The sequence below is a fragment of the Schistocerca piceifrons genome, chromosome 6 (assembly GCF_021461385.2).
Source record: "Schistocerca piceifrons isolate TAMUIC-IGC-003096 chromosome 6, iqSchPice1.1, whole genome shotgun sequence".
Taxonomy (NCBI): domain Eukaryota; kingdom Metazoa; phylum Arthropoda; class Insecta; order Orthoptera; family Acrididae; genus Schistocerca; species Schistocerca piceifrons.
This window is the reverse complement of record NC_060143.1, coordinates 190,097,218-190,169,306: the sequence shown is the minus strand read 5'-3', so window position 1 is coordinate 190,169,306 and position 72,089 is coordinate 190,097,218.

The window sequence follows — 72,089 nt, the reverse complement described above, 5'->3', positions numbered from 1 at the left end:
TGATGTCCTTAGGTTAGTTAGGTTTAAGTAGTTCTAAGTTCTAGACGACTGATGACCTCAGAAGTTAAGTCGCATAGTGCTCAGAGCCATTTTGCTGCCACTCACGGGCAGGCAATGCAGCAACTTAGTGACGCCAGTAAATCGAATAAGAAACTGTACGGCAGTATCACAAAGAGAAGATGTCAAGTAATAAACGGCACGAACACGAGCCGCTCACGGCTCGTTGGGGTACTGTAAGGTGTGTTCCTGCTAGGGTATTCGTTGCCTAATAGTAGATCACAAAGAGCAACGAAGGACCATCTGTGCGGAATTGCTTGCGCGTTACTAGGCACGATCGTGACAATTTTTTGTCGAACCGTCACAGGCGATGAAACATCGATTGATCACTTCGAACCAGAAACTAAATGGCAATTCATGGAGTGGCGTCACACCACCTGTCCCGATAAGGTTATGGTAACGGTCCCCTGAGACTCTGAAGGAGTTACTCCATTTACTGTCCTCCTTCATGATACAACGATCAACTTGGAAGTGTACAAAGCTACCCTCACGAAATTTAAGAAACGACTTCAGCATATTCGTCAGCAGAAAAATGCAAACGAACTTCTCCAGCTCCATGAGAATGCAAGGCCTCACACAAGTTTGTGCATCCGAGAGGAGATCACAAAGCTTTATTGCGCTGCTCTTCTCATCCATCCCATTGCCTGGACCTCGCACCTTTCCAATTCCATAGGCCTGGATGTGTGTGATGTCTTTTGGTTAGTTAAGTTTAAGTAGTTCTAGGTTCTAGGGGACTGATGACCTCAGCAGTTAAGTCCCATAGTGCTCAGAGCCATTTTTTATCTGTTTCCCTATGGCTGTGTAGTTTAGTTGACGCGGTTAATGAAACAGAGTAGCAGAACAATGCTAATAATGAGTTGAGATAACTGCTTCATAGCGGTGGCGTACAAACACTTAAAATGAACTGAAACTACGAAACAGTGCAGAGTAATGAAGGACGTAGTTTTGTGGTAGTGTTATCGTTATATACATTACTATTCATTCTGAACTCCAATAGGTCATTTGCAAAGCGAAAGGCATGTAGTATTTGAAATAGCTTACCGTAAGGGAGCGCAGTTTGCGTCACAGATGTCTCGGTTTCTTATGTGGTTTTCTCATTGCCTTTGCTGGAACGCTTCACATATTTGTTTGAAGATGTACTTACCACTAAATCCAAGCGACGTGGACTGTACTGTATAACAGCAACACAGCAGCTAAAAATCCTTCAGACATAATTCTGTGTGGTTTAATCGGTGTTGTTTTATTTTTGTGAAACCGTTGTATTTCGCACAATAATAGTGTGAGTCGCCTTATTTCATTGAGTGTGTTTGAGACAGTTTCTTTGAGACATTCGAGACAACTGAAACTTCAGTAATAACGAAAGATTCTTCATTCTTTACTTAAAGCTGCATTATTATCAAATAGGCGCTTCAGTCTGGAACCGCGCGACAGCTACGGTCGCAGGTTCGAATCCTGCTTCGCGCCTGGATGTGTGTGATGTCCTTAGGTTAGTTACGTTTAAGTAGTTCTGAGTGTAGGGGACTGATGACCTCCGATGTTATGTCCCATAGTCCTCAGAGCCACTTGAACCATTTTTTTTTTGAGTCGTACGGGGGTGCTACGGGATTCAAATCCCCGTTTTTCTATCCTAACTGAAATTTCTCTGATTTCGAGGGACTACTGTGATGTATCCTTAGATCGATTTCCTCTCCATGTTTGTCCAATTGAATATCTATGCCTCTATCAAATTTCACACCTCTTTTAGTCCATCTAAAGCTATTCGCACGACGTTGTCTGTGGCGAGTACGATGGAGGCCATTTGCTACAATAGAATCGATGGATTTTATTCAGCTGGACATGATCGAAACTGCTACAACGTGTCTGAGCTTCCCGTTCCTACATTAGATCACGACGATATGACAGTGCCTGTGTTATTCCGGAATGTGAAGCAATGCTCCCTCGGACTTGCATGCATGTCAAAAGGAACAGTGCATCCTAATTCGCAAAAACACACTCACCGCAATATCGTATTTATCCACCTACACCGGGCGAGCGACTTTCACGTAAAATGTCTCCTCTGTACGGGAATATACATAATGGTTGTCCGAGTGCAGGTTGCAGGCACATGGTGACGACGTATGGAAGTTCGGGTATGGACGTGAGCCGCGCTTCGTTAGCCAGATCGTAACCTCTCGACAACCTGGAAATCCAGGTTCAAGTCCCAGCCGTGCACAAATTTTCGTTGTCGTCATTCCATTATACAGCTGATAATCATCCATATTCGCAACTGCGAATACATTTCATGTATTATATCACGACAATGGCCGTGCACGTCATCTCTCTTCGCAACGAGGAAGTACACTCCTGGAAATTGAAATAAGAACACCGTGAATTCATTGTCCCAGGAAGGGGAAACTTTATTGACACATTCCTGGGGTCAGATACATCACATGATCACACTGACAGAACCACAGGCACATAGACACAGGCAACAGAGCATGCACAATGTCGGCACTAGTACAGTGTATATACACCTTTCGCAGCAATGCAGGCTGCTATTCTCCCATGGAGACGATCGTAGAGATGCTGGATGTAGTCCTGTGGAACGTCTTGCCATGCCATTTCCACCTGGCGCCTCAGTTGGACCAGCGTTCGTGCTGGACGTGCAGACCGCTTGAGACGACGCTTCATCCAGTCCCAAACATGCTCAATGGGGGACAGATCCGGAGATCTTGCTGGCCAGAGTAGTTGACTTACACCTTCTAGAGCACGTTGGGTGGCACGGGATACATGCGGACGTGCATTGTCCTGTTGGAACAGCAAGTTCCCTTGCCGGTCTAGGAATGGTAGAACGATGGGTTCGATGACGGTTTGGATGTACCGTGCACTATTCAGTGTCCCCTCGACGATCACCAGTGGTGTACAGCCAGTGTAGGAGATCGCTCCCCACACCATGATGCTGGGTGTTGGCCCTGTGTGCCTCGGTCATATGCAGTCCTGATTGTGGCGCTCACCTGCACGGCGCCAAACACGCATACGACCATCATTGGCACCAAGGCAGAAGCGACTCTCATCGCTGAAGACGACACGTCTCCATTCGTCCCTCCATTCACGCCTGTCGCGACACCACTGGAGGCGGGCTGCACGATGTTGGGGCGTGAGCGGAAGACGGCCTAACGGTGTGCGGGACCGTAGCCCGGCTTCATGGAGACGGTTGCGAATGGTCCTCGCCGATACCCCAGGAGCAACAGTGTCCCTAATTTGCTGGGAAGTGGCGGTGCGGTCCCCTACGGCACTGCGTAGGATCCTACGGTCTTGGCGTGCATCCGTGCGTCGCTGCGGTCCGGTCCCAGGTCGACGGGCACGTGCACCTTCCGCCGACCACTGGCGACAACATCGATGTACTGTGGAGACCTCACGCCCCACGTGTTGAGCAATTCGGCGGTACGTCCACCCGGCCTCCCGCATGCCCACTATACGCCCTCGCTCAAAGTCCGTCAACTGCACGTACGGTTCACGTCCACGCTGTCGCGGCATGCTACCAGTGTTAAAGACTGCGATGGAGCTCCGTATGCCACGGCAAACTGGCTGACACTGACGGCGGCGGTGCACAAATGCGGCGCAGCTAGCGCCATTCGACGGCCAACACCGCGGTTCCTGGTGTGTCCGCTGTGCCGTGCGTGTGATCATTGCTTGTACAGCCCTCTCGCAGTGTCCGGAGCAAGTATGGTGGGTCTGACACACCGGTGTCAATGTGTTCTTTTTTCCATTTCCAGGAGTGTATATATTCCCACTCGGTCTGTCATTTTCTAGTCGCCCAATTTGCATTCGACAGATGCGAAACCGCACAAAAAACGTTTTTCCTAAGTGCTATAGACTATTTGATACCTCATCACGCCACGCCGAGAGAGTCAGTAGGTCGCGGTGTCGTGATTACGTCACGGTACATTCTAGGGTGAAGTTCGCCAACACAGTCGAACGCTTTATGGCAAGGTCACAACTGTGCATCAAGCGAGGAGAAAAACAGCGTGTCTCTTGGTGATAACCCAGTGATTACCCTATGCCAAAAGACCAAGCTGTTCTCATTTCCTGTATCACTTCCTTCTGTAGAGCCAGTGGCTAAGTCAGAGTTGCTACGAAGAGATTTGGAGAACCTGGACAGTAGCTGCGGTGCTACCGCCACGTGAGTAGTGTCTGGTGTCTGGGCAGGGTCGTTAACCTTCGCGGTTCTGGCGGCCGTGCTCGCTTATCGGCGTACTGAAAGGCCGCGACGCGTCTAATCGCTCTCCGTGAAACTATCCCACGTCGCGACAAGAAAATGTGCAGCCGAAACCTTCACAACGGTAAAGGTCAAGTCTTTCAGTCAGTCTCATCACAAAAAAGAAGTCGTTGGAGACAGATCACAAGTTCGGTTTGAAATGTAGGGGTACGAATTCGGCCGTGTCCCTTGTAATCGAAGCATCCTGGCATTTGCTGCTCTAAATTTAGGAAAACCTTGGAAAACCTTAATATGGATGACAGGACGAAAAATTAGACCTTGGTAGGAATGCAAACTTTCGAGTAAAAGAAACGCGTACCATGCAGCAAATTGGAGTTCGAGCCAAGAAAAAGTATGATTAAATGGTTTGTGTGGGGTGTCTTATGTACGTCTGTGAAAGCATGACATTTGGAAAGAGAGAAAGAGACAAAATTTAAACATTCGAGATTTAAGTTTGGAGCAGAGCACAGAACATAAAATTGGTAGATGGAGTGACGGACAATGAAGTACTGGAAAGGATAAAGGAACAAAGAACTCTGCTAAAACTTGGTCACGAAAAGGAAAGCAGGCAAGGTAGGACATCTACTGAGACGGAAAGGATTTCTCACAACAGCTATCGAAGGTACAGTGGAAGGACAGAAGAAAGTAGAAAAGAGAAGAAGAAAAAATGCTGGATGAAATGGAAAGAAGAAGATGCAAGACTACGAAGCAGCTGGCCTGGAACAGGATCAGTGGAAACAGGAACCTGCTAACAGAAAGTATAGAATATGATGAGTCGAGAATATGAACCCAGTACTTTAGCCACAGCACTTGGTTCTTTGGGCTAGTAATTATCATCCACTACCCCCATCTACGTGCATCATAGTACGAGGGTGAGTCAAATGAAAACCTTAAATTGTAATAAGAAATCGAAATTTCGCGCCGTTATCCTGTAAGCTGGTAAGAATGCTGCAAACAGAAAAATGGCCTGTAGGTGGCAGCATACTGCAGATGCACACATTCCGTCGCAGTAGCAGTATAAAGATGGCCGCCCCACTTTCGACTTGCACCAGGGAAGAACAGGGCTCTGTTATTTGGTTTTTGCGTAGTGAAGGTGTAAAACCTATTGAAATTCATCGACGAATGAAGGTTCAGTACGGCGATGCACGTTTGTCACAGCAGCAAGTCTACGAATGGAGTATAAGTTCGCAAATGGTGTGACTTCAGTGGAAGATGCTCCTCGTCCAGGTCAGGCACAAGAGTTGTGACTCCACAGAACATTGCAGCAGTTGAAGCCATAGTGAAGGAAAACCGCCGAGTGACACTGAATGACATTGCAGCATGTTTACAGATTATTCATGGGTCAGCACACCACGTTGTGCATGATATGCTCCAGTTTCACAAAGTGTCTGCAACATGGGTGCCACGGCAGCTGACTCCTGAAATGAGAGGACGACGTGTTGATGCTTGTGAAGAACTTCTTCGGCGCTTTGAACGAGAAGGTGATAGCTTCCCTGCAAGAATCGTTACTGGGGACTAAACCTGGGTTCACTTCCACCAACCGGAAACGACGAGAGCGAGCAAGGAATGGCGCCATTCCTCATCACCAGAACCAAAGAAGTTTCGAACAGGACAATCAGCAGGGAAGGTTATGCTGACTCTCTTTTGGGACGAAAAAGGCGTCATTTTGGGGCATTACATGCCTAGAGGGACCACTGTCACCAGTGCATCATACACAGGTCTCCTAAAAAATCATCTGCGGCCTGCAATCAAATCAAAGCGACGTGGATTGCTGTCAGCAGGTGTCCTTTTGCAACATGACAATGCTAGGCCCCACACTGTCCGTCCAACAGTTGCAACAATCACAGACCTGCGTTTTGAGTGTCTTCCTCATCCACCATACTCACCAAACCTTGCCCTAAGTGATTTCCATATGTTTGGACCACCCTAAGACGCAATGGGAGGAAAGCAGTTCCGTTCTGATGAAGAGGTACGCCACGCGGTGAATGAGTGGTTGCGCGGACTACCAAAAGAATTTTTTTCTAAAGGAATTTATGCACTTTGTAAGCGCTGGAGGACTTGCATTGAGCATGGGGGAGATTATGCTGAGCTTTGTACCACTTCTGCACAATAAATTATATTTAAAAAAATATTTAAGGTTTTCATTTGACTCACCCTCGTACATAATGTTTTTGAGGATCAAAGCTGAAAAATGTTTCCCAGAAACGAAATTCTTTAAGAACACAAACAATAAATGCATAACGCTTTTTACACTCCGTGCAGATTACATATTTCGCAAATAATAATAACGTATGCGTCGTATAAAGAGAAAATTATTGTTGCACTGCCGATCTGTTTCCTGCGCCACGTTTTTTTTATAATATTCGAAAATACTCCATCCTAACTTTCACTAGATGAAATTGAAACGTCCCCTTAGAAAAATTAATGAATTACTGTGCTGGTAAACCCCTTACGTTATTTGATTTTCAAACAGCTAAGCAGCATTGAATGTACTCAGACATTTCGCTCTTTACCTATTCTGATCAACAATAAACTGACACACAATATTTTTAGTGCAACGCAATCTGACTTTCAAAAATCCCTACTTAAGAAGGGCCCTAACTGACAATAATCCATACCTTTCATCAATCACTTACCTCACAAAAATCTTCGTTACTCGAACTACTGCAATACAGCGAGCGCCACTACTGCCAGCTAAATAAAAGATTCAAACTACTGAAGGCACTAACTACTGATAGGCGTAGTTAGCAAATGAAAGATTTTGATAAAGAACAATGTATTTACCGTAATAGTGTTCAAAAGTCATAATATATATATATATATCAGTTCATGACATCCAGTCTTACAAATTTACTGTCTCTGATGGACACACGTCCAGATCATCCGCTCTCAAAACTCCGCCATCACTCTCCCCACATCCACCACTGCTGGCGGCTCACCTCCAACTGCGCAACGCTACGCGCTGTTAACAGCCAACTGCCCAACACTACAATAGCAAATTCCAACAGTGCAAACCGGCCGCAGACAGCACACAGCACAGTCAGTGATTTTCATATAGAGCGCTTCGTGGCGGTGGTGTTACCCATATAATAACCTAAACAGCCTAATTACAAAATGGTTACCAGACTTATTTATACCGCTGATAACTTAGCCCATTTCATGTGACCGCTTTCAGAAAAGATTTTTTTACACGTCCTGAACGGTTTAACAAGTTTCCGTGTTATCCGCGTTGTAAAGGATAACTTACACGGAATTTTAACATCAAATATACTGACGGAAAATATCGCATCACCAAGGAGGAGTTTTGCGGCATGAACAGCATTCCAGGAGCTATTCTCCAACAGGATAACATCCGCCCACTAACCGTTTTAGTGACCCAACATGCTTTACAGATTATCGACATGTTGCCTTGGCCTGCTCGATCACCACATTTGTCTCCAATCAAGCACATATGGGATATCATCAGACGACAGCTCTAGCATCATCCACAACCACCATTGGGTGTACTGACCAACCAAGTGCAACACGCATGGAACTCCATCCCACAAACTGACCTCCGGCGCTTGTACAACACAATACATTCACGTTTGAATGCTAGCATTCAACATTATGGGCGTTTGCAGAATGAGATTTTCACTCTGCAGCGGAGTGTGCGCTGATATGAAACTTCCTGGCAGATTAAAACTGTGTGCCCGACCGAGACTCGAACTCGGGACCTTTGCCTTTCGCGGGAAAGTGCTCTACCATCTGAGCTACCGAAGCACGAGTCGTAGCTCAGATGGTAGAGCACTTTCCCGCGAAAGGCAAAGGTCCCGAGTTCGAGTCTCGGTCGGGCACACAGTTTTAATCTGCCAGGAAGTTTCATTATGGGCGTTACTCCGGATATTAATGTACCAGCATTCCACATACGCAATGGCTTATCTCGCACATTAACCTATGATCTGGCAATGGTAATCACTTAAATAAGTTACTTGGACAAATTTTTTGGCGAAATTTCATTATTCTACGTTAATTACTTTTTAGTGTTACTTTTTTTTTCTTTTTCGTCAGAGAAGCTCCGGAACCGTTGAAGATACTTTACCTTTGAACCTTGAAAACTAGCAAAAGTAGTTCAAGACGTTAATGGTTTGCAGAGAAATGTTTGTCAAAAAGAGCTGCTAGATGCCTTACACAGCTAGGTACAGACTACTGAAGCCGCACAGTTCCGCGTCAAACCTAATAATGAGGTGATACCTGAGTAGCATGGAGAGCTGCATCAAACCAGTTGTAAGTAGGCTGTTTAGGTTTTTATGTTGGTAACGCCACGTAGTGCTCTGTATGAATATCACTGACTGTGCTGTGTGCAGTCTGTGGCTGGTTTGCATTGTTGGAATATTTGCTATTGTAGTGTTGGGCAGTTGGAAGTGAGCCGCCAGCAGTGGTGGATGTGGGGAGAGAGATGGCAGAATTTTGAGAGCGGACGATCTGGACGTGTCTCCATCATAAAGAGTAAATTTGTAATACTGTATATCATGAAGTGATATATATATATATATATATATATATATATATATATATATATATATATATATATATATATATATATATGATGACTTTTGAATATTATTAAGGTAAATACATTGTTTCCCTATCAAAATCTTTCATTTCCCAACTATGCCTATCAGTAGTTAGTGCCTTCAGTAGTTAGAATCTTTTATTTAGCTGGCAGTATTGGCGTTCGTTGTATTGCAGTAGTTCGAGTAACGAAGATTTTTATGAGGTAAGTGATTTATGAAAGGTATAGGCTATTGTTATCCAGGGCCATTTTTTTGTAGGGATTATTGAAAGTCAGATTGCGTTGCGCTAAAAATATTGTGTGTCGGTTTAGTGTTGATCAGAATAAGTAAAGAGAGAAATGCCTGAGTACGTTCAGTTCTCCTCAGATGTTTGAAAATCAAATAACGTAAGAGGTTTATTAGCACAGTAATCATTAATTTTTCTAAGGGGATGTTTCACAGTCTCTGGACTGAAGACCACAACACCAACAACCTGCACCGTGTCTGCAGATGCCCACTTGATGTTTAACACATTCCTCGATCGTTTCTCCGAGAAATTTCGGCCTGAACCACAACAAGCGACACACCAGTGCCCTATAAGAAAACACAATGGCTGCGTATTTCCTAAAGTTATTCTGGTTCTAGGACCAGGTCATAGTAAACAACAGAAATCTATAATTTGGACATTTGTGGTAAGTTCGTATTGGACCAAATTGCTGAGGTTATCGGTCATTAGGCTTACACACTACCTAATCTAACTTTAACTTACGCTAAGGCCAATACACACATATACGCCCGAACCTCCGACTGGGGGAGCTGCGCGAACCGTGACAAGGCGCCCTAGACTATGCGCGGCTACCCCTAGCGGTAACAGAAATCTGTGTTCCGTTTATTATTGCAAACATACTTAATAAAAATGACCATGTAATAGCAACTACCTGGTGTCCTAACGCTGCGGACAACGATGACAAGCCTGTTTGGATATTCCGTGTGATGATTTGTCATCAGAGTTGGGAGTGACTTCTAGTACCTTATATGTATAGGTTGATTCAGCTGCCACTATCGATGTCGATTTATGCAACCCACAGTGTTAAATCCAGCCTTCGAAACCGCGTACCACCGCACAAAAATTTGCGACTGCACGAATTATTTCCCACTTGCGACCTTTTTTTCCTCTTCATGGACTGGCCTTATTACGCCAACAGCTTAGTCGACCACTTACAAATCATGAAACTGATGTTTCCGTAAATTTTACCAACAACTTTATAAATTTTAGCAGCATAAAAGAAACAGTTGACTAGCTCTATTCGTCAGGCCTTCTGACTACGGAAGCACTATGCTTGTAAGGACTAAGTTTGGATCGAACTGCCAACGTAATTAGTTTTAGCTTAACGTTTACAAAAGTCATTATTCTCTCATTACTCTCACGAGCGCGTTCAAAATTATACTGTTAACGAACTATCCGACTGTGCTAACGGCATAATAGCCCAATCAATAGAGACCCAAAAAGTTCGTGTAGTCGGAAATTTTTTTATAATGGTAGGAGGGAGTACAACGGGCAACATAATAGGGACTGATGAGGGATGAATGTCAGTGTGGAGGTGCGTCTGAAGTTCCCTTCCGTACGTTTCTCTTGAATTACTCGAAAGCTATAGCCTCCAGGGAAAACGTATCCCAGTGCAAAATTTTACTACATTGAATTTCCTACAAAAAGGTCCCGTTCATTTTTTCTGTTGGATTCAGTTTGCACATAGCGAGCGAGACAATAGGAAGATATCGCTTATACTTTTTTAAGACCAGATATAACATTGTGGGTTGCACAAAACCGACATCGGTAGAGGCGGCTGAATGATCCTAACATATACCTTAAGACCTTATTTAAGACTTCGTAACCTAGTACAGTAATGCATATACCCGCCAGCTCTCCCGATGTAAGCGGGCAACTCCCGACTTGCGATTATTTCTCCCCATTTTAGTTAAATATAGTCAAACCTAAGACTTTACTTTTGAAAACCAATTTTTTAGCCAATGTCTGCAGCTCGTGGTCGTGCGGTAGCGTTCTCGCTTCCCGCGCCCGGGTTCCCAGGCTCGATTCCCGGCGGGGCCAGGGATTTTCTCTGCCTCGTGATGACTGGGTGTTGTGTGATGTCCTTAGGTTAGTTAGGTTTAAGTAGTTCTAAGTTCTAGGGGACTGATGACCCTAGATGTTAAGTCCCATAGTGCTCAGAGCCATTTGAACCTTTTTTTTTTTTTTTAGCCAATGATCGGAAGTCCTTCGCTCATTAGAATTTCAGAATATGCCCGAGAGCCAGTCGGCGAGCTTATGTTTACAATTTTCGTGTGTATGTCACAAAACAATATGGCAGAGATTGTTTTACGCAAATCATAATTTTTAATTTAAAACTGAAACACATCCCAGCATATTACCCGGGCTACGCCACAGGTAAGGATTATGGAATCAACGTTTTGGTTAGTTCTGATGTTTTCATTTGTGCTTTTATGTCCGTTATATAGCTTTGTTGTGTCATAGGGAAAGAGTTACATCAGTTGTTTTCGATAATACTGAAAATTAGCGGCGTTTTTGAACATTCGTTCCACCTGATTTTTAAAAATGAATCGCATGGTATTTGATTGGCATGTATGTACTGTTTGTGGATTTAACGTTAATCAAAGAGTGGAAATGTCAAATATTCTAAGTGGCATTGCGTCACAAACGTGTTTTCAGCGCTATTGTATTCTGAGTACTCTGTTGCATGGCCATAGACGTATTTCAGACAATCGTTACTGGTTGGAGCGTGGTCTGTGTGCCAGAGAGTGCATCCCTCTGAAGCGTCAAGGTCTACTCCATTTACTTGATACAGTTTTGTAGTACGCAAGATGCCTGTAAGCTTTTGTTTGTATCAATAAAACATCTTTGTAAAGGAAAGCATTAACTTTTGTTTCAAAAATATTAAAAAGTATGATCAAAGTGTCCCAATATCGTCTGTCACAAATATCTATTAAAAATTCTTATTCTTAAACAGAAGAAAGGAAAAATTTCAATTTACTGAAAAGAGCAAAGACTATGGGTGGTGGATGTGATGCTGTATTCCATCTGAACGACCAGCCATATTCATCAGTTGCAAAACAGAAAGTACTGTTGGCGATGTTGCCATGTCTTCCTCAACAGCACAACTTTGAATTTTTGGTCCCGAGAATGGAGTTATGTAAGAAACAAAAGTCCGGACTAAAAGATTTTTTAAATGAATTTTATTAACTTGTAAAAATTTAAAAGGTTGAGAAAAGAATTTTTATTTCAGTTCTTCTAGAAGAAGCACCACTGCTGTATTCCTTTACCTGTATCACCACAAATAAAACGTAGTCCGTTAGCATTAATTGCACTGGAAAAAATAAATGTCTGACTGGCACTTAGAATCAGCCAGTTTCCTGATATGGTAAATGGAAAAGGCACTGCGGTGACTACAGCCGTTACAAAATACATGAAATGTATTCGCAGTTGCAAATCTGGACAACTATCAGCTGTATAATGGAATGACGACAATGAAATCCGGGTTCGAGTCCCAGTACGGCACAAATTTTCACTGTTGTCACTTTATTACACAGCTGACGATTGTCCAAATTTGTTTATTATTTATTTTATATTTCATCTCATTATTTTTTGCATTAATGATATAAGCAGCATAATTCTGTGGAATCGGACAACCTTCTCAAGTTTTTATATGCAAATAAATTATCTACAAAAGAAGATGCATTTTTGTTTGTTTGTTTTTTGTTTCTTCTGACAAACGGGAGATATGGTACTTACAACATTTAACATTTCCACTCTTAATCTCCCCTCATTCAGTTTATTATAATCAATGCAACAGAGCCACGAGATGAAATATAAGCAACAGGAGCTACCGTGTCTGTTCCCGGATCAGTGTCTGCTTCCTAATTATACTCGATACATATCGGCGCAAGTAGGTAGTCTTCGTAACTATGACGTCATGTTTTCAACTACCGCCAACCACAACGGTCAGACAGTTGTATTGTACCTGTTCGGTGAACGTGTGTCCCGTATTAACTAATAAAGCATTTAGCGGTGATTGACAGGGAAGGAATTCCTGGCCCGTCGGGGCCGGAATTAGGAAAAACAAAACACGATATAACGTCAAACACTAAGTTAGATGTTCAGGAAATGCATTAGAGGTCATTTGTCTTCTGTTTATTGAGTAAATGCGAAGAACCACCTGCGATCTGAAACTACACAAAATTTAATATTGCACCTGATCTTGTTTGAAGGTGAATAACAATCTCAGATACCGTTGCCTAAATTTTTCAATAACTAAGTTGGCAAAATAACATTTTCCAGTCACCTTTCTTCTGTGAACATTTAGCATGCACAAATCACATAAACTGTTTTCATTCGTTATAGAGTACGACACAGTTTCACTCTTCCTAGCGTACTGAAGAATCGTTAAAATGTGCATTAGCAGCAGGAAAACGAGGAGCAGTGAAACCGTATTCTTAATAGCTGGAAAAAAACTCTGTAAGTGTATCAGTAATATAGGTGATTGATAGATTTATAGGTATTTGTGCTCTCGTAGAACAAAAATCATACTGCATTGTTGCTTCAGATAAGAAGTTATCAATATTACACTTCTGAGACACTTCGTCTCAGGAAACACTTAGCTTTGCCGAGCCGTAAATTATCGCGTACATATGTCACAGCGTACGACATTTCTTGTGAGTAGTTTCGATAGGAGATATGCTAGTACCAATTTAGGGCGCACCCAAATGTCAGAAACGTGTAGAAATTTGCAGAATGTACCTAATCAGTATTATGATTTCAGAAATCCTGTTCAACACATTGGTAGGTACCTATGTAGCCTTCGTCCCCTGACCTCAGAAGATTTGTCGAAAGCGAACGTTTTTACAAAGAGGGAAGATTGCTGCAGAACGCGCCACAATGTTAAACGCTGATGGCTCTGCAGTCTTCCCGTGCTAGAGGTAAACATGCTTCTCTAAGTCCGAGTTATTTAGAAATGGCTTCAGCTGACGACTAATGAAAAGTTACGGAGCTCCAGAATGCTGAAGTATCTGTGTGTGAGCCACTTCAGCTAATCCGTACAACGAAAACCCAGTCCAAAGGTGCTAATTTTACCTTTTTTTATTCACTCGATGACTAGTTTCGTGTCGAGACCCATCTCCAAATCGTCGCAATGTAGGGGAACCTTTCCCAAGAGAGCGCAGTTAAGGAATTACCGTAAATATCTGGGTTATTGTCAATAGGTTGTAACACCATAGCTCTAATACTCTCCTGACTTATTTTGCCTTTTTGTTTGATTTAATGTTACATCGTTGAGCTTCTGTAAATATGTTTGATTGAAACGATACACAAAATTGTATACTGCTTTCTTTGTAAAAACTTTGGATGTCATGGTTTGATTCTATGCAATGTAGTATATCTGTCATTTAAATTCTTTGTCCCATTTGGAGGGAACAAAACTTACTATATATAATTGTAATTTAAATGTGAATAATTTTTTGTAGAAATGTAAATATGTGCAAATGTTTTGTTTAATATGTTTAGTTGCTGTTATGTAAACTGCTGATCCTCACTTAGGGTTCTTAGTTGTGTTGTATGTAAAAGGTGTGGTAGTTCCCCTCGGGAACGGAACTGTGTAGCGCGCGCAAATTGTGATTGGCCTAGGTAGAAAAGGTGGAATTGAGTAGTCAGTCGGGGACGAGCAACCAAACTGTGCACTGCCATGTAAAAGTTGTATATTGTGCTGGCTCCGAGAGAGGCTTTTTCTGTCACCTTCCAATGCCTCGGATGGATGGATAAATAGCTGGAACGATTCTGGAATTGGTATTCATCATTGCCACCAAGAAGGGCCAGAGTCCAGCAATTCTGCCTGCAAATCCACCTACCAACATGCAGTTGCCACCACATTGTGCACTCACTGTAAAGGAGTACTATAATAATGTACAGTGAAGGATCAACTTATTGAGTGTTTTAGTGTGCACAAACATAAGGTCACTTATAACTGAATTTATGTACCTACCTTGATTTTTTCCCTATCACAATACCTTTCAGGTTCCTCTCAATTTGAACTATGATTAACGAGTGTCCTATTTTGTGGAAAAAATGAAAGCCTCAAAGTTAGACAGTTAATTACATAATGTTGTTTGATCTTTGATGAGAAGGGAATATTCAGGTTTATTGTGGATTTAGTGAAATTGTGGGAAGCGGTAAATGTAGTTTTGTGAAGTTTCAAAGCCACCTATTTAATCGTTTACTTGAAAGTAGAAGACTGTGGTAATAAAGATAATTTGCAATTTCTTTTAAAAATTAAAATTCTTAAAACTGAGGCTTATAAAGTTTTGCTTAGTTAATGATCATAGTGCTGCCTCTAGTAAATTTTAAAAAGGTTAGTCAGTTTCTTGCAAATTTGTCAACATTGTGTCACACGGTAGTAAAAGTCGTGAGTTGCATTTATGGAAAGTTATATACTCGTTTGCTCAGTATTTGTCTCTCTTTGTGTATTGGAAGTGCATATAAAGCGTATAACAGGATCCACAGTTTGTCTATTGTGTTAATGCTAGGTAACACGTAACGGAAAGACCACTATTTATGAAAACAATAATTTCTTTATTCAAAAGACAGTGAGAAGTAACCTGTTAGTGAATTCCAATTAACTTTCAGTTTAAATAGCAAAGTATTTAACTGAGAGGGACTTAAACTGTGACCAGCTCATTATTTTGCAGTGAACAACATTTATAGTTCTATGTCAATTAGGAAAGTGTTTGAAAAATAATACGTAACCTGTGTCCAATTTATGATTCTGCAATGAATATTAATGGTAATGTTATAAGGACCATTTAGTTTGAATAAGCCTTGAAAGTAATTGTGTGTGTTCCGTTATCTGTTATATTTATGCAAATAGTCTGTCCTGCTCTGTCAGCTTCCAATCTTAACCGTGAATATATGCAGGTGTCAGAGTTCATTGCACTCGGGTGTGGTAAAGTATAGGATGTGTTTATCCGTTAAAGTTACTAATAACTATTGTCTTGAACAAGAATGTTAATCATTCTCTTGCCTAATTAGGCTGGCTACCGTTCTCCTTATTCTTTAAACAGTGTAGCTATGTAAAACATAATTTGCTACTGTTTGAATATTTACGTAATTCTGATTTTCACTTCCGATAAGCCACCTCCGTTAGGTACAATACGGTCAACTTAACCAAATTCCTCTCAGATGGTAACGCTGCTCTGTTGCTTTATACCACAATTGTTTTAACTTGATAGTTTTATTTCACGACCTGCTCCTACTTTAAGGTTATGGTATAGCAGTAGTGTTATAAGGTAAACAAAATCATTTTAGGTTTATATTTAACACAAAATCTACAAGAGGTAATAATACTTTTAGTGAAGTTTTCAAAAATGCTAAAAACGGGAAACGCACACTCTTTCTTTCACTTGCGCAAAACATGCCCAAAGAGTACACATTTAGCAAGTGTCACAAACGAACGCAATATCACCCTCAAATGAGGAGCACTGTTCGTGCCACCACCTCCCACACTTAACGCAATGGATCCAGTCCTCTAGAAACGCCAAAACCTTTGTTCTCTACTCACAGCTTTCAGTCTTTTCCTTGAAGTACACTCGTTCGTACCAAGAGCAGCGGCAACCTTTAATTTGCTTTCTCCATTTTCATTTCGTTGTGTGACCTCATTCAGTAGCTCTTCAGTTTAGATGAGCTTCCTGTCTGATTTTCGTACTTAATTTGACGTCATTCAGAAACAAAACCTATTCTTCGGACTCCACAACGTACTCAATAGGTACAAATTTGCAGTTGTGACCTATAGAGAGACCGCGTAAGGTGGCGCAGTGTTTAGCACACTGGACTGGCATTCGAAAGGACGACGGTTCAAACCCGCGTCTTCCATCCTGATCTGGGTTCTCCACGATTTCCCTAAATCGCTTCAGACAAATGCCGTATTGGTTGCTTTGAAAGGGCAGGGCCGACTTCCTTTCCTCTCCTTCCCTAATCCGATGGGACCGATGACCTCGCTGTTTGGTCCCTACTTCAACCAACCCCTAAAGAGAACGCACGTACTCTATGTGGACATTACATGCGCACTCATTCGTACAGGAACAATGGTTCCAAGTGAAGTCAACAGATGGCAAAACAAGTAGCATTTGCAAAACATGTAGATGCAGTGTGGTACACTGCAAAACAGCCTTTAAAAAAATGGTTCAAATGGCTCTGACCACTGTGGGATTTACCTTCTGAGGTCATCAGTCCCCTAGAACTTAGAAAAAATTAAACCAAACTAACCTAAGGACATCACACACATCCATGCCCAAGGCAGGATTCGAACCTGCGACCATAGCGGTCGCGCGGTTCCAGACTGTAGCGCCTAGAACCGCTCGGCCACACTGGCCGGCACAGCCTTTCAAAATGCAATAATGAATTAAAGGCTATTGCTCATGTGTTCTGCGTATAACTTATGCATCGGAGTATCAAAATTTTATCAGGAAAGCTCAATAGTGATTCTTACCTGTTTGACTTCGGAAACGCGGGACCTCTTCACACAACTATCACGAGGTGTTTCTGATGCCACTCTGAACACAACTACGTTAGTGGCGAGCAATTCAGTGTAGTCAACTGTCAGGAACATAAGCTGCGCTCTCTTTGGGACTGTGCGCTCTTTGGTGCATTTACCCTAGTCGAACATTGTATTTCAGAACGTGTGAATATTATGGTAAAAATGTGCAACGGCCAGTGACTGCGCATCTTCAGAAATACCATTTTTGGCTATTTTACAGTGATCTGAAAATGGTTATCGGCCCGAAACTAGTCCTCGAGTGAGCAAAAAAGTAAAACTTGCAATCTTTGGAATGGTGTTTCATTGTTTTGTGGCGAACAGTTTACTATTTAAAACACCAATCGATGACTATCGACAGACCAGGCCAGGACTGAAAAATGTGAATTATCATTGTTTCCCGCTTTAGCCTACTGAAGTTCACGGGTTTGGCCTCATTTCGAGTTTTAATGTTAAGACATGGCAGTAGCGTTCTCTTGTTTCTAAATAAACATTATACACTGAACAAACTCACCAAGTTTCCGTAAGCAGGATAAACTTCCTTCCAGCATTATGCAACAGACGAATTGTGAATAATCCAAATATGTAGCAACGGCGATTTATCTTTCTTTAATGTGTTACCAGATGATTTTTATAGCACACTACCTCCGTATATTTTGTGTTCCATTTTCTTGTTTACGCGTGTAATATACTGTGGATGAATAATATATTCTATGTCGGAAACTGTCATTTAAGACCATCTAAATTCGTTCCAGAATACGACTTAATCTAGTTTACAATCTTAATTGTCAAAACAAACTGTAGTATAATATTTCTAGTGTTGAGATTGCTGTATGGGCACGTTCCGAAATCCAAAAAATGAAAAACAATGGCGAAACATACTCTTGGATAATCTCTCGGATGAAGACAACCAAGGTGCTGTGAAAGCGGGCGCTAACCCCCGCAATGCTAAGGGGAGGGAGAGGGGATACTTTATGCCATCCTTTTCAAAATATAGTAATCTAATAAATTACTTCACATTTTAAAATTTTGAAAAAATATTTGTTTTTTACAGTGAATTCTTCCACCAGAATAAACAAATGTTTTAAATTTTTCAGTTAAACTTACCTAAAAGATTCAGGTCTTACAAATCAGTTGTAGATGCCACTTTTCACAATCAATGTCGTATTTAATATTTTCAGGTTCAGGACGTCAATTACACACCAGTATCTCTTTCAAAGAGAAGTTGTGATTAAAACACAAGTTTTTTAAGGTTTTTTGTGATCTCTTTAAAACAGAGGTTGTGATTCAAAGTCAACAACAGTTAACGAAATTTGCTTTTTTAAAAGTTTTTTGTGGTGGTTGTAAAGTACCAAAGTAGGCGTTGTTGAAAATGCCTTGATATTGCTGAGAGTGTGCTAAAATATATTTTCAGGCTCTTGGCCCTACTTGCACATCTTGAAGTATGTTGTTAACATAGCTACTCCAAAAACAGTTAACGAATTTTCGTTTTTAAAATCTTTTTTAGGGTGTGCATTAACTACTCCACCCCCCTCCCTTGGTATCTGCGTTATGGAAAATGCGTTGGTGATGCTGGGGTTAATTTTTTTCAGTCCTCTGTATTTCAAAGGAGTAATACATGAGATAAATCTACATTAGGCGTTTGTACAGCGCCAGTACCCCCATCGCAATACGAGCTTACATGAGACACACACCTCATATTATACATAAACGGATAGAAATGCATTTAAATTCACAGGCAATGAAGAAAAATAAGACAGAACCAAGATGGTACTGCTCCTCTACAGAAGAAGAGCCCCAGGAGTCAAGGCTTAAGAGCACAGCACTCTACCCGACATCGACTCTGGGCATCGGGCGCTTTGCCGTCGTAAGGTCAAAGATACTGTATGATGCGCAGCAGGAAGTTAGCACATGGAAATAAATCACTGACAGCTCCCGCCAGCTTGAAGAACTCCCGCGAATTGTGTGTATCATGCCCCCTCCAGTTCAACGTGGCTGATATGGAAGTCACTTCTGTGACGTTGGGATGCAGGTCGAGGACTGAACGCCAGATGGACGGCGTGTCGCACTTCGTCGTCTTCTCATTGTGACACCAGTCGAGCAGAAGGTGGTCGCCGACTGTCTGGGAGTTGACTATGCGGTCTTGGCCGTCTTTGACCGCGACGATGTCTGGCTTATGGAGACCTTCAGAGGCCCCTCCCGCCGGAGTTTCGAATCCTCCCGCGGGCCTGGGTGTGTGTGTGTGTGTTGTCCTTAGTTTAAGTTAGGTTAAGTAGTGTGTAAGTCTAGGGACCGATGACTTCAGCAGTTTGGTCCCTTAGGAATTCACACACATTTGAACATTTTGAGTCCTTCAGGTGTGCGAAGTTGGGGCTCCACTGAGACGTCGAAGCCCCTTTGCCCGAGTCCACGCGCGAGATACTTCACGACTGCGTCGTTTCGTTTCACGCGGGACCCGTGCGACTGTCCGCAAGCCTACACGATGTGGTGACGTGGTTGGCGGTCTCGACGACTATGCAACCCGCACGGCATCAGGTCGACCATCCGCCCCTCGATTACTCCGCGCCTTGGAGACAAGGCGGTAATGTGGGCACGGATGTTGTTGATATAGGCACGACTGGACAGGAGTCAACTGCTGTTGAAGACGCACTGGTGCTGCCCCTGATGACTGCAGACTCCGAGAGGGCCGCTCGATCCAAGGCGACATGCAGGCGAGCCGCCCACATCTCCCCAACCTGCTCCAACGTCTTCAGAAGTTGGCCGCCCCACGTCAACTGCTGCTCTACAGCGGCGATCTCGCTCTGTACTGCATCTAGGCACGCGTAGTCGCGTAGTTCACAGCTGGCCCCATCTTCTGCATCTCCAGGAGTCGGGATCGCCTGAGGGTAGGACCCATCGAGTGGGTAGATGGGACCGAGTCATTCCTGGGCCACAGGAGCATTGACATAGCCCAAAGGTGTGTCTGCTGGGAAGCAGAACCATCTTCTGACGGCTGCTCCCACCATGGTGTCAGTGTTGTGCAGTGAAATTTTTTTAAGTGCTTTATCTGAAAACTACCTTGAGCAGTTAAACAGAGAACCGACTCGTGGCGATAACATATTAGACCTTCTGGTGACAAACAGACCCAAACTATTTGAAACAGTTAATGCAGAACAGGGAATCAGCGATCACAAAGCGGTTACTGCATCGATGATTTCAGCCGTAAATAGAAATATTAAGAAAGGTAGGAAGATTTTTCTATTTAGCAAAAGTGACAAAAATCAGATTACAGAGTACCTGACGGCTCAACACAAAAGTTTTGTCTCAAGTACAGATAGTGTTGAGGATCAGTGGACAAAGTTCAAAACCATCGTACAATATGCATTAGATGAGTATGTGCCAAACAAGATCGTAAGAGATGGAAAAGAGCCACCGTGGTACAACAACCGAGTTAGGAAACTGCTGCGGAAGCAAAGGGAACTTCACAGCAAACATAAACATAGCCAAAGCCTTGCAGACAAACAAAAATTACGTGAAGCGAAATGTAGTGTGAGGAGGGCTATGCGAGAGGCGTTCAATGAATTCGAAAGTAAAGTTCTACGTACTGACTTGGCAGAAAATCCTAAGACATTTTGGTCTTATGTCAAAGCGGTAGGTGGATCAAAACAAAATGTCCGGACACTCTGTGACCAAAATGGTACTGAAACAGAGGATGACAGACTAAAGGCCGAAATACTAAATGTCTTTTTCCAAAGCTGTTTCACAGAGGAAGACTGCACTGTAGTTCCTTCTCTAGATTGTCGCACAGATGACAAAATGGTAGATATTGAAATAGGCGACAGAGGGATAGAGAAACAATTAAAATCGCTCAAAAGAGGAAAGGCCGCTGGACCTGATGGGATACCAGTTCGATGTTAGACAAGAGTACGCGCAGGAAGTTGCCCCCTTTCTTGCAACTGTGTACCGTAGGTCTCTAGAAGAGCGTAGCGTTCCAAAGGATTGGAAAAGGGCACCGGTCATCCCCGTCTTCAAGAAGGGACGTCGAACAGATGTGCAGAACTATAGACCTATATCCCTAACGTCGATCAGTTGTAGAATTTTGGAACACATATTATGTTCGAGTATAATTTTTCTGGAGACTAGAAATCTACTCTGTAGGAGTCAGCATGGGTTTCGAAAAAGACGGTCGTGTGAAACCCAGCTCGCGCTAGTCATCCAAGAGACTCAGAGGGTCATAGACACGGGTTCACAGGTAGATGCCGTGTTTCTTGACTTCCGCAAGGCGTTCGATACAGTTCCCCACAGTCGTTTAATGAACAAAGTAAGAGCATATGACTATGAGACCAATTGTGTGATTGGATTGAGTAGTTCCTAGATAACAGAACGCAGCATGTCATTCTCAATGGAGAGAAGTCTTCCGAAGTAAGAGTGATTTCAGGTGTGCCACAGGGGAGTGTCATAGGACCGCTGCTATTTACAATATACATAAATGACCTGGTGGATGACATCGGAAGTTCACTGAGGCTTTTTGCAGATGATGCTGTGGTGTATCGAGAGGTTGTAACAATGGAAAATTGTACTGAAATGCAGGAGGATCTGCAGCGAATTGACGCATGGTGCAGGGAATGGCAATTGAATCTCAATGTAGACAAGTGTAATGTGCTGCGAATACATAGAAAGAAAGATCCTTTATCATTTATCTACAAAATAGCAGGTCAGCAACTGGAAGCAGTTAATTCCATAAATTATCTGGGAGTACGCATTAGGAGTGATTTAAAATGGAATGATCATATAAAGTTGATCGTCGGTAAAGCAGATGCCAGACTGAGATTCATTGGAAGAATCCTAAGGAAATGCAATCCGAAAACAAAGGAAGTAGGTTACAGTACGCTTGTTCGCCCACTGCTTGAATACTGCTCAATATTGTGGGATCCGTACCGGACAGGGTTGATAGAAGAGATAGAGAAGATCCAACGGAGAGCAGCGTGCTTCGTTACAGTATCATTTAGTAATCGCAAAAGCGTTACGGAGATGATAGATCAACTCCAGTGGAAGACTCTGCAGGAGAGACGCTCAGTAGCTCGGTACGGGCTTTTGTTAGAGTTTCGAGAACATACCTTCACCGAAGAGTCAAGCAGTATACTGCTGCCTCCTACGTATATCTCGCGAAGAGACCATGAGGATAAAATCAGAGAGATTAGAGCCCACACAGAAGCATACCGACAATCCTTCTTTCCACGAACAATACGAGACTGGAATAGAAGGGAGAACCGATAGAGGTACTCAAGGTATGTTCCGCCACACACTGTCAGGTGGCTTGCGGAGTATGGATGTAGATGTAGATGTAGAGGCACTGATCCTGGTGCCACTGAGGGGCAGCTCATGACACATTCCTGGCAGCAGCACATGCAAAGTACATAGAGGCGCTGTCAAGGCTTAAGGGGAGCCCAGATGATGATGTCCAACAGCTCCTGTAGATGGCAGCGAGGACTGTACACGCACCGTCCAGAAAGGGAGAACTGCAGCCCCAGGTAGCAGAAGGTCTCACCTGCGTGTAGTGCTGGCATGGTGGCATTACCACCTTCACCTTTTTCTCGAGGCCCAAGGCCACTAAGGCGAGGGTGAAACACTTCCACAGTTTGGTGTGCTGCATCTATAAGGGACTGCAGGTCTCTCTTTGTCGACGTGAACGGGAGGACATCATAACGAAGGCTGCAATGTTGACTCAGCAACCTAGAATTTGGGCTCCAGTGTGGTGATGTTAACGATGTACATTGTGTCAATGGCCATGTTGAAGAGGAGGGGGAGAGAGATGACAGATACCCTGACAGACGCCCCTGGACATGCACATACTGCCACTGCCCATTATTGCCATCGTGCTGCCCTAGTAGCAGATCTCAATGTAGTGGACAAATTCGCTCAGGAGGCCATGGAAAATTTTAGCACAGGGCGTAGGGCAGCATGGTCTAACGATTCGAACACCTTGGACACGCAGAAGGACTCAACAAAGGCAGAACGGCAGAAGTGGACTGTGTCGGTGGAAGCTTGGTCCAAGATGAGAGTGTTTTCCAGCATCCCATCCCGAGTGATGAATGCCTCTTGATGTACGTGCACAGCACACAGACGCATGAAGCACAAGGCTACAACCTTACGAAAAGTCAAAAATGGTTCAAATGGCTCTGAGCACTTTGCGACTTAACTTCTGAGGTCATCAGTCGCCTATAACTTAGAACTAATTAAACCTAACTAACCTATTGACATCAAACAGATCCATGCCCGAGGCAGGATTCGAACCTGCGACCGTAGCGGTCGCTCGGCTCCAGACTGTAGCGCCTAGAACCGCACGGCCACTCCAGCCGGCTTACGAAAAGTCCTGGCCAGCACTGATCATTTGGTGATGGGGAGAAAGTCAGTGGGGGATGTTGCTGCAGACATTTTGGGCAGTAAGGTGGTCGAGGCACACAGGAGGCGGCCAGGGAGCGCTCTTGCAAGGAGGAAGAGATTCATCAGTTTCACCATCAGATCGTGCAGCAGGCAGCGCACCTCGGTGGGAGTTAGGCCGCCGGACCTGGCGTCAAACTCCTGGACAGAAAGGAGGCTGCGACGTCTCCAGCAATGACTAGCCTCCACAGGCACTCAAAGTTGACAGGTTGCGAGTGCGGCAGGAGGTGTTGACTGATGACACCAATGGTAGACGTAGGCTGTTGCTTGAAGAGGTTGGCCCAGACGTCGTGCAGGCCACAGATGTTGGGTGGCGGCTGCACGAGTGTGCATCCAGGAGACACCGCACACAGTGCGCACAGGATCGCCGGATGGCCTCCTGAGTGCTGGGGTGGCTGCTGCCGCTTCAGTGGTGGGTGAGGCATCTTCTTTTTTATCTCCTGCTCAATGCCGACAGTGGCGAGGGCATCTGGGAGCATGCCCTAGATGGTAGCGGGCTATGCACTCGGCCCCAAACCGATGTTCTGAACAGGGCCGAGAACCACTGTGCGGATGCAGGGAGTTCCACAGGGTGCTCCCAGATGGCCACGTGGACACCGGTATCTGGTGGCAGCGTCCCCAGTGTTGTCCTCTCCCATGTACAGTGGCAGAGACCTCGATCTCCACAGCCCCGGGCTGGCCCTGTTCCCTCCTCATCCATCTTCCACAGGATGGCCGGAAACTCCTGCACATGCTCTGTGTGCATAGGCTTAAGTCTATGGCCCTTGATGACGTCCTGTCCTGTCAGAGAAGACAAGAAGAAGCTCTTGTTTGGCGAAGAACAACTGGGCCTCCCTCGCCTGGAACTGTTCAGCCTCCACCTGGCCGAGCAAGAGGGCCTCCTCTCTGCGTTAGCGGCCACGTGGTGGCGGCGGTGGATCGCAAGGCCAGACTTGGCAGCGAAAGTGAGGTTGCACCCTAGGCAAGTGTGTGCTGCGATTTCTACAGGATCCTTGGCAGGGCCAGTTGGCCGGGCAGGTGCTGGATTATTTGCGTTGCCACCTTCCACTGAAGGGCCAGTGCTGGTAGTGCTAGGTTTAAGGCATAGCGCAGTGCACACGGTACCGCACGTGACGTTCCGTGTAACCAAATAATGCTCCACGAAGCGCTATATTTAGCTACTGTTGCAGATTGCGACTGGGAATTTAATTCCGCTACAGCTGGGATATGCCTCGCAGGCAAACTTAACAATATCTGTAAGAAGCCTACAGAGGAAGTCGGCAGGGAACACATGAGCGGCTTCTCTTCGCCTTCGTTTGATCCGTAGCACAGCAAGTGCTCATTATTAGGGAAGGGAGAACCACTCAGAAACGAATCAAGTCCTTGGTCCGTAACAGAGTGTCTGGTGTTACACTTTCTAAAGAGAGGATAGTAGCTGTTACATTATCTCACTGTGATCAGGTACATTTTACTACAACTGGTTAAAAGAGTGGTCCTGTGGAATCGCTGGAAATAACTTTTCGAGGCGTTATGAAAATTCTGGGTGACCGGCCACCTTTTTATGGAAAACACCACTGGTGTCCATAAATGACGTATGCCAAGACCGAATAGTTGGTCGAGACGGTGGCTGCCCTCCATACAATGTTCTAAAAGGTCGTTGCACATGGGTATCGGACGTCGTCTGTATGAGCCAGGCCACACAATGAGCTTTCTCCTCTGGCGTCCACATTTTATCAGGTTTTCAAGATAAATTCTGCGTCCGAATTGCGTCTCCAGGAAGGTACAAAACCGTTATGAGTTATCTTGCTACATGCTAAAAACTTTTTGTTGGTATCTAGTACAGTTTTAAAGTTATTAAAATCTGAAGTTGTAAAGATAATGTGAGGACACCCTGTATAGCGATCACAACTTCGGAACGAAGCTCAACATATCTTGCTTGTACTGTAGATCTCTGAGGTTGCTGGCAGTCATAAAAAAAGACATTCGATACGAAAGTTACCGATCTGTAACGCTCACAACTTCGGACGACAAATTACAGTTACTTTGCGATTTAGTACACGTGTACTACTTTAAATATTCTGTGCAGACTTGTTCCAGTGAGTTCAAATATAATTCCCTGTGAGGTGCAAAACTACTCCCTTTCCTCTAGTGAGGCGTTCATCACAGCTATCGATGGGGCAGTTCTGCTTGCACAAAACCATCGATTGCCGGCATCCGTCCCTACGAATGTCAACTTCAGAATCTGCCTGATTCGCTCATTCACCAAAATAAACATTAATCAAAATATCCACGGGTGTGCTGCCGGTCTATAGTGTCCAACGGGCACAATATTTCGGCGATCATACATGTATGATCGCCGAAATATTGTGCCCGTTGGACACTATAGACCGGCAGCACACCCGTGGATATTTTGATTGTCAAATACGCCGGGAGAAACTCAAGAATCACAAAATAAACATTATCTAGCATTTGCAGTTAAAGGAATAGCGATGAAACTGATGGTTTTTCCTTCACCGTCATTGATGACGGAACTGTTGCACAGGGAGACGAATACTTCAAAAGTATTCTGGAAATAATTCAAGAGCATACACCGAAGGAAAGATTGGGAGCACAAAAGTGGACTAATAACATGTTTCATGAATCTGGTTTTCATTTTTTGATCGTATTCATTCTTAAATCACGAAGTGCTTCTCCAACCTCTAAAACTTCTATCGCAATACTGCCGCACAGGAAGTTCCACAACACACATTCCAACGAAGTACACGATGACAGTATTAAGTTTACCACTTAGCAAATCCATCTCAGTAACGCCAACTTCAGTGCAAGTATTATTGAGGGTCTCGTAGTTCAACGAGTCATAAAGTAGGTCGTGTGAACGCATTTAATAATATAGCGCTTAATGATATGTTAGATTATGGATACGATATTGAAACACAGTACAGATACTTGTTATAAATGTAAAAGGTTATATGCTGAAATCTCACAAGACCGAGATTGTGATTGATTTATAAAATCAGAAATATTTATGTGTCCCAGCAGAACTCGACTCCAAAAATCGGAACTGTCCCATCGAAATCGGACGTCTGGTCACTTTAAATATCTACTTGTACGTATAGGACATGCTTATATAGATCATCTCTGCATGAACTGTGACCATTAGAGCTCGCAACAAGTCACAAAAGTATCCTACAAGAGATTTTGAGCTCGGTATCACAGATAATCTGGACTAGCAATTGTTTTCCAAAACACGCAGCTTCTTTTTGTTAGTAAGCCAGCTTTAAAACTTCATGTGAGCTGGCGATCGTGTTAATATCTTTAAAACGTTATGAAGGATTAACGTATCGCAGTGGGATCTCTGCCCGTAAACAAGCTAATGGCATTTAGACAGTCTTAAGAAATGGCTGTAAATACTGATGAAGATTATGTAGGTCCTCGGTCTCTTTCAGGTCAACGTGACTGTTGCATACTATCAGTCTGTTTTCTCTCACTAACACGCTTTTGCGTTGATAACCAAGGAGGTTCCTGGGAAAAAGGTCTGTTCACAGTATTATTGGCTCAGTGTCGGAAAACGATTCACATAAAATCAAATTGGGCAAATGACTCTTCTCACCGCTGCCTATCTACCAAAAACATCTTTATACAACACATACTCCTTTGTCGTTTTAAACCTTGCCTTGTTCACATTTGTACATACCTTCATTGCTTATTTTGGTTTATTTATTTTATGGCCTATATTGGGCCATTTCAGTCAATATTGTGAATTAGGTTCTATTTTTTGTTGGCCCAGTACTCCTTCATTCTTTCAGATCGTGCCCCTCTTTCCTCATCCAGAACCACCCTTCACGTTCTACATCTGTTAATTTTTATTGGTAGTGTGATCTGTTTGTCGTGAAATATCTTGAGCGCACCTGTCTTGTCTTTCAAACCATCCGTCGTAATCTGTAACTCATCATGTTCCCCTTTATCTCTGCGATACATCTAATGCCACTGTTACTATTCCATAACTTCTCAATTATTCTCCTGCTAATTCAGTTTTCTGTTGTCCTCGTCATACGTCCTAGGAAATAGATGCGTTCCTTTTCATTGTACTGTTTTTATTCAATATGAAGTTTCGGCTACAGCGATGTCTGCAAGTACGTGCCTGTTTACTGCTGTCAGCATATCTACTTGTACATACCAAACTAATTTTCCGGCGTATATCAACTCTGACCCCCCCATGAACCATGGACCTTGCCGTTGGTGGGGAGGCTTGCGTGCCTCGGCGATACAGATAGCCGTAGCGTAGGTGCAACCACAACGGAGGGGTATCTGTTGAGAGGCCAGACAAACGTGTGGTTCCTGAAGAGGGGCAGCAGCCTTTGCAGTAGTTGCAAGGGCAACAGTCTGGATGATTGACTGATCTGGCCTTGTAACAATAACCAAAACGGCCTTGCTGTGCTGGTACTGCGAACGGCTGAAAGCAAGGGGAAACTACAGCCGTAATTTTTCCCGAGGGCATGCAGCTTTACTGTATGATTACATGATGATGGCGTCCGGAGGTAAAATAGTCCCCCATTCGGATCTCCGGGCGGGGACTACTCAAGAGGATGTCGTTATCAGGAGAAAGAAAACTGGCGTTCTACGGATCGGAGCGTGGAATGTCAGATCCCTTAATCGGGCAGGTAGGTTAGAAAATTTAAAAAGGGAAATGGATAGGTTGAAGTTAGATATAGTGGGAATTAGTGAAGTTCGGTGGCAGGAGGAACAAGACTTCTGGTCAGGTGACTACAGGGTTATAAACACAAAATCAAATAGGGGTAATGCAGGAGTAGGTTTAATAATGAATAGGAAAATAGGAATGCGGGTAAGCTACTACAAACAGCATAGTGAACGCATTATTGTGGCCAAGATAGATACGAAGCCCACGCCTACTACAGTAGTACAAGTTTATATGCCAACTAGCTCTGCAGATGACGAAGAAATTGAAGAAATGTATGATGAAATAAAAGAAATTATTCAGATTGTGAAGGGAGACGAAAATTTAATAGTCATGGGTGACTGGAATTCGAGTGTAGGAAAAGGCAGAGAAGGAAACATAGTAGGTGAATATGGATTGGGGGACAGAAATGAAAGAGGAAGCCGCCTGGTCGAATTTTGCACAGAGCACAACATAATCATAACTAACACTTGGTTTAAGAATCATGAAAGAAGGTTGTATACATGGAAGAACCCTGGAGATACTAAAAGGTATCAGATAGATTATATAATGGTAAGACAGAGATTTAGGAACCAGGTTTTAAATTGTAAGACATTTCCAGGGGCAGATGTGGACTCTGACCACAATCTATTGGTTATGACCTGTAGATTAAAACTGAAGAAACTGCAAAAAGGTGGGAATTTAAGGAGATGGGACCTGGATAAACTAAAAGAACCAGAGGTTGTACAGAGATTCAGGGAGAGCATAAGGGAGCAATTGACAGGAATGGGGGAAATAAATACAGTAGAAGAAGAATGGGTAGCTTTGAGGGATGAAGTAGTGAAGGCAGCAGAGGATCAAGTAGGTAAAAAGACGAGGGCTAGTAGAAATCCTTGGGTAACAGAAGAAATATTGAATTTAATTGATGAAAGGAGAAAATATAAAAATGCAGTAAGTGAAACAGGCAAAAAGGAATACAAACGTCTCAAAAATGAGATCGACAGGAAGTACAAAATGGCTAAGCAGGGATGGCTAGAGGACAAATGTAAGGATGTAGAGGCCTATCTCACTAGGGGTAAGATAGATACCGCGTACAGGAAAATTAAAGAGACCTTTGGAGATAAGAGAACGACTTGTATAAATATCAAGAGCTCAGATGGAAACCCAGTTCTAAGCAAAGAAGGGAAAGCAGAAAGGTGGAAGGAGTATATAGAGGGTCTATACAAGGGCGATGTACTTGAGGACAATATTATGGAAATGGAAGAGGATGTAGATGAAGATGAAATGGGAGATATGATACTGCGTGAAGAGTTTGACAGAGCACTGAAAGACCTGAGTCGAAACAAGGCCCCCGGAGTAGACAATATTCCATTGGAACTACTGACGGCCGTGGGAGAGCCAGTCCTGACAAAACTCTACCATCTGGTGAGTAAGATGTATGAAACAGGCGAAATACCCTCAGACTTCAAGAAGAATATAATAATTCCAATCCCAAAGAAAGCAGGTGTTGACAGATGTGAAAATTACCGAACTATCAGCTTAATAAGTCACAGCTGCAAAATACTAACACGAATTCTTTACAGACGAATGGAAAAACTAGTAGAAGCCAACCTCGGGGAAGATCAGTTTGGATTCCGTAGAAACACTGGAACACGTGAGGCAATACTGACCTTACGACTTATCTTAGAAGAAAGATTAAGGAAAGGCAAACCTACGTTTCTAGCATTTGTAGACTTAGAGAAAGCTTTTGACAATGTTGACTGGAATACTCTCTTTCAAATTCTAAAGGTGGCAGGGGTAAAATACAGGGAGCGAAAAGCTATTTACAATTTGTACAGAAACCAGATGGCAGTTATAAGAGTCGAGGGACATGAAAGGGAAGCAGTGGTTGGGAAGGGAGTAAGACAGGGTTGTAGCCTCTCCCCGATGTTGTTCAATCTGTATATTGAGCAAGCAGTAAAGGAAACAAAAGAAATATTCGGAGTAGGTATTAAAATTCATGGAGAAGAAATAAAAACTTTGAGGTTCGCCGATGACATTGTAATTCTGTCAGAGACAGCAAAGGACTTGGAAGAGCAGTTGAATGGAATGGACAGTGTCTTGAAAGGAGGATATAAGATGAACATCAACAAAAGCAAAACAAGGATAATGGAATGTAGTCTAATTAAGTCGGGTGATGCTGAGGGAATTAGATTAGAAAATGAGGCACTTAAAGTAGTAAAGGAGTTTTGCTATTTGGGGAGCAAAATAACTGATGATGGTCGAAGTAGAGAGGATATAAAATGTAGGCTGGCAATGGCAAGGAAAGCGTTTCTGAAGAAGAGAAATTTGTTAACATCCAGTATTGATTTAAGTGTCAGGAAGTCATTTCTGAAAGTATTCGTATGGAGTGTAGCCATGTATGGAAGTGAAACATGGACGATAAATAGTTTGGACAAGAAGAGAATAGAAGCTTTCGAAATGTGGTGCTACAGAAGAATGCTGAAGATTAGATGGGTAGATCACATAACTAATGAGGAAGTATTGAATAGGATTGGGGAGAAGAGAAGTTTGTGGCACAACTTGACCAGAAGAAGGGATCGGTTGGTAGGACATGTTCTGAGGCATCAAGGGATCACCAATTTAGTATTGGAGGGCAGCGTGGAGGGTAAAAATCGTAGAGGGAGACCAAGAGATGAATACACTAAGCAGATTCAGAAGGATGTAGGTTGCAGTAGGTACTGGGAGATGAAAAAGCTTGCACAGGATAGAGTAGCATGGAGAGCTGCATCAAACCAGTCTCAGGACTGAAGACCACAACAACAACAACAACATCAACTCTGAAAACTCCCAAAACATGGAAAGCAAAGAGGTTGCAGAAAAAAGATTTCTTTCACAGTATCGACTGTGAGGAAGTGCTCATTGCACTTAATGTATGCATTTTAGCGCCTACGTTTACTAGATTTTTTTTACTTCGCATGATCATTCTTGTTAAATCCCTGAATATTGACCATTCCTCCTGAGATACCCTGTATCTAGCATGATCCCTCCGATTCTCCTGTACCCTAGGTACACATTTGTCTGAGCATACGTAGACAGCAGCCGTTCTGTGGTTCGATCTGTGTTGTACTGTGATAGCGTACGTTATTGCACGGTAAATTACACGTAACACTGGATAGTATTGTGATGTTTTACCTTGTTTCACAAATTACTTCACTTTTTGTTTACTGTTACTGCGCAGATTATCTTCTCTTTTCCACTACCTATCAACAGTAGCCTACTACTCAACAAGTGACGTGGAGGATATGATTTTTTACTATGCTTCAGCAAATAGAAGTAACTTTTGAGGCCATACCCTCTACTCTCAGAAATACTCACTTGATAGAGTACACGTGATAAGCTATTCCGTCGACTTTCTCAGCGTCTTAAGGATGCCGTTTCCCTAGTACTCCACAATGGAAAGCCTTCCTCTTTCCTCAAAGCCTGAAACGAGCACCACCACGAAATTCCTGAAACCAATGTGCGACGGTTGACAGCTGTGGAATGCCGAAATTATCGTTTGGTGTTAGAGGTACTTTATGAACAACGAGACATTGTCCGAGAAATAAGAACGAACACTGAAGTGCTGTAGAACGTACAAAATTTATTTAAATAGTAATGTTTTTGCAAACACATTAAGTAACTTCTCCCATTTATGTATACAAAACTATATCCTCCATATGACCACCCAAGGCACCGTGGCAAAGACCAATGCGTTCGTTCACAAACATATGGTGGGATGCCAACCCATTCAATTTCATCCTTCAATTAGTGTGTTGTTTGTGGTGTTGTTCACGTTCACTCTTGATTTCGCAAATTCCACAAAAAAAAGTCACAAGGCGTAAGATCGCACGACCTGGCAAGCCATTCCAGGTTGCCACGCAAAGAAAGAATTTTTTGAGGAAACCTTTCATTCAGCAGGGCAATCGTTTCACGGATGTGCGACGTGTCACACCATCTTGTTGAAACTAAAAATCATTATTTTCCTCAGTAAGAGGGAAAAATCAATCAGAAAGCATGTTTCGGTAATGGTCGCCTTTCACATTGGAGGCAGCATCCTCATCATTTTCAAAAAAGTACAGGCCGATCACTCCCCCTGCCCAGAACCCGTACCACACAGTCGTTCGTTGTGGATGCGTCTCATCTTCCACAGTCACTCGCGGATTTTCAAAAATGGTTCGAATGGCTCTGAGCACTATGCGACTTAACTTCTGAGGACATCAGTCGCCTAGAACTTAGAGAACTAATTAAACCAAACTAACCTAAGGACATCACACACATTCATGCCCGAGGCAGGATTCGAACCTGCGACCGTAGCGGCGGATTTTCATTACTCCAAAATCTACAGTTCTGCTTATTGACGTATCCACTGAGGTGAAAGTGCGCCCCATCTGAGAAAATTATTCTTTTTGTGAATTTCTCGTTCGCCGCTTGTCGAGCCAATGCCAACTGATCGAATAGGTGTCTCTTTCCATGACTGCAGGCTTCAACTCTTGTGTAAGTTGAATCTTATACGCATGCTGTTTCAGATCTTTTGAAAGGACTTCACGCGATGAACTTTGTGATAAATTCAATTCTTGAGCTCTTCGGCGAACCGATTTTCTGGGGCTTACGGTTACATTGTCACGCGCGACAGCAATACTCGTATTTTCTTGTGTCCGAACAGAATGCCGTCGTCCTGCTTTGTTAACGTTTTAAACAGAACCCGTTGTCTCAAACATCCAGATCAACTTCCGAAGTGATGATTCGGTTGGAGCAGCATTATGTGCGAGTGTCATACGCATTTCACGAACGGTTGCCCTGAGACTTTCACTGTTTTTGTAATAACTTTTTATCACTTGGATACGTTGATCAGTTGTCATCTGCTCAATGACGAAAATAAACATGAAACAAAAATGCTCACCATACAAAAGCTGTCAGGCTACTAACGGGAACGATCGCAGACATGAAAATACCGTGGCTGCCAACCGTAGTACACTCCTGGAAATTGAAATAAGAACACCGTGAATTCATTGTCCCAGGAAGGGGAAACTTTATTGACACATTCCTGGGGTCAGATACATCACATGATCACACTGACAGAACCACAGGCACATAGACACAGGCAACAGAGCATGCACAATGTCGGCACTAGTACAGTGTATATCCACCTTCCGCAGCAATGCAGGCTGCTATTCTCCCATGGAGACGATCGTAGAGATGCTGGATGTAGTCCTGTGGAACGGCTTGCCATGCCATTTCCACCTGGCGCCTCAGTTGGACCAGCGTTCGTGCTGGACGTGCAGACCGCGTGAGACGACGCTTCATCCAGTCCCAAACATGCTCAATGGGGGACAGATCCGGAGATCTTGCTGGACAGGGTAGTTGACTTACACCTTCTAGAGCACGTTGGGTGGCACGGGATACATGCGGACGTGCATTGTCCTGTTGGAACAGCAAGTTCCCTTGCCGGTCTAGGAATGGTAGAACGATGGGTTCGATGACGGTTTGGATGTACCGTGTACTATTCAGTGTCCCCTCGACGATCACCAGTGGTGTACGGCCAGTGTAGGAGATCGCTCCCCTCACCAGGATGCCGGGTGTTGGCCCTGTGTGCCTCGGTCGTATGCAGTCCTGATTGTGGCGCTCACCTGCACGGCGCCAAACACGCATACGACCATCATTGGCACCAAGGCAGAAGCGACTCTCATCGCTGAAGACGACACGTCTCCATTCGTCCCTCCATTCACGCCTGTCGCGACACCACTGGAGGCGGGCTGCACGATGTTGGGGCGTGAGCGGAAGACGGCCTAACGGTGTGCGGGACCGTAGCCCAGCTTCATGGAGACGGTTGCGAATGGTCCTCGCCGATACCCCAGGAGCAACAGTGTCCCTAATTTGCTGGGAAGTGGCGGTGCGGTCCCCTACGGCACTGCGTAGGATCCTACGGTCTTGGCGTGCATCCGTGCGTCGCTGCGGTCCGGTCCCAGGTCGACGGGCACGTGCACCTTCCGCCGACCACTGGCGACAACATCGATGTACTGTGGAGACCTCACGCCCCACGTGTTGAGCAATTCGGCGGTACGTCCACCCGGCCTCCCGCATGCCCACTATACGCCCTCGCTCAAAGTCCGTCAACTGCACATACGGTTCACGTCCACGCTGTCGCGGCATGCTACCAGTGTTAAAGACTACGATGGAGCTCCGTATGCCACGGCAAACTGGCTGACACTGACGGCGGCGGTGCACAAATGCTGCGCAGCTAGCGCCATTCGACGGCCAACACCGCGGTTCCTGGTGTGTCCGCTGTGCCGTGCGTGTGATCATTGCTTGTACAGCCCTCTCGCAGTGTCCGGAGCAAGTATGGTGGGTCTGACACACCGGTGTCAATGTGTTCTTTTTTCCATTTCCAGGAGTGTATGACAAAATGGCGCAAAATTCAAATCCGTCCTTATTTCCCGGACCTCCTTTACAAAGAATGCGCAATTCCTTACGCCGAAGCGTAGACAGGTGCTCTGCAATGGAAGAACATCAAGTTAAGTAACACCTGTGAAGTGTTCAAATCCTCAGACAGTGTGCTTCTTCAGATCCAAACTGGGCTTGCTTTTTTCAGTACTATCACGTCTTAAAGTACTCAACACTTTCCTTTATAACACCTTGCATATATTCATCAGTCCCCTTTGTTATTACAAATACTCCTCTTTTCTCAAAACATAGTGAAAAGAACTGAGACCATTAACAACTTTTGAAACGACTTCAAGGTACAGAGAGGCGTTACATAGATGGATACACATGTATTCAACATCTTCTCAGAGCATATTACATACTATGCAAATAATGTGGCGGAGTTACTGCGTTAAAGAACTATCTCTTACGCAACTCCTACGCCAATGAAGATTGTCTTAGAAAAAGCTCTTAAATTTAACGGTTTAGGTTACTTTGTAATTATACTCACGAAGCATTGAAATACAAGTCATTCATAATTTAAAATAATTTAATTACATCGCACTTTAATTAAATGTATGCCTTTTAAATTGAATTTTCCCTCAATGCTTGGAAGAAGAAGATAAATATTAAAATTATATTTATTTGGTCACGAACCGGCTTTCGGCTTCTCAGGTCATCTTCAGGTGACAACTGAATTCGGTAAACACAGATAGACATCAAGTGTAACTTACACAGATATTAACTGTACGAAGATACAAATATGACAGCATTTACATTGGAAAACATTACAATAGTTACATTAACTAAAACACGAGGTAAACAAAATTTTTGTGCGCATATACATTTAACAAGTGGTAAGAAATATGATGAACTTGCAGTTTTAAACTAACATTTGTAACGAGAACTTAATATAGCAAAGGGGAAAACAGAAATTTACTCCGATCGTTTAACATTCCAATTTTGACTCTGTATCGCACAGATCCACTACGTAGTGTTTCTACAGTGTTATTTACCCCCTCTCGTCTATCCCCCTGACTCTGGCATGTACAACAGGCAATAGTATGTTTACTTCCATAAGAGCAACACCTTAGGTACAGAAGAGCGACGGGTCGCACGGGCACCACACCGTAAATATTCTTGATTCATTGAATTTTCCTCAATGTAATGACTCTTTGTGTTTTACGTTCAAGCATTCTGTATGTGAAGTGGAAATTATTATTGTGCACTTATATAACAGAAACTGGTACTGGATCTCTTCGATCCAGCGCAATCATTTACGTTCTAGTATTCCAAGACAGGAAAGAAAATAATCGAATCATTCGATTGAAAAAGACACCATACAAAAACCGCAAGTAAATCCAAAACCACAACATTCTCCGCATAAGGCTTCCTGGACACTGGGAAAGCAAAAAATACTGAAGGAATTTCAAAAAACAAGGGAATGCTTATTAGACCAGGAAATGCTGGAAACGATTGTAAAGTACACGAATCAATACATTGAAATTATCCGAAGCAATTACCAATCAGAAGGAAACGCTCACCCAAAGGACATAGTCGAGATAAAAGCCTTCATTGGACTTCTATACATAGCTAGAATGCACAAGGCGGGAAGGAAAAGTCTTCAAGATCTATGGTATTCCAAGGGATTTGGGATCTTGATATTTAGATTGACATAAGTGAGTACAGGTTTAGTTTTCTGCTACAATCTCTGCGATTTGATGATAGACAATCATGTAGTCAATGCAGAGTAGTTGACCGCCTGGCGCCAATTCGAGATTTATTTTAAAAGCTCGTCAAGAACTGCCTACGTTGTAGGCCAAAACGTCATCATTGACGAGAAAGTCGAGGCTGATATGATATGCGAATTGGGGTGGCAGCCACTGAAACAAAAGCGGTCTTGTTTGCGGCGAGATCTATTTACGAAATTTCAATCACCAACTTTCTCTCCCGAATGCGAAAATAATTTGTTGACACCCACCTATTTAGGGAGAAATGATCATCATAATAAAATAAGAGAAATCAGAGCTCGAACGGAAAGACTTAGGTGTTCCTTTTTCCCACGCGCCATTCGAGAGTGGAATGCTAAAGAAGTAGTATGAAAATGGTTCGATGAACCCTCTGACAGGCACTTAAGTGTGAATTGCAGAGTAACGATGTGGGTGTAGATGTAGGAAACCAGGGCTGCAAATTCTAGCATATTTGCCTACAGAAAAGAAGGTACGATCGCTTATTACGTCCCACAAAATAAAAATAACAAAAAATATGTTATTGATCTCAAGTATGCATTATGACGCTGAAACTGACGAAAACACAGGAGATAATAGAAAACCTATTATGATAACTTATTATAACACACACAACATTGGAGTTGATATCTTTGACAAATTGTGCTCTGCCTACAACGTTCAGAGGAGTATACGACGATGGCCCATGATCGTATTTTACTCGATACTGAATGTTACTGGTATAAATTGCAAGACAATTTATTTGGGAAATGGCAACAAAAGTCTCCGCTGACCGCTATTTCTTCGTCAGCTCGGATGGGAACTCTTGGAAGATCGATTGGTAAAACGAAGCTAGCTTTCCAAGCAACGTCGTACCCAGACTACGCGCATTATTGAAATTCTACCGCAAAATCGCCGACCTTTAGGTCTTGTTGGTGAGAGAGCCGACAATGCCGACACTAATCAAGGAAGAAGGAAGCGTTGCAAACCCTGCCACACAACTAGTAAAAGACGACTGACGAAATACCCGTGCAAACCGTACGGACAATATCTGTGTCTTCAATACTATTATTTTGTTTGCCGTGAAGGATGTGAATTGGGTGCTCCTCCAGAAGAAACATGAAAACGTATCTTCTTTGTTATATTTTTGGTTGTAAGTTACTTTTCAGGACTTTGTATGTCGTACATATCATGTAAAACATTTCCTGCACCTTATATTTTTCCAACGCGTAGTTCCGAATTTCTATGTTGTATATTTATGAAATAATACTCTGATACAATTATTAAAAATAATTATAGTACCTTGTACGATTCTGGAGCTGATATTTTTAAAGTGTTGTTAAATTGGGTGAATGGATCTCACAGATCCGGCGCTAGCATCCGCGTGAGTTTAGGGGCGCCAGCATTAATTCTAGGCTGAAATTCTGTATCATTTCTTCGTTGCTTTCCGGTATTTCTGGAAGGGTCATATTTCTGCATTTCTTGACAGACAGTAAAACCTCACATTCTACATCATATGAATAGTTTTCTGCTAACAGTTGATCAGCAAAGGTCGAATCTTTCTTCCTCTATCGCCAGCTTCTCTCAAATGGTTCAAATGGCTCTAAGCACTATGGGACTTAACACTGAGGTCATCAGCCCCTAGACTTTGAACTAATTAAACCTAACTAACCTAAGGACATCACACACATCCATACCCGAGGCAGGATTCGAACCTGCGACCGTAGCAGCAGCGCGGTTCCGGACTGAAGCGCCTAGAACCGCTCGGTCACAGCGTCCGGCGCCAGTTTCATGTTCACTTAGCCACAGCTCTGCCTGACAGCAATGTACACTTTTCCACACTGTTTAGAAGTGATTCCATATACACCACCCTGCGCCAAGTTTTGTAGTTTGTCTTTACTACCGAATAAAAATTTTGATATGTTATTGGTATCACAAAAGGCAGGTCTGTAGTTGCGAGACTTACTTTTTGCAAGATTGTCTGAAATGTTGCAAGTGTACGGAATTTTGCACAAGGCTTTGTAAGTACTGAGTGATTGTTATTGGCCAGCTTATAGAAGTGGTTTAATTTTATTGACTTGCTCTTTTCATAAAATATTATCAATGAGGACAGATCTATAGCCATTGCTGGGAGCGATTTGTTTGGTGGTTTGTAGTTCTGTTCGAAACGCTGATTTGGGTAATGGAACAGATATGATGCGATGCACCACTGAATGGAAAGCTGCATAGTTTGTGGCTGTGTGGGTTCTGGGAGACGGCGGGCATTACTGTATCAGTAGCTATGTTTTTTTCTGTAAATGGCTTACACAAAATAAGACTTCAGTTTTATCTTCCTCAGGCCAAACGATATCGTTTCATTTACGCTATAGTTCGAATATATTAAGTTTCATCCAGTTTGACGTGTAATGTTTGACTTGTCATTGTCATTGCAAAAGCTACAGCCCAGTCCATTTGCTTCTCTGATGATCATCACTTACAAGATATGGTTCGTAGGAACCCGGAAGAAAGTATAACTACGCTGCACGTTGCTCTTTTATGAGCTTACTAGCTAACAATTTCATTTTATCACTTTTCTGTTAGAAACTAAAACAAATAACGAACTGTGTTTGTAGTGGAGTATGGAAAACCTTCAGTGTCTTATATTCCTCAATACACGTTTGAAATTATGAAAACTACAGCCGTTTTCGGTTTGCAATTGAAAGGTGTCAAAAGCGCTGGCAGCTGTCAGGGATTTCTATAATTTCTCGACTGTAATAGTAAAGAATACGTATATTAAAACTTCATACACGATGCTGCATTTTTCCATGATACCTCTTGAACTATGTGTAGTACAATATTATATTTGTGTACGTACTCCAGAGGTATACATGTGGATACTGTCAGCGAAACATGCTGCGAACAGGGTTAGTAGCAAAGAAGTAATAAAATTCAACGTCATGCACAATACGGTTGTTTTTCACGCACCTCAGGACTTTTGATGTCATATTGTACCACCATATAGTTTTGTATGTGCATTTTGCTATGTATGTAGATACTGCCCGCGAAATTTACTGCTCGAACAGTTAGTAGCTCAGAAGTAATGCATTTGAACGTCATGCATGATGTGGAAGTTTTTCATCCATCTGATTGTTTACGACGTCATATATCCTGGAGTATGGTAGGTACTTACCCCACAGCAATTGTTGCCTAACAGTAAGGGAAGTTTGGTTGCAACTGGTCCAAAGACGGAGATGTCAAAAACACACACAGTCTACATACATACATACATACATACATACATCTTCTTTCCTTTTTTTTTATTGTATATGGATGACATGTGTGTGTCGACCCAGACAATGCAGTCAACTTGACCTCAAAGCGACCATTACGAATGACTACACGAATAATAGCATCGCAGTATAAGTTGAAAGGGAGAAACGCAATATTTATAGAAAGGGAACGTCTGTGGTTCAAATGGCTCTGAGCACTATGGGACTCAACTGCTGAGGTCATTAGTCCCCTAGAACTTAGAACTAGTTAAACCTAACTAACCTAAGGACATCACAAACATCCATGCCCGAGGCAGGATTCGAACCTGCGACCGTAGCGGTCGCGCGGTTCCAGACTATAGCGCCTAGAACCGCTTGGCCACCCCGGCCGGCCAATCCACACAAATGTGCTGTGTCTTGGCACAGTTACGCTATGTAACACTCCCATATCGATAAAGCAGCGGACAGCTGCTTTTAAAAAGCCTTAATTAATCTCTGTGATATATTTTGTTTAGATAAATAAATGTTTGTTTTACATCTCCCTCGCTGACACGAAGGGGAGACAGTTCTGTTCTACCTCTAGCTACAACTAGACTCATTTCTCCACTACAGGTGCGGTAACCATTTTGTAATATGTAACATTTACATAAATATCGTAAAATATATTGAAGTTAATTCACTCAGTCGTTCTAATAATTTAATTAACATTAATCGTCAACATATTAAATAATTATACATGTTTCTGGCACAGTTGCTAATATTTTCTCAGTAATATTACAGGTCTTCCAGCCAGTTCCACGCACTTAAGCCGTTGCCTGTATAAGATGCTTCTCTGTATTTGATCCTCACATTTGAGCGAAATTTTATTACAATCACTAATTCCGAAACCCAATGTCCAACCACTAAACTTTTCACAGCATCGTCTGGCAGAAGTCATTGCCCCATTTTTATGTCATCCCTTCTGAGCTGGTTGGTCGGTTTGGGGAGTAAAGAGCCAAAACTACAGGGTCATCAGTCTCCCTTCTTAGTAAAAGAACAGATATAAATTGGCGAAATACGTGAGAGAGAAGGATACATATATAACTAGTGCACAGTTGGTGACAACTTCGCACTTAATATATTATAACTATCAAAAGTACAGCTATTACGCGACCGTTAAAGAGATCAAGTTCAACACACTCACAGTATGAATATCTAAGAGGTTAAAAATGCTCTTTCATCTAGTCAAAGACTATAGTAATAGAAATAACATGGCGCCCTTTTTGTGAACAACATAAATACATAACCTGTTATAATGAGGTATATTGAACTTAGTGTTCCAGAAATTAAAAAAGTGATTATCTGAATGAAACATTGTGAAATAAATCAATTTAAAGGACTTTAATAGAGCAGAACTTTAAAAACTGTTACTGTGCACTATGTGATAATTGCAGATTAAGTTATTATGTTTGTAGATCGGCAAAGGAAGTAAAACTATGAGAAGCGTTGAAGTCAGGCGTAGAAACCGTCTGTAATAACTACTCAACTTGTTCAGCCTTAAAACTGTGTTACAATGACTACCAAATCTTACTAAAGTACTATTTGGCCCTTGTGGGAACATAACCGGACAGTAAAAGCTCTAGAGGAAGCTCTCAGTTAAGCACATGTAAACAAGTGGTCATATCTCGGCACATATCTATCTAAATGTTATGCGTATTGGGTTACACTTGAGGCAGTGAAGGTAGAATTTGCAATTTATTTATTGTTTAACAGCGCGTTTGAGTAAAAATCCCACATATAAATGTAATCCCTGGGAATTTGAATCTTAGGTCCTGCCATGTAACGTCCAATTAACAACCGTAAATGGTAGATTCCGTTAAGTCCAATAATGAAACGCCACACACGCGTGAAATCTAGACCTCGGATGATAAATGGCACAAAACCTAGACATATGGTGTAATCCCAAGACGTACACTGTCGTCTATACCTTACACCTTCCGGCCGGTGTGGTCGAGCAGTTCTAGGCGCTACAGTCTGGAACCGCGCGACCGCTACGGTCGCAGGTTCGAATCCTGCCTCGGGCATGGATGTGTGTGATGTCCTTATGTTAGTTAGGTTTAAGTAGTTCTAAGTTCTAGGAGACTGATGACCTCAGAAGTTAAGTCCCATAGTGCTCAGAGCCATTTTGAACCTTACACCGTCTATCTATAATTTATATGATAGGTGCCTTTTTACAAGATATTTGGACCTTTGGCGATGGGTAATACCCCGGATGGCCAAATCATGACGTCAGGTATGTAAAACTAAGACCTCAGGTGGGGGACCTGATGCAACCCTTAAGTAACAGATGATCTGTACCTTGAGTATATACCTCTAAAACATGGGTCTTATTTGATCAGTTATAACTGTAGTAGCTAGGTAGTGAAGTAACACGTATTTCAACTTGCACTACCATTCTTTTGAGAAGACATGGCCGGCCGGAGTGACGGAGCGGTTCTAGGCGCTACAGTCTGGAACCGCGCGACCGCTATGGTCGCAGGTTCGAATCCTGCCTCGGGCATGGATGTGTCTGATGTCCTTAGGTTCGTTAGGTTTAAGCAGGTCTAATTTCTAGGGGACTGATGACCTCAGACGTTAAGTTCCATAGTGCTCAGAGCCATTTGAATTTGAGAAGACATGATCGTCAACAACACACATGTACCTTACATCTTAAAAATTGTATGATAAATTTTGGGTGAAACTAGCACAGAAAATTGGAATCAAATTAAAACACGTATTAATCGATCACTTATCCGGTAAACTAAACCTCGCACCTCAGTTTAATTATTTGTCCTCATATTTCGACGATAAACTCATATTAAAATTAACGCATTTAGGGTGTCATACTACACTGCGTAGCGGTTTGGTTGTGATCGCATATACTGAGATGATCCAATTGATTTCCTTCCACAACCTCGTCCGATCCGAACCCGTGCGCCTTGTCGTTCCTGGCGCATCTAACACTAATCTACTTCCCTTAAGCGTAGGCGAAGAGACGGAGAAATAAACCTCCTTACAGAGACGTGACGAAAATAATTTGCACCTCTGCTGGTTGGGGGTTGGGTGGGGCTGTTTGGGGAAGGAGACCAGACAGCGAGGTCATCGGTCTCATCGGATTAGGAAAGGACGGAGAAGGAAGTCGGCCGTGCCCTTTCACAGGAACCATCCCGGCATTCGCCGGAGCGATTTGGGGAAATCACGGGAAACCTAAATCAAGATGGCCGGACGCGGGATTGAAGCCTCTGCTGGTAATCGGCAGGCCATTCCACGTGCAAAACGCCGAGCTTTGCCAAGATTGTTTGTAAACGCAGATTTGGGTAGATGGAGAGCAGGATCTGGGACACGTACAAGAATGAATGAATGATGATGAAGAGGGCGTTGTCATGCCTACTCTCTTGAACGAGAGTCTGTCCTTAAATTTGGACCTGCAACTTCAGGGACACAAAGTGGCCTTAACTCGCACGCCAAGTCCTTGAGTGTCACAATCAGAAACGTGATAAAACGGAGGTCGCATTATCGCAGGGAATGCTAGTATGAAGGTAGATAAGTAACGAGCACGAACGTCTCGAGAAACAAGTGCGGTAGGCTACCACAGCCTGCCTTTAGGGCTGAGCTTAGCGGAAATGGAAAGTACACCACATTGCAAATGCAGAATACTGACTGTAGGAATAGCGCTGTTGCAGAGAAGCTACTATTTTCTTTCTGCGATAAATCATGGAGAGAGCGGCAGTCGTTTGATGTTGGATTAAAATTGTCTTGTGCTAATTGTTTGTATGTTTACATTTCTATTTTACGTCACTAGGTAAAAAGTAAATTCCATTGGGAAGTGCAGGCTTAGTCTCGGGCTTATCAGAACTCTGTACTAACAAGTTTCGTTTCCATTTAACAACAGAGGTTGAATACTTTCTGGCGGACCAAGTAGCCTGAGAAAGGTGTGCCAATGTGTCAAAGGAGGAGACAATGAAACGCGGCAACACTTCATACATCTTATTAACGAAATATGCTCATTAAAGTTCATATAGTTAACTGACACATTGCTTTCAAAAGGCAAACATAATCCATGGGTAGTCGTGAGGTCGAGGCGATATACAGGTGGTTTTGCTAAATGGGAACAAAACGCAGGAAACAGTCTCTGAGAGAATAAGGAGCGGAATAGATCATTTGAAGAGAATACCGGAAACCCGTTCCGAGGGCGGCACAACCACCTGAATGTGGAGAAGAAAGACCTTTGACAGTGAGCTGCCAGCATAGGGTAAGCCAGGCGAAACTGTGGAATATTCTTCACAAGTGCCACTATACGAATCATTTAAAACTCGTGCAGGTCAGCTGTTTCGTCGCACAGGCCATCACGGTGCTGGGATTTCTGTCATAGATCCTATTCACTCATGAGGATCCCTTCCCAAAGCTCGGTATCGCCAACTTTCACCACACCCACCTGTGGGCTTCGGAGAATTTCCTATTGTACGGTGGCTGCGACCCATCAGCACCGGTTGAGCCGAATGTGTAGGGCGGGAATTAACTGGCGGCCGCCCCGTGGGACCAGTCATCATTCAACAACGCCTCACAGGTGAGGCGTATCTGCACACCCTACGGGTGTCCGTGCCTCTCCTTCTGGAAGCCGTGGCTTTGGTGGTGTAAAGAGTCATGTGGATGCCATATGATGGGACTTCAGCTCACTGCCCCCTTGAGTGCGAAGCTTAAATCACCAGTATGGACAGTTCCATTTGCCTGTTATGTTCTCATGTGCGTTATCAGCCATTGAAATCTATACTGTCAATGATCTTTTATTTCCTCACTTAAGTGGGTGTTCCTTCCTTGGAACGTATTTCAGGCCACATGTCCATGCGACCTCCTTTGCTCTTAGGGATCGTTTCCAGCAGCTTTTTCCCATTTAGCAAAATCACCTGGTACATATGACAGAATTACTTATTTCTCAGTTCTGCGTAACAAGATCATTTAAGTATATAGAAATTTAATTACCACATATCATACTAGTTATTCGTTAAACTGAAGGTGCAGTAAAATTTACAGTTTGTGGATCAGCTCGTAGCGTTTTTGTTTTGCACGTTGGTACTCCGGTTGCTATGGGTTCACTTATCGATTGTCATTTTTCGTTTGTACTTCACTGTCGCTGTTTCAGTTTACCTTTTGTCATTTTTTCTTTTGGAGATAGTGAATGGAGCTGTGGACACTAGAAAATGGAGTGTCAAGCGGAGAAATCGGAACATTTCCGACATGTTCCTCTGTTTACATCTACATCTACATGGTTACTCTGCAATTCACGCTTATGTGCATGGCAGAGGGTTCATCGAACCATTTTCATAATGATTCCAGAATGAGATTTTCACTCTGCAACGGAGTGTGCGCTGATATGAAACTTCCTGGCAGATTAAAACTGTGTGCCGCACCGAGACTCGAACTCTGGACCTTTGCCTTTCGCGGGCAAGTGCTCTACCAACTGAGCTACCCAAGCATGACTGACGCCCCGTCCACACAGCTTTACTTCTGCCAGTACCTCGTCTCCTACCTTCCAAACTTTACAGAAGCTCTCCTGCGAACCTTGCAGAACTAGCACTCCGGAAAGGTTCGCCGGAGAGCTTCTGTAAAGTTTGGAAGGTAGGAGACGAGGTACTGGTAGAAGTAAAGCTGTGTGGACGGGGCTTGAGTCGTGTTTGGGTAGCTCAGTTGGGAGAGCACTTGCCCGCGAAACGCAAAGGTTCCGAGTTCGAGTCTCGGTCCGGCACACAGTTTTAATCTGCCAGGAAGTTTCATTTTCATAATACTTCTCTAGCATTCCACTCTCGAATGGCGTGTGGGAAAAAGGAACACCTGAATCTTTCCGTTCGAGCTATGATTTCTCTTATTTTGTTATGATGATCATTTATCCCTACGTAGGTGGGTGTCAACAAAATATTTTCCCATTCGGAAGAGAAAGTTGATGATTGAAATTTGGTAAATAGATCTCGCCGCAAAGAAAACCCCCTTTGTTTCAGTGCCTGCCACCCCATCTCGCGTATCATATCAGTGACACTCCCACCCCTATTGTAAGATAACATGAAACGAACTGCCCTTCTTTGCACTTTTTCGATGTCCTCCGTCAACCTTACCTGGTAAGGATCCCACACCGCGCAGCAGTATTCCAGCAGATGACGGACAAGTGTTATGTAGGCTGCCTCTGTAGTGGGTTTGTCGCATCTTCTAAGTGTTCTGCCAACAAAGCGTAGTCTTTGTTTCGCCTTCTGCACAATATTATCTATGAGGTCTTTCCGATTTAAGTTGCTCGTAATTGTAATTCCTAGGTATTTAGTCGAATTGACAGCTCTTATATTTGTGTGGTTTATCGTTTACCCAAAATTTATCGGATTTCCTTTAGTGTCCATGTGGATGACCTCGCACTTTTCTTTGTTTAGTGCCAATTACCACTTTTCGCACCATACAGAAATTCTATCTAGATCATTTTGTAATTGGAATTGATCGTCTGATGATTTTACTAGACGTTAAATTACAGCGTCATCTGCAAACAATCTAAGGAGGCTGCTCAGATTATCACCTAGGTCATTTATGTAAATCAGGAACAGCAGAGGGCCTATGACACTACCTTGCGGAACGCCAGATATCACTTCTGTTCCACTCGATGATTTCCCGTCTATCACTACGAATTGTGACCTCTCTGAGAGGAAATCACGAATCCAGTCATACAACTGAGACGATACTTCATATGCACGCCTTTTGATTAATAGTCGCTTGTGAGGAGCGGTGTCAAAAGTCTTCTGGAAATCTAGGAATATGGAATCGATCTGAGATCCCTTGTCGATAGCACTCATTACTTCATGGGAATAAAGAGCTATCTGCGTTGCACAAGAACGATATTTTCTGAATCCGTGTTGATTATGTATCATTAAGTTATTTTCTTCAAGGTGATTCATAATGTTCGAGTACAGTATATGCTCCAAAATCTTACTGCAAGTTGAGGTCAGTGATATTGGTCTGCAGTTCAGTGGGTTACTCCTATTTCCTTTCTTTGGTATTGGTGTGACCTGTGCTACTTTCCAGTCTTTAGGAACAGACCTTTCGTCAAGTGAGCGGTTGTACATGATTGCTAAGAAAGGCGCTATTGCGTCTGCATACTCTGATAGGAACCTGATTGGTATACCATCTGGACCGGAAGACTTGCCTTTATTAAGTGATTTGAGTTGTTTCGCAATACCTAAGTTATCTACTTTTATGTCACTCATGCTAACAGCTGTTTTGGTTTCGAATTCTGGAAAATTTACTTCGTCTTCTTTCGTGAAGGAATTACGGAAAACTGTATTTAGTAACTCCGCTTTTGTGGCACCATCATCGGTAACATTTCCATCGCTATCGCTTTAAGTTCAATAGAGGGGTAACAGCAGCGGAGAGAGCCAGAAACATTAGCGCTGTGCATGTGGATAATGCCATTGGACTAAGCATGGCATGAAGATGGTTTTCTTATTTTAAGGAAGATCGCTTAGAATTAGTGACCCTCAAAGCTCAGAAACACTTTCGGAGTTTGATGACGATCGTTTAAACACATTAATCCACAACGACCCACGCTAGTGTACTCTAGAACTCGCGGATGTGATCATTTCTCCATTGTGCAACGTTAGCATACAATCTGGAACGTTCAAAAATCGGTTGTGTGGGTACCACATGCTCTAAGCCAGAATCAAAAACATCAGCGAGTAGCCATATGTGCATCTCTGCTTGCTCGTCATCAATTGGCTCGTGAACAATGCCGACGATTCCCGACCGGTATCGTTACTGGTGACGAGGTATGGTGTCTCTATGCTAACATAAGGAAAAGAAAGGAATGAATGAGCCCAAACAAAGCAGCAACTCCTCGTACAAAGGCTTGCGTGCGTCCACGAAAGATAATGTTACACAACTAGTGGAACAGAGACGATGTACTACGAACTGCTTCCCTGACGTGTAAGCATCACTGTTGACCTTCCTTGCCAACAACTGAGACGTCTTGCACAAATAACCCAAAAACAACGACCACGAAGACTGCATGAAGTGATGCCCTTCTTTTTTTTCCGAGTCATCAGTCTTCTGACTTGTTTGACGCACCCCACCATTAATTCCTCTCCTGTGCCAAGTTCTTCATGTCACAGTAGCACTTGCAACCTACGTACTCAATTATATGCTGGATGTATTCCAATCTCTGTCTTCCTCTACGGTTTGTGCTCTCTACAGCTCCCTCTAGTACCATGGAAGTCACTCGCTGATGTCTTAACAGATGTCCTCTCATACTGTCCCTTCTCTTTGTCGGTGTTTTCCACATATTCCTTTCCACTCCGATTCTGCGCAGAATCTTCTCAGTCCTTACCTTACCAATCCACCTAATTTTTAACATTCGTCTGTAGCACCACATCTTATACGCCTCGATTCTCTTCAATTCCGGTTTTCCCACAGTCCATGTTTCACTACCATAGAATGCTGTGCTCTAAAAGTACATTCTTAGAAATTTCTTCCTCAAATTAAGATCTATGTTCAATACTAGTAGACTTCTCTTGGCCAGGAATTTCCTTTTTGTCAGTTCTAGTCTATGTCCCCTTCCTCCGTCCGTCATTGTTATATTGCTGCCTAGGTGGTAGAATTCATTAACTTACTCTACTTCGCTGTTCTCATTTCTTCTACTTTTCATTACTTTCGTCTTTATTTAATCCATGTTATGTAGTCATTAGACTGTTCATTCCACTAAGCAGATCTTGTAATTCTTCTTCACTTTCACTCATTATAGCAATTTAATAAGCGAATCACGTAACTGACATCCTTTCACTTTGAATTTTAATTCTGGGGACACTAAGGCAATGTATGATGGTATCAAGAAAGCAATTGGTTCAACTGTCAGAAAAACAGCTCCTCTGAAGTCCCAGACGAAGTCGTTACTGATTAAGGCAAGCAAATGGAACACTGGGTTAAAAACTTCCACGAGTTGTATGCAATGAGAACGAAGTTAGCAGAGTTGCACTTGACGGCATCAGACAGATGACAGTAAAGGAAGAACTAGATGCAATTGCTGTCAGTAGAGCAAAAGATTCCGTCGCAAATGGAAAGGCTCCAGGTGAAGATGCAATCCCTGCATATGTTATTAAGTCTGTCCTCAAACACTTACACTCATTTCTCACAGCCAGCTAAAAAGATGGTTACATTCCACTGAGTATGAGGAATTCGAAAATCCTTATGTTGCATAAGCAGAAAAGGGACAGAAGTGACTGCAACAATTACTGAGGCATTTCACTGCTTAGTGTAGCCGGGAAGGCATATGCAAGAATTATCCTAACTTCCAGAATCTACCCTGAATCTCAATAACTTGAGCAACCGTGGATATGAACGTCTCTCTACAACAGCTGCTAGAAAAGTGCCATGAACAGCAGAGGCCACTTTATACTGATTTATACTGCTTTTTTTACCTTGTTACAGCGTTTGATTCAGTGAGCGGAAATGAGCCCTTCAGGTTGTTGCAGAAGATTGGTTGCCCACCTAAACTTCTACAAATAACTGTCTCTTTCCAAGAGAAAAGGGAAGCAAAAATCTGCTTCAGCGGTAAAACATCGGAAGCATTCCCTGTAAACAGCAGTGTAAAATGGGAGTGTGTGTTAGCTTCTCTTTTTCTTCTTCTGAGATTTGTCTTTGAAGACTGTTAGGAGGGACTGTATTAACATACTTTACTGATGGAAATCTTTTCAACATTACCCGCCTCAAGACCAAGGCCAAAGTAAATACAGTTGATATTCGTTAGTTTTTACATACAGACGACGCAGCTCTGGTAGCAAACAGAGAAGATGAGCTGTAGTACCTGACTAACAAATTATCTCATGCCGGTCAAAAAGTTTATCTTACCATCAGCCTTGAAAAGACTAAGATCATGGCGCAGACCACCAACATCCTTCCATCCATCAGCAATGACGGCAGTTCTCTCCAGGTAGTTGACGACTTTACCTGCTGGGTATCTACAATATGTAGCAACTTGTCGGTGACCAATGAGATCACTAACAGAATTGTAAAAACATCAACTATAGTGGCTATATTGAGAAACAGAGTATAGTAATATGGGCTGTTCACAGTAAAAGATAAATTACAAGCATATAACGCTTGTGTTATCAGCACACTTTACTACAGCTGTGATACATGGACAACTCTTGCTAAGCACGAATCTCGATTGAACAGGATTCATCTCTGCTCTCTACGGAGGATCCTTCAGACCTGTTGGAGAGACAGAGTACCCAGTATCGAAGTCTTAACAGCTCACACGCTCAACCAGCGTTCATGCACTCCTCGGCCATCGACGCCTAAGGTGTTTGGGACGTGGATTATCAATCCATGTCACTGGGGAAGTACTGCTGATGACCGTGTCAAGTGGTGACTAACTTTCAAAATGGGGTCAAGCTTGCAGTAGACGAGCGCACTCAAGAACAAATCAAGAAGGGGACAAGATAGGAAGGGAGAGCGGCTTCTGTTCCAAGTCCCTCACGTTTCACGTGCCCAAACTGCAGTAAGGGCTGCCACTCTCGAGCTGGACTTTTCAGCCACATCAGACTTTGCAGACTCTGAACTAAGTACGCCACATCATCATCCTTTGAGGATGAACGGATGCCAAGGATATAATATGTTTTTAGTTCAGTGAACAGTGGTTTAATTTTAGGTAATGAATTAAACGAAAATATTCTTATATTGGTTTCAGGGTGCAGTTTCTTTTATTGTTGCGTGAAGCTCAGCAAATTATTTTCTCTTTGACTTGTCAGTTCAGTAGTATTTTGCTCTGTTAGCGAAGCCCAAAGTGGCAGAATGTTACTGACTGCAGTCATATGCGGATTCTAGGGCCCCAGTTATGATTCTTATGGTAGTAACATAGATTTTTCATGGGATTTTTACAATTGGTTCCTTATGGACGTTGTTCATAGAGATGAGCTGTAATAATTAAAGAGTGGACTTTTAAAGTGCAGTATCTTTCCTAAAATATAATTATTTGCACACATACAGGTCAATATCCGCAGCTGGTGACATGAAATGAAACAAAATAGAAGCAGTTTGCTGCATCTTTTTGTGAGATTACTGTATTTCACACTTTTCCCTCCTATTCCACGCTTAAGCACCTTTCCCTCATTTTACCTGCGTTTTTAATAGAGTACACGGATTTTTTTCTCTTATCTTGAGCAGCATTTTAAGATTTTGTTTAATCAGAAATCAACAATGGTCAATCTTAACTCTGCGACGGGCACGTGGCGGCATATAGTACCGCCAGTTCAGTTGTCTTTCCGTAAATAAGTGAGCGCGCCAAGCACACAACAACGGTGCTAGCTAGATATGCTTCGATGACATTGTTAGGCGACAAGTTTCACTATCGTCGCATTTTAAGTCCCTTCATGATAGCCGTGACCTATCTGTGAAGTGGAGAACTACACTCAGGTGGCACTGCGTATCGCACGCGCCCTGTCATGTAAGTAAATGTGGCGTGAGCTCTGCTGAATGGTTTGAAGATCAGAAGCTATATTTTACAAAAACACTTCGAGTGAATGATTATTTAGTTACTGAAGCTTAGTATTGTACTTTTCCTTTTGTCCTGAAGGTTCGCAAAAATAAAAGGAATGACGCCAGACGAAATTGAGCGCCTTCTTCTTGAATCATCTGGCACAGAGGATTATGCTGACTTCTTTGACAGCAATGATGAAGCAAAACGATCGAGGCTGCAGATTATTTTAGTGAATCTGAACAATCGTTCGATCGCGGAAACGAAGTGAATGAATTGAATGAATTACCAAGTGATTAGTGTCATTTTTGTATTGGTAAGGCCCAGGAATCTTTATGGACAAACAATCCGTCGGTGGTGCCGGGTAAAACAAATCGTAAGAATATAATCAAAGTTTTACTTGGCCCGAAATGCAATGCTACAGGAACTAAAACTGAAATTGAAAGTTTTGTCACATTTTTTGGTCCTGAGATAATTCATTGTGTTGTTGCGAACACCAATACATATATAAATAGCAAGAGATCATCTGTGAACTAAGCGAGGGTCAGACACCGCAGAAATACTTCTACTTCTGAAAAAGTGACTGTCTTAGGAGCACAGTTTCTCATTGTTGTACAAAAAGGAGAACGCACAAACGTATTAGAGATGTTGGCATCAAATGGCACAGGAATGATTATTCTCAGGCCAGCATTTAGCTACAAGCCATTTCTGCTCTTGCTCCGGTCACTAAGGTTTGACGATACCTCATCGAGAAAAGAGCGACTTGCAATAGACAAAATTGCTGCCATCCGGGATCTTCACTCTGCATTTGTGAACAACTGCAGAAATAACTACAGCCCAGGGGAATTCACAACCATAGAGGAAATGCTTGTTCGTTTTCACGTATGATTTAAAGTTGTACGCATTGTGCAAGACATTTTACCTTCGTAATTTTGAACTACACTGCGGCAGACTGAGTCCTGGACCATATGTTGCGTCTAACCAGTCTATGAACATTGTGAAGAGGTTAGCTGAACCAATCAACAGCTCTCACAGCAATGTAACTGCGCACAACTATAATAGTAGTTATCCTTTAGGACAGTATCTTCTAGAAAATGGGCTAACCTTCATAGAGACACTGAAAAAGAACACGAAGGAAATTCCTCCGGAATTTTTGCCAGAAGGGTGGGAGGAACTGGAAACTGTCTTTTCGGATTTCAAGATGACTTCTGTGTTGTTTCGTGGCAATCGAAAAGAAACAAGGCTGTGCTTTTCTGTCGTCAGTGCATGAAACTGATGAAATAGGCACTTGTACAGGGAAGTATGTTGTAAATCTGGACTACAATGCAACCAAAGGTGGCTTAGATACTGTTGATTACATGTGTATATCCTACTACATTCAGAGTACAACAAGAAGATCGCCCTTGGCCTTGTTTTTCCGCTATCTGGATATTGCTAGAGTTAATTCCCAAGTGCAGTTCTTCGCACATAATACTGATAAAAGATTCAGAAGAAGAAAGTACCTCACAAATTTGGCCTTGGCTCTAACGGAGAGTCAGTTGAAAGAAAGGGCTCAAATTTCTGCTTTACTAAGGGACATTCGAGGATTTCTGTCACCCTATCGATCAATCCCCGTAAGTAACGAAGAGGTTGTTAGAAGGTGTGAAGGTGCTATCTTTGCGATGGCAAAAAAAATAACAAAACTACTGAGACTAGCACTAGTTGCAAAAGATTGGTTCGAAAGCGACACAGCCACAACATTGTGACTTATAATGAGTGCAGAGCTTCTCCAAAGAAACAAAGTGTGTGATTCTTGATATGTGTTCACGATATTTTTTTTCTTGATTGGATGTCTTGTTCTTTATTATGTCTATACAGTATTTCCGTTTCTCTTCACTATACATTTCGGAAAGACTTGCTTTAATAAAGGCCTATAATAGCGCTGAAATCTGTAGTTATAACGATTTTACTTGTACCTCAAAACCCCTTCCATAAATTCTACCAGAAACTATAAAAATTGTCAGTTAAGTGGTATTTGATATTAGGCGGCACTGAGTGCCACACGCGCAGGGTTAAAATATAGTTTATGGGTATCATCAGTAATTATTCCTACCCGAGCAACAATGGCCAACCTCAGCTACGATAATCTTTCTTTATTCGTGTCAGAGGTACACTAAAAATGAACACATATACAAAGAAAACTATACAGTATTCACCCAGAATTGGGCAACTTTGATAGCATTGGGTGCTGCAGACGTTAAGTCCTTCATGCTACAGTTGGTTGGGCATGAGTTACATTTGGAGAGATGCCGGGTTGTCTGTAATTCACCGCATTCGTACAGTGTTGTGTTGGCATTTGGCAGTTGGAAGTTGCATTTAAGGAGATTGTCCCTCGATCTTGCGACTTCGGTCCTAAGTCTGTTCAAGGACTTCCAGATGACCCATTTCTCCATATGTCCAGGCGGCAGGGATTCTTGTGGTGTCATCCAGTTTGACAGGTGTTGGCATCTTTATTTCCACTTGGTGAGTTGGGTAGCCGCAGCTGATCCTTCTGAGGGCTGTGAAGTTGTTAGAAAACTCTTCCTGGACTTCTGTCTTGGCTTGGCAGGTTGATGTCCAAAGAGTGGATGTGAGGTCACTGTATTTGGTTTATGACTCTCGATGTTAGCGGCGACATCTCTTCTAGTGTCACATGGAGCAATCCCAGCGAGACATTGAACTTTGTCTATGGGGGTTGGCCTTAGGCAGCCAGTAACAATCCTACAGCTGTCATTTAAGGCTACATCAACCTGCTTTGCATGTACTGAATGGCACCACACTGGGCTAGCATACTCTCCTGCAGACTAGCATAAGGCGAGAGCTGTTGTTCTTAATGTTTGTGGATTTGTACCCCAGTTCGATCCCGCCAGTTTCCGGAGAAGGCAGTTTCTGGAGGGTACTTTCTGCTTCAGCTTCAGACAATGTTCCTTGTAGGAACCTCAGCAACAACGGTTTGCCTGCAGCTGTGAAATGAAATAAAATTTAAACAATGATGCTGCAACAGTTGGAACCTAAATTCAGTTAGGGCTGGCATGAATTTAACTTTCCCGTCTATAGACTGTGGACTGTGGACTGTCTTCTTCTTGGCCGTGCAGGTATTTGACCAGAAAGGATTTTTCACAACAAAAGCATGTCGAAGGTTAAGAAGGCGAAGTTGTGCACACTTTCAGAAGAATTCAGTTAATAGAAACTGACAGCATCATCCTGCTGTGTGCTGTCTGCGAAGTAAATATTGAAATCGATGACAACCATCGGAGAAACAGAATAAACCAGCACATCCAGAACAACAAACATTTAAAGAACGTTGAACGTCGCAAGTCGAAACCTAAGTAAATTACTCTGTTATACGCCTTCGCAGCAGAATCTGAAAAGCAGTGGTCAGTGAATGAGCTAATTGTGGGTCTTCCCACGGCATTAAACCAGACAGGAATTCCAGTCCACAAGGTAAACACTCCCGCATTCAAATCATTTCTTGAGAAGTACACACAAAAGTTAATACCGTCTGAGAGCACTCTGAGAAAAAGTTACATACAGCCAATTTATGAGAACGTTTTAGAGAGAATAAAAAAAGGCGGTAGTAAATCATGAAGTGGGATTCGTTTTAGATTAAAGTACTGGTGAGTTTCAAAGATACAGTACATTTTGAATGTGTTAGTTTTCTCATAACTGTGGAATGGGTAAAAACTATACTTTTTAAAATGCACCAACACGAGAAGACAAACGCCTGTATGATAATGCAATCATAAAACGACTCATGTGTGATCCATTGGCCAGGGGACATAAAGTACGAAAATTTCAGACATGTGAAGACTGGTTAAGCAGGCTACATGCTTTTGGCTTTCCAACAATTGAAGGGTATGTCCCCCAACCACAACCATGTGAGATGCATTGCATATGGTGCACGCTATGTTTCCGAAAGAATGAGGGAGAATTACTGCAGGGTAAATGACTTCATTGCTGCTCTGAAAAAGGTTCTGGTAACGGCTCCCAGGCGTCAAGTTTTGTATCAAGAAACGATAGGGCTCCACCGCCCACAGTTCCCTCTCGTCTCGGTGTTGGGCGCTTGGATAAGGTGTGCATTTTTCTTGAGCAAAAACTTCGATACAGTCAGACACATCATATGTTCCCTAGACTCAATGGACGCAGCAGCCGTCAAGCAGGCTCAACAATTAGTCAACAGCAAAGACCTAGAGTTGGAATTTTTTGCAGTGTTTGACTACAAGTATTTACTTTATGTGATTCAGAGTTTGGAAGAAGCAACTACGGAGAAGGGGGAGCAATGGAGGAAGTTGATTGTTAGGGACATCCTTGATGGATTTGCTAAAGATAAATTCGAATTAAGTTTCAAGAACAATCCAGATGTGAAAACGTTTGCAATTCTACTGAATTTCATTTACGAGTGCCGACAAGATCTATGCCATTGGTTTTTGTAGAGGTCGACCGGAGTTTCTTCGTATACAGTGTAAGGAGTGATATGATGTGTATAATCCAGTATAACAGAGCCTTACAAATGGAAAAAATAAAGTCAATGTTGCTGGTTTAAACGCAAATGAAATAATTTCATCACTACCTTTTTTGCACCTTTTTGTATGTATTTTCACAACCTTTTTTCCACCTTTCCCCGCCGTACTTTGCACCTTTGTATCCTTTTACTACACTCCTGGAAATTGAAATAAGAACACCGTGAATTCATTGTCCCAGGAAGGGGAAACTTTATTGACACATTCCTGGGGTCAGATACATCACATGATCACACTGACAGAACCACAGGCACATAGACACAGGCAACAGAGCATGCACAATGTCGGCACTAGTACAGTGTATATCAACCTTTCGCAGCAATGCAGGCTGCTATTCTCCCATGGAGACGATCGTAGAGATGCTGGATGTAGTCCTGTGGAACGGCTTGCCATGCCATTTCCACCTGGCGCCTCAGTTGGACCAGCGTTCGTGCTGGACGTGCAGACCGCGTGAGACGACGCTTCATCCACTCCCAAACATGCTCAATGGGGGACAGATCCGGAGATCTTGCTGGCCAGGGTAGTTGACTTACACCTTCTAGAGCACGTTGGGTGACACGGGATACATGCGGACGTGCATTGTCCTGTTGGAACAGCAAGTTCCCTTGCCGGTCTAGGAATGGTAGAACGATGGGTTCGATGACGGTTTGGATGTACCGTGCACTATTCAGTGTCCCCTCGACGATCATCAGTGGTGTACGGCCAGATCGCTCCCCACACCATGATGCCGGGAGTTGGCCCTGTGTGCCTCGGTCGTATGCAGTCCTGATTGTGGCGCTCACCTGCACGGCGCCAAACACGCATACGACCATCATTGGCACCAAGGCAGAAGCGACTCTCATCGCTGAAGACGACACGTCTCCATTCGTCCCTCCATTCACGCCTGTCGCGACACCACTGGAGGCGGGCTGCACGATGTTGGGGCGTGAGCGGAAGACGGCCTAACGGTGTGCGGGACTGTAGCCCAGCTTCATGGAGACGGTTGCGAATGGTCCTCGCCGATACCCCAGGAGCAACAGTGTCCCTAATTTGCTGGGAAGTGGCGGTGCGGTCCCCTACGGCACTGCGTAGGATCCTACGGTCTTGGTGTGCATCCGTGCGTCGCTGCGGTCCGGTCCCAGGTCGACGGGCACGTGCACCTTCCGCCGACCACTGGCGACAACATCGATGTACTGTGGAGACCTCGCGCCCCACGTGTTGAGCAATTCGGCGGTACGTCCACCCGGCCTCCCGCATGCCCACTATACGCCCTCGCTCAAAGTCCGTCAACTGCACATACGGTTCACGTCCACGCTGTCGCGGCATGCTACCAGTGTTAAAGACTGCGATGGAGCTCCGTATGCCACGGCAAACTGGCTGACACTGACGGCGGCGGTGCACAAATGCTGCGCAGCTAGCGCCATTCGACGGCCAACACCGCGGTTCCTGGTGTGTCCGCTGTGCCGTGCGTGTGATCATTGCTTGTACAGCCCTCTCGCAGTGTCCGGAGCAAGTATGGTGGGTCTGACACACCGGTGTCAATGTGTTCTTTTTTCCATTTCCAGGAGTGTAGTAATAACTTGAATTTTTGCTGAACTTTAGCGTTCGGGATCTGAGCCGCTGTGCATGGAAGACTACACACTTCCCAAGGCTATAATTCGCAAACAAATGCAACACGCAGCAGACTTCATTGGGCTGAAATCATCTTCTTGGTCTTCTCTTGGAATCCAGTAGAACATATCGGTCGCCCATCTACTATCCATTCATCTTGCTGTAAGACATGGTCCATCTCCACTCCATTTTCATTATTCTTTATCACCACTTCAGTTTTGTAAGTGGATTATTGCCTTATAGTGTCCCTAGACGCTGTTCGAGTGAAACTGCGTCTTGTTATACACAAATACATGACAGAATAAGGAATTCTCTAAAACAATCTGACTTGAAAATGAATAAGAAATTAACACATAAGCTTACACTTACAAATATCGCATAATGGATGAAAAGTAGGCACAGTTTGCATAACACAAAATCAATCATTATCAGAAGTCACTCATGAGATCGTGTAAAAGAGTGTAAAACTGACCATCTTGTAGCTGAGACACTGTGCCATGGGTATCTTGACACCAATTCGTTATCACAGTACGCAGATCCAAAAATGACTTACTGCTGGTTGTACTTCTGAAAGTTATGTACTTAATTTCGTGGTTTGAAGGAGTAAAATCTATAAGAATCATTGAAGAATATTGAACGCAGTGATGCAATAATTTGTGCAAGTTATTTCCTAGAAGATGGACGCTTACAGCAGAACATCTACCTCAGCAATTCTGCAATCGGAAACCGACGACCAAAAATTTATCTTCACACCTGTGAATTTGAGAGCAAAGCACGGAATACTTGTTTCTATTAATGTGGGAAAAACTACATGAACTCCCTATTATTTAATCATTTGCAAAATTTTCCATCATTGACAGGAGAGTGCTCCAGGAACTGAGCTACCCGTACACGGCTCACGACCCTAGTTATCCTGATGTAAGTTGTCAATTTGTGTTCTTACTGTGGAGAGGGAAAGCGACTTACATCTTTATAATGAAACTGTGGTGGCAGCGCCATGTCTTGACTCCACAATCCAACTTTAGTTTGAAATTTGTATCGGAAGCCAAGTCGCCACTTTAATCATAACATCATGGGATGCCTCATCCCTTGGTCGTGAAATGTGAAGCACCTAGCTGTGATTCTCGATAGACATCTAACGTGATTACTGCACTTCCGAAAGGTCAGGGGGAAAGTACTGGACCGTATGAAGACGCTATAGCCCCTTCTAAACCCAAGTTCGCCTCTATCCACAAGTAGAGTAACAATGCGCCCTGTTCTAGAACACGCTGTTGTGGTATGGGGCAGTGCAGCCAATAAACATATTGATGCACTACAGGGGGTACAAAACAAAGCCTTACGCCTTGCACTACATCTTCAAGGCAAGAACCGAGCACCAGAGAAATGCATGAGATGGCTGGCGTACCATTCCTACGTGACAGATTTAAACACACCACTCGCCAATTTTACGCACTGGCGCAGCACACAGAGAACAGGTATAACGCCAACCTGGGCAACCACGTCCACTGGTGACCGACCATTCGCTGGCCGGTCTGCTGTTGCTTGAGCTGTAATTCTGTGGCAAGCAGCAAGAGTAGCTGTAGAAAAATTGGATGACAAATGGTTCAAATGGCTCTGAGCACTATGGGACTCAACATCTGAGGTCATCAGGCCCCTAGAACTTAGAACTACGTAAACCTAACCAACCTAAGGACATCACACACACTCATGCCCGAGGCGGGATTCGAGCCTGCGACCGTAGCAGTCGCGCGGTTCCGGACTGGAGAGCCTAGAACCGCTCGGTCACAGAGGGCGGCAGTTGGATGACAACAAGAGCAGACAATACGATAAACGTGAGGTCTAAATTTCCCAGCCACAAGATGTGTGTAAGCTAGGCATAATGAATGCTCAAACTATGCAAAACAAGATCCAGAGACCTTGAGAAGTCAAAGTGTGTGTTTGCGCGTGCGCGTGCGTTTGTGTGTGTGTGTGTGTGTGTGTGTGTGTGTGTGTGTGTGTGCGTGTATGCGTGCCTGTGTTCTCTCTCAAGGTCATTCGATCCAAGTCAGTCATAGGGCATGTGCTACGCTCTGCTGAGAATCTGTTCGCGTTAAATGCCTCGGATGGCGTTAATAATGGCTGACATTATTGTGTTTCGGTTGTAAGATATATCGCATGTAACTGGTGAAACTATGTAAAGGTGAACCTACTTGACTTATGAATTTGTATGATAATCACTTGTTTCGTTCTCCATGTTCTGTTTTGTTTGCCGCCCGCCATATTATAAAAAAACAAGTGACAAGTGTCCGAGATTATTCTCCACTTTTAAGGCGAGTAATTAACTTCTCATAAATGGGGACAAAGAGCAAAACTTGTTTCTGAAGTGTTTCGAGTGCTGAGGACTACACGATTAGCTTGAATGATTTTCAAACTTGAGCTTGTGAACATTGATCATTATATACCGTTTTATTAAAAGACATTAGAATTTTAAAGTTTTGAACATGGCTGCGTGGTCAGCGACCGTTTACAAAGTAAAATTAAGGCAATAACAGCCCTCGGTCGCAAAAAAAATCTTTTGACCTAGGTTTCGGCACTACTGTGAGTGCTTTCATCAGATGCTGCCGTAGCTCGAAATGTGTGAGCAGCCCGTAATGGCTTACCTTCTATGTATTCCATTTCAAAAAATTTTGTGACTGAAGCTTTATAGCTTGATATTTATTTTATACCTGACATACTGGTTTGAGTATTTTACTTCTGATGAAGACACTCATAATACTGCCGAAACCTAGGTCAAAAGACTTCTCTCTTGCGACCGAGGACTGTTATTGCTTTAATTTGACATCAGACTTTTATTTATCGTCGGTGTTCCCGAGTCCTTTGCATTGTTCTTAGAGAGTATCTATTTTAGTTATTTTATATTTACCGTTGGATATACGTTTAATTTTTTGTCAAAAGAAACCCAAAACCATGTTCTGAAATAGTATTTTGTTTTTTGCACTAGACAGTGCCACAAGTTCCTCCAAAAAATCGTAACACACTACACACACAGATGTCATACTAACAATTGTAAATCCACCTGATGATGACCGAGCGAGGTGGCGCAGTGGTTAGCACACTGGACTCGCATTCGGGAGGACGACGGTTCAATCCCGTCTCCGGCCATCCTAATTTAGGTTTTCCGTGATTTCCCTAAATCGCTTCAGGCAAATGCCGGGATGGTTCCTTTGAAAGGGCACGGCCGATTTCCTTCCCCATCCTTCCCTCACACGAGCTTGCGCTCCGTCTCTAATGACGTCGTTGTCGACGGGACGTTAAACACTAATCTCCACCTCCTCCACCTGATGATGGATGTTTAAACCCTAGAAACGCGTCGTGGAGATAAATAAACAGTGACTGGCAGCAGTAAACTTTGTAAGAGGTCCATGACTAACGAATTTATTGCTAGCGCACTCGAGCAGATGTAAATTCGATGGATTGCTCACTGGCTGCCTGCGATATGTAAGCTGTAAGAGAATCTCAGACCAGAGAGCAGTGTTGTCAGCAGTAGTAGTAGCAGCTCGCAGTCGGGCGGTTGGGCCAGTCGTGGAGAGCGATGGCGGTGCCTGAGCGATGTAGTATAAGATGAAACCAAAAAGTTACTATTTATAGCCACGCGCATATGTAATTTGTAACAAGTGATTTTGTACTATTGTTATATCAAGTCCCATGTAAATGTTTTTAAAAAAAATTTAATAATAATGTTTCTTATAAAAATAGCTTTTGAAATCATTCATCTGAATTTAAAGATTTTACTAATTTCTCCTATCCATGGTCATCCCGATTATCGTAAAGAAAAATCAGTTGTTTCTTTTTATACATGACAAATCTAGTGGCCAGCATTGCACTGGGCTCTACCAGAAAAATTTCTTATAGGAGCAGATATATACCCGTTATCCGGCGACTTCATTGAGGATATTTCAGGGCCATGACGCAGCATTGCTGACGTCCAAATTTACCAGTTTAGATTCACAGTCAGTTCATTATTGAAAGCTTTTATATTAGCCACATTTTTATTGGGAGGTTACGAAATAATAAACTGTTGGGAAGTTACAACTTGTTGTTTCATTTAGTTAGAGTCAGAACATTTTATTTCATTTTAGGCGAGCTGACAGGTGGACCTGTACAATGAAGACTACGGACAGTGCACTTAGTATCGCTTTCTGGCTGCCCACACAAGTACCCGTCAGGGCCTTGCAAACGACTGTTGTATCCAAAAATCACATAAGACTAAAAGACATTTCAACTTATAAATTACAGACCAAACACGGCGACTTATTTTTTCGTGGCGCCCCGCACATTATGAAGGTCAGTTCAACTTCTTGCAGACTTTTACGGACTCTAATAGGGATACATGCTGAACGAAAAGATACTACGTAGTTTCTCACCGAGGTCCCCTTGTGAAGTTCCATACTGTGAGAATGGGAGTAGGCGAGCAGATGCATGAATCCTGACCGCCGTTCTGACCATGTCTGACCATGGTCCTAGTGGAGATGGTCTGCCGTTGACCCCTCCCCCTCCCCCCCCTCTCCACGACCTGTTACGAAGTGTCAAGTGTGTATCTGTGCCATGTGGGTGACTGTGATGACTGCTTGTGTAGTGTAGAGTACAATTTGTGGTCTTATTAATGAAAGGAAGGGAGAGGGTGAGACTCATCGTGAGCACATAGTCTACTCCTCTCCAACAGTGCCATCATGAATAGCATCATTTGCACTCTTTTCATAAGACACTGTGAAAGGGTTTGGAATTTAATCCAGGACATCGGCGCTAAGAGCGGTAATTAGGAACTTTTCTCCTCCCCCTGCTGGCCAAATACTGATACTGAAGAACTTCGACGACCAAGATTTGACTTGCTTACCTCCGAGTCGAGCGCCACAGCACAGTAGGATGTAGAAGCTGGTCGAGACCCACATGGAAGAGAAAAGTGTAAATTGAAATGTAAATTAATGGAGGTGAGTAGGAAAAGCAATCCTATAATGTTCCAGTAGAGTATTAGTGGTGAGCTGCTTGACTGTCACGTCTATTAGGAGGTGCGTTCATTAATTAATACAACACTTTTTTTTCAAAAAAGCACATTGGTTTTGTCCAGGATTCCAACACACTATATTATTCCCCACTCTTTTGACTACAAGGAGCAGGAGCGGATTAACGTACCATCGACAACGAGGTCATTAGAGGCGGAGCACAAACTCGTGTTATATAAGAATGGAGAATGAAAGTGGCCATGCCCTTGCGAAGGAACCATTCCGGCATTTGCCTGAGGCGATTTAGGGAAACCATGGAAAGCCTAAATCAGGATGCTGGTCGCTGGTTTGAACCGACGTGCTCCCGAATGCGAGTCCAGTGTGCTAACCACTGCGCTACACCGCTCGCTTTGGCTATAAAACCCTGTTTCTCAAAACAATCTCCGTTCAATGCGACGGCCTTACTCCACCATTTGGGACAGCCATTACAGTCCCATGTCGATGTCGGAGCCAATGTCCTGCTGCATCAGTCAACTCCCCATCACCCACGTACTGCTTCCTGCGTAGTCTTGCCTTTGTTGTGCCCAGCAGATGGAAGTCGGAAGATACGAGATCCGGGCTGTCAGGTGGATGAGGAGGAACAGTGCAATGAAGTTCTGTGAGGTCCTCTCGGGTGTGTAGACTTGTGTGAGGCCTTGTCATGCAGAAGGAGAACTTCATTTGCATTTTTGCGACGGTGAACACGGCATTTCTTCAATTTCTTGAGGGCAGCACAATACAATTCAGAGTTGATCGTTGCACCATGAGGGAGGACATCAAACATAATGGTCCCAGAAGACGGTCACCATGACTTTACCGACTGAAGCTGCGGCTTTGATTTTTTTAGCCGGAGGAAAAGTGGTGTGGCGCCATTCCATGGATCGCCGTTCTTTTCCAGTTCAAAGTGATGATTCCATTTTTCATCGCCTGTGACGCTGTTCGGCAAAAATTGTCACGCTCATCTTCGTAATGCACAAGCAATTCCGCACAGATGGTCCTTCGTTGCTCTTTATGGTTTTCTGCCAGGCGGCGTGGAACCCAGTGGACGCACGCCATTGAGTAGCCCTACTAGTGGACGAGTGTGTGAGCACTATCGACACAGACGTCCAGTTCAGCAGCGTGGAAAATGGAAATGATCGTAGGGCATTGTTGGCCTGGAGGCCCCATCTGGGGAGTTCGGCCGCCGTATTGCAAGTCCTTTTTAGGTGTCGCCACATCGGCGACTTGCGAGTCAATGATGACGCAGGACACACAACAGTCCCCTGTCGGGAATCGAACCCGTGCCCCCCTGCGTGGGAGGCGATATCGCTACCGCTACGCTACGGAGGCGGACAGCAGCGTGGCGTTTGATTGTGATTCTTCAGTCACCTCGAATGAGTGTGTCCGCATGTTCCAAGGTCGCAGCAGTCACAGCCGCTTGCGGCTGACCGGCGAGCGGGAGATCGAACAGACTTGCGCGACCTTGTTGCCCCTGCCCCAACGACTTAGCGTGCTTTTGTTGACTAGCATGTGTCAACCCCCGGTAGTTGAAAAGGTCAGCGTGACGGATTGTCAGTCCTCTGGGCCCGGGTTCGATTCCCGGCTGGGGCAGGGAATTTTCTCCGCCCAGGGCCTCGGTGTTGTGCTGTTCAAATGGTTCAAATGGCTCTGAGCACTATGGGACTTAACTACTGAGGTCATCAGTCCCCTAGAACTTAGAACTACTTAAACCTAACTAACCTAAGGACATCACACACATCCATGCCCGAGGCAGGATTCGAACCTGCGACCGTAGCGGTCACGCGGTTGTTGTGCTGTCCTCATCATCATCCTATCATCCTTATCGACTGCAGGTCGCCGAAGTGGCGCCAAATTGAAAGACCGGCACCCGGCGAACGGCCTGCCCGACAGGGGGCCCTAGCCATACGATTCAATAAATGAAATAAAAACTAGCAGGTTCCCGTATGCATTCTGTAAGTCTTTATAAATATTTATGAAAGTCTGGTTTCCCGCCAAAAGAAACTCAATGACAGCTCTTAATTTGGAACGCATCTCCGTTGCAGACGCCACTTTGAAGGCTATACATTGTGCCGTCACCTATACGAACTTCATGAAACTACACCGTCTGAAGCGGGAATATTCCATGACGTTCCACCACAAATTACAAATTTTTTTCAACGACATAGCCCGAGGAAAGAAGTGTTGCGTTACTTATTGCAAGCCCTTCGTAAATATCTTGGCGTAAAGTCGTAAAGCGATACGCAAGGGAACGAATGTGTGTTAAGTTGTTGGGAGTGCTAATGTCGACTTCGATCTATTGTGAGCATTCTACGAAAGTGTAGCTTGTCTATGAAGGTGGCTGCGTCCAGAGCAAAGATGCAATCCAGTCTTGTGTGTTGCTCGAGTGTCTGGTATCCCCAACAGGTCGAGCTAAAAGAAGATACCGAAACGTCCAAAGCAGTTCAGGAGTATTAAGAAAATACTCCGTGAACTCAAATCGAAATATCTGGAGGGAAGAAGATTTTTTCACGAAACGGCAGTGAGAAGTTTTAGAGAAGCCTCATTTGCGATAGCCAGCAGAACGATGCTATTGAAGCCAAAGCAACATTTCGCTCAAGGACAGTGAAGGTAAGGCAGGAGAAATTGGGGCTCGTGATAAATATACAGGACGTCCTTTCTCCATCGCTTCATTTGTGAGCGGAACAGGAAAGAGAATGACTAGAAGAAGTATAAGGTATAGTGATCTATATTTTAGTGTGTTGGGTTTATATGTAGGTACAAATGTAGACGAAACCACAAAGAATGCACATATTTATTTTTATTGTCGCTTTGAAAACGAAGTTTAGCAAAGGCTACAAAAGAATGTCTTCACAATGGCAAGGTTATGCATAACGTTTTTCGGAATACAGTATACTCGTGTTCGCTGAACTAGGAATCCTTTAGCATCAGCTGTATTGGATATAGCTATACTTCCCATCCCTGACATACGGAAATTTGTGCCGGACGGGAACTCGAATCTTGATTACGGAAAAGTTATTAAATGGAGAAAAGTACAAGACAAAGAGCCAAGAATGCCAAGTGGCTAAGATGAGAGTTCTGAATTGTGTAAATGGTAGCACTGGCCAAAGCTACCATTTCTGATGTTTTTTTCTAATGAAACGTTCATCTAAACCCACGTGGCTGCAACATAGCACGAGAATACACGCACCAAAGAAGAATTCTTCTCTGTTAGAAATACGGTGGCGTGAGTACACTTTTCGAAAGTCTGTGTACTGTGATACCCTCTGATCGAATACCATAAGTAGAAGACCTAATAAGAAGTTTCAATTTCAAATATTTTTGGTAGTGGCAACTAATTACGTTTTTACATAGAACACCGAAGTCTTCAAATTATCTCCCCTGTATGTGTCACTTCTTTCCGATTTGTTGTGAGTTATTAGGAGATGCGATCGTCGTTACAATCTTCTGTGGCTGCCTGGTAAGTCAAAAGGAGTAAACTAAAAGCATGAAATGTGTTCGCGGTTGTGAATATGAACAACCACTCTGCGTAGCCGAGCAAGCTTCACAGCCATACCCAGACCTGTAGACGCATGGACGACGACATGTGAAAGAACAAAGAATTTAGTTTTTCTTTCCATTACTGCGTGGAATCTGCCATTGGCCTTGAAAGAAGAGTAAGGACATATAAACCCAGGTGTTGAAACTTACATAAATAACGATGATAGGTGATAACGCAACATATGATAAAACGCCACTTTCAGCAGCTACTCTCCGAAATAGAATCTATTATCACCATGTGACGTAGCGATAGATTAACTTGGAACACTTAAAGATAAATTCTACTCCGAAGATTGCTTTTAATAGTCTCTTCTTTATTAAAGATGGTGGCACGTTTTTCTGACGAGGCACTGAAACATTTTATAGCATCCTAGTCTCCTGATCAAACTTCATTTTAGAGGCCGTTTATACGGATTAGTAAAGATTTTTTGGCATTCAACGTAGATGTCCATATCCGGCATCATTTTTTGTGGTCCCGATCGATCTATACATTATGTTAGCATGTGCTGGGGAAAAGCTCACTGCAGTCTGCAGCATTCCTGGAAAATGATACAGCAAACAAGGTAACAAAAGCGGGCACTTTCGACGGAAAGGAGTAATTTATAGGGGTACCAGCTGCAGATCCTTTAAATGTCCTCAGACTAGTAACCAGAGAAAGTGGGGCGCAGAATGTCAAATTTAACCGGTTCCAGTGACTGATTTCTGATACGAGGAATATCACTGTTCCAGAAGATTTCCGAACACAGTAGCGAATTTGACGTTAAACCACGACTGTACAGCAAACACCTCAAATGAAATGGCTTTGTGGCATCCCCAGTAAGTCACAACTGTCAAGACGAGGATGCCAACCACATTTGATATGGCTCTCAGAACAGAGAAGGTGCTAAAAGTCGTCTGCTGCATCCTTGAATCACATGGACTGCCTTCTGCCGACTTCTAAGCTGTTATGCCTAAAAGACTTCAGAGAAAATCGCCTATTTTTTCTGGTTAATTGAAGTAAAGATCACATTTTAATTAGATTTTATTTCTTAAGTTGACGTTCATAAACACTGTGTAAAATGTATGGCTCTGAGCACTATGGGACTTAACATCTGAGGTCGTCAGTCCCCTAGAACTTAGAACTACTTAAACCTAACTAACCTAAGGACATCACACACACCCATGCCCGAGGCAGGATTCGAACCTGCGACCGTAGCGGTCGAGCGGTTCCAGACTGAAGCGCCTTTAACCGCGTGGCCACACTGGCCGGCGTAAAATGTTTTGTGTGTGTGTGTGTGTGTGTGTGTGTGTGTGTGTGTGTGTGTGTGTGTGTGTGTGCGTGCACATGAAAGAGGTAACACAAGTGGGTTGGTACATGTAAATTTGTAAGTTACATTATTTGTATTGGATGAGGTGTACGGATATCTTATGAGTCCCTGTTCAGATGCTAAATAACATCCTTTTCATTACCGTATGATACGAACTATAAGACGCTATGGACTGTAAGACGCATCTAAATTTTTAAGCAATTTTTTAAAAAGATAATATTTTTAACATTTTATTATTTGATTGCAAAGAAAGACTGAGAAAAATTCGTTGTTTATAAAACCGAACTGACCTTTCAAATCCCTGAAAGTCATCATTTGAATTTCCTTCTTCTTCTTTTTCTTCTTCTTCCTCCTAGTCGTCAACGTTGTCCTATTCGTATATAATATGGTCTTAACTCTCATGCCCCACTTCTTGAAAGATATAACAATAATGTCATCTCTAACTCTGAACCACGACTGTTTTATGCACATTTTTTTGGTTGTAGAGTGTTTAAAGCTCCCTCGGTGTGAACTGATATTGGGTTTCATACATCATCCATTTGTTCCATTCCTCCCTCATATACACTTTAAATCGTTTATTTATCGGAAACATCAAGAGGTTGCAATCGTGGAGTAAGTCCTCCCGAAGTAACAGTAAGCTCTGTATTTCCCTGTCTTGATTTCTCTTCCACAGAATTTTTCAAATGACTATGAAACTGGTCTAGCACAATAAGAGAACTCTTCTTCAATAAAGCATTTTTCTTTTCTCCCACACTCTGTTACTCCATAATTTCATGCCAGCCTCGTCCATCCAAAGCCTTGTAATATACATGAACAACACCTGGCGGTATTTCAGAAGGTTTTGGTACCGTTTTGCGCTTAAAAACAATCATTGGTCAGCATTTTTTCATGTCAAATTGTTTGTATAACTACAGTTCCAGGATCTTTTGCGGCAACAGTTCTCTTACTCGGCACATAAAATGTTATAGGAGTTTCGTCTATATTCGCTATTTGGCTTAGTTCCACGCTGGTTTTCTTTCAACGTTGAATAATAAAGCAATGGAAAGGTAATATTTTCTCTTCATACTCTTGTGACATTTTCTGAGATATTTTGGTTTTGGTTCGCATGCTATGTTCATGACACTTCATAAACCTGAAGCACTAACCAACTCCAGCTTTAAAGTCTGTTAAGTTCCATTGTGGCGCTAGCCTAGGAACGTGTAAATCACAGTTCGGATTTCAGATACGCTGTTCCACCGAAACAGCAATATACAATTTCACTGTCCACATAACAGAGTCTTTAAATAGTAAAATGTCACCAGTAGGAATATTCTGTGACTTATCCAAAGCATTTGATTGTGTGAACCATGACATTATGTTACAGAAATTACAATTCTATGGTATAAATGGAACAGCAAATGAGTGGTTGAAGTCATATCTACAGAACAGGAAACAAAAAGTCTCTTTATATGCTTCAAGTGATTCAATGGAGTTTGCCACGTCATCAAACTGGGGTGAAATTACATTAGCTGTTCCACAAGGTTCGATCATGGGTCCCCTCCTGTTCTTGATAAATGTGAATGACCTCCCATCTTATGTGAAACAATATGTTGAACTGACACAGTTTGCTGATGATACAAGCATAATTATTAATCCAGTAAAAGAAAGTCCGATAGAAAATAATACAAATAAGGTCTTTGGAAAAGTTATTAATTGGTTTTCTGCTAATGGGCTTGCTCTGAACTTTGAAAAAACACAATACATCCAATTTTCTGCTGGAAAAAGTATAATTCCTTCAATAAACATAACACATCAAAAGAAGCGCGTAATGGGGCCCCTTAGGGATATGGCAGCAAGAGAGGGGAAGAAAACCAATGTGCACTCCGTGTGCATACCGGAGGGAGTCATTCCAGATGTGGAAAGGGTCCTTCCGGATGCCATGAAGGGTACAGGGTGCACCCATCCGCAGGTGGTCGCTCATGTCGGCACCAATGATGTGTGTCGCTATGGATCCGAGGAAATCCTCTCTGGCTTCCGGCGGCTATCTGATTTGGTGAAGACTGCCAGTCTCGCTAGCGGGATGAAAGCAGAGCTCACCATCTGCAGCATCGTCGACAGGACTGACTGCGGACCTTTGGTACAGAGCCGAGTGGAGGGTCTGAATCAGAGGCTGAGACGGTTCTGCGACCGTGTGGGCTGCTGATTCCTCGACTTGCGCCATAGGGTGGTGGGGTTTCGGGTTCCGCTGGATAGGTCAGGAGTCCACTACACGCAACAAGCGGCTACACGAGTAGCAGGGGTTGTGTGGCGTGGGCTGGGCGGTTTTTTAGGTTAGATGGCCTTGGGCAAGTACAGAAAGGGCAACAGCCTCAACGGGTGCAGGGCAAAGTCAGGACATGCGGGGACCAAGCAGCAATCGGTATTGTAATTGTAAACTGTCGAAGCTGCGTTGGTAAAGTACCGGAACTTCAAGCGCTGATAGAAGGCACCGAAGCCGAAATCGTTATAGGTACAGAAAGCTGTTTGAAGCCAGAGATAAATTCTGCCGAAATTTTTACAAAGGTACAGACGGTGTTTAGAAAGGATAAATTGCATGCAACCGGTGGTGGAGTGTTCGTCGCTGTTAGTAGTAGTTTATCCTGTAGTGAAATAGAAGTGGATAGTTCCTGTGAATTATTATGGGTGGAGGTTACACTCAACAACCGAGGTAGGTTAATAATTGGCTCCTTTTACCGACCTCCCGACTCAGCAGCATTAGTGGCAGAACAACTGAGAGGAAATTTGGAATACATTTCACATATGGAAGTTAGTAGGAATATAAAAAAAGGGAGGAAGGTTTATCTGTTTAGCAAGAGTAATAGAAGGCAGATTTCAGACTACCTAACAGATCAAAACGAAAATTTCTGTATCGTCACTGACAATGTTGAGTGTTTATGGAAAAAGTTCAAGGCAACCGTAAAATGCGTTTTAGACAGGTACGTGCCGAGTAAAACTGTGAGGGGCGGGAAAAACCCACCGTGGTACAACAACAAAGTTAGCTCTAAGTTTAAACGCAGCCAAAACCTCTCAGACAAACAGAAGCTATACGATGTCAAAGTTAGCGTAAGGAGAGCTATGCGTGAAGCGTTCAGTGAATTCGAAAGTAAAATTCTATGTACCGACTTGATAGAAAATCCTAGGAAGTTCTGGTCTTACGTTAAATCAGTAAGTGGCTCGAAACAGCATATCCAGACACTCCGGGATGATGATGGCATTGAAACAGAGGATGACACGCGTAAAGCTGAAATACTAAACACCTTTTTCCAAAGCTGTTTCACAGAGGAAGACCGCACTGCAGTTCCTTCTCTAAATCCTCGCACAAACGAAAAAATGGCTGACATCGAAATAAGTGTCCAAGGAATAGAAAAGCAACTGGAATCACTAAACAGAGGAAAGTCCACTGGACCTGACGGGATACCAATTCGATTCTACACAGAGTACGCGAAAGAAATTGCCCCCCTTCTAACAGCCGTGTACCGCAAGTCCCTAGAGGAACGGAAGGTTCCAAATGAGTGGAAAAGAGCACAGGTAGTCCCAGTCTTCAAGAAGGGTCGTCGAGCAGATGCGCAAAACTATAGACCTATATCTCTGACGTCGATCTGTTGTAGAATTTTAGAACATGTTTTTTTGCTCGAGTATCATGTCGTTTTTGGAAACCCAGAATCTACTATGTAGGAATCAACATGGATTCCGGAAACAGCGATCGTGTGAGACCCAACTCGCTTTATTTGTCATGAGACCCAGAAAATATTAGATACAGGCTCCCAGGTAGATGCTATTTTTCTTGACTTCCGGAAGGCGTTCGATACAGTTCCCCACTGTCGCCTGATAAACAAAGTAAGAGCCTACGGAATATCAGACCAGCTGTGTGGCTGGATTGAAGAGTTTTTAGCAAACAGAACACAGCATGTTGTTCTCAATGGAGAGACGTCTACAGACGTTAAAGTAACCTCTGGCGTGCCACAGGGGAGTGTTATGGGACCATTGCTTTTCACAATATATATAAATGACCTAGTAGATAGTGTCGGAAGTCCCATGCGGCTTTTCGCGGATGATGCTGTAGTATACAGAGAAGTTGCAGCATTAGAAAATTGTAGCGAAATGCAGGAAGATCTGCAGCGGATAGGCACTTGGTGCAGGGAGTGGCAACTGACCCTTAAAATAGACAAATGTAATGTATTGCGAATACATAGAAAGAAGGATCCTTTATTGTATGATTATATGATAGCGGAACAAACAATGGTAGCAGTTACTTCTGTAAAATATCTGGGAGTATGCGTGCGGAACGATTTGAAGTGGAATGATCATATAAAATTAATTGTTGGTAAGGCGGGTACCAGGTTGAGATTCATTGGGAGAGTGCTTAGAAAATGTAGTCCATCAACAAAGGAGGTGGCTTACAAAACACTCGTTCGACCTATACTTGAGTATTGCTCATCAGTGTGGGATCCGTACCAGATCGGGTTGACGGAGGAGATAGAGAAGATCCAAAGAAGAGCGGCGCGTTTCGTCACAGAGTTATTTGGTAACCGTGATACCGTTACGGAGATGTTTAACAAACTCAAGTGGCAGACTCTGCAAGAGAGGCGCTCTGCATCGCGGTATAGCTTGCTCGCCAGGTTTCGAGAGGGTGCGTTTCTGGATGAGGTATCGAATATA